Source organism: Pseudonaja textilis, chromosome 1, assembly GCF_049901715.1.
Source record: "Pseudonaja textilis isolate UNSWEBS1 chromosome 1, rPseTex1.2, whole genome shotgun sequence".
NCBI lineage: Eukaryota > Metazoa > Chordata > Lepidosauria > Squamata > Elapidae > Pseudonaja > Pseudonaja textilis.
Window position 1 is genome coordinate 231,334,819 of NC_141990.1, and position 72,089 is coordinate 231,406,907.

The 72,089-nt window shown below is 38.9% G+C and overlaps 2 protein-coding genes across 2 annotated transcripts; both read right to left on the reverse strand.

Annotated features, from left to right (window-relative positions):
* Window positions 1–1,166: 1,166 nt before the first annotated feature.
* CDHR5 (cadherin related family member 5) lies at window positions 1,167–33,262 on the reverse strand. Its single transcript, XM_087928813.1, has 14 exons — window positions 33,100–33,262; window positions 32,043–32,230; window positions 24,041–24,133; window positions 21,838–21,936; window positions 20,960–21,070; window positions 20,417–20,587; window positions 18,840–18,930; window positions 15,198–15,295; window positions 13,925–14,134; window positions 11,882–11,998; window positions 10,478–10,550; window positions 8,283–9,167; window positions 2,793–2,929; window positions 1,167–2,068 (listed from the first exon to the last, which is right to left on the reverse strand). Exons 1-14 carry the CDS (start codon window positions 33,176–33,178, stop codon window positions 1,574–1,576), a joined length of 2,847 nt encoding a protein of 948 aa, XP_087784939.1. The 5' UTR covers window positions 33,179–33,262; the 3' UTR covers window positions 1,167–1,573.
* Window positions 33,263–42,732: 9,470 nt separating this feature from the next.
* Window positions 42,733–48,177, reverse strand: LOC148128088 (uncharacterized). The gene is made up of 4 exons (XM_087922957.1): window positions 48,072–48,177; window positions 46,903–47,007; window positions 45,806–45,937; window positions 42,733–43,036 (listed from the first exon to the last, which is right to left on the reverse strand). The coding sequence occupies exons 1-4, from the start codon at window positions 48,158–48,160 to the stop codon at window positions 42,919–42,921; spliced, it is 444 nt and encodes a 147-aa protein (XP_087779083.1). The 5' UTR covers window positions 48,161–48,177; the 3' UTR covers window positions 42,733–42,918.
* Window positions 48,178–72,089: the final 23,912 nt, after the last annotated feature.

Consider the following 72,089-nt stretch of genomic DNA (forward strand, 5'->3'; position numbering starts at 1 on the left):
GATGAAGATTTCAAGACGGTCATAATAAGGGGCGCAGATTAAACTGTAAATGTATATATGTGTGCATGCATGTGTGAATGAATGAATGAGACTTCAAGAATTAGACTGATGTTTATGCTGCATTAGAAGACATCAAGTAGAGGAACTGTATGTCATAATCAGCATCTAAAATCTTTTGTACATATCTTATATCTTATAAAGTGCTTTAATGTATTGCTGTAGATCTGAAACAGACATCATTTCTTTAAAAGTGCTTTCAAATTAATATTTTCACTATGCACTATGCAATTATCACAAAAAGTCTAAATAATTAACATTTTTAAATGTTAATATATTGTGTCTCACTGTATCTAATGTCTCTGATCCACCTTCCAGAAAATATATTAGTCATTTTTCAAGTTCCTTTGTTGAAACACATTTGTTGTCATCCTTGAATTTTCTGCTGAAACATATTCCTTATTCATATATTTAGGGCTAGAATTTTTCTTTGTCTACTGTATTCTCATATTTTTCTTGCTGCTGCATCAAACTTGACAGATTTCCAATTTTTCTTTCTTTTTCAAATGTCTCTTAAATAAGCTGGGAAAAAATATGGAGAACTGATTATTCACCCACTTAAAAAAATCATTTCTTTTTATTAATAACTGTTACTTGAAGAACTACTCTAAGGAAAATATTTTTCTTTTTAACATTTCCATAATTTTTTGCTATATTTCTTACTTACATTATTTAACTATTGGTGGTTGCCATGCACTAAATAAATAAATAACATCGTTGATTTAATACATATAGGCGTATCACAGCGTATCATCATGTCACCCATGAAAAGTAATTATCCTAAAATGTGCCTATTGAAGTGGTAACATGCTATTTTTCTCACCATGCTTTTTTAATGCTGGAATTGAGAACAACTTTGTGTAACTGTATGTTAATAGGATCTGGCTTTGGCTTTTTGTAACGTTGGGAAGGTTTTGTGTAACTTTCTCACAGGCAATTGTTTGATAGCAAACACAAATTATGCACGGATTCAAAAAGAAAAAAGAACAGCATTAATTTAAAAAGCAACTTTACAGCAATTCTATCTGTTCAGAAATAAATCTCAATCCTAAACAGGTTTTGCCCCCCAGATGAATACGCTTAGAATCATAATCTTACAAATCCTTTATTTTTCTGAGACTGGATCCCATTGGCCATGCTTCCTGTTGCTGACTGAAGATGGAATCCAGGCCAATCTGGGAGACTATGTGTGCCCCAGTGGCTGTTCTAATGCAAATAAACATCAGGTACAAACTCATAAGTAATACTAAGTTACTTTTGCTTTACAATAAAGCTCTGAAAGAAGGCAAATGTATGTGTTCCAGGATAATGTTGCAGGATGCAAACTGGGTCAGTCAGTGGGACCAGAGGTTCAGGTTTCTGAGCTTTTGGACTAAACCTCTGGTCCCAGTGGTTGCTCCAGATTGGATCCTGTGATAATCCTTCGGTTAAGCAAATGGGCATATAACCCTACTTCCCTGGCAAATCCTTCTCCAAATCCGATCCTCTTACAATATCTTTGAAAAGCCACTTTCGTTTACAAAGCGTCGTCTTGTTCTTCTGCTTCTTCAAGAGATTGGCTGGCAGAAGGATTCCCATCAAAGACCTGCGCACTTCTCGCTCTAATATTTACGTCGCTGTCCCCTCTGCCACTATCGGTATCAACAGGGTCGTCATCGTTCTCAGCAGAAGTGTCACTCTCACTCCCAAACATGTTCGGCTCTAGGTCACTGTCCTCTTCAATCATCACATCATCATTCTCAGCTTCTGTAACATCTTCTTTAAACCACACTGCCTTGTAGCCGTCATCTTCCGTTTTCCTGTCCTTTGTGAGGATGGATCTCACTTCCTTTTCACTGTTTATATCAATTTCTTCCTGGATTGCTTTATGAGTTGACTGTGTTTTCTTGTTTTCTGGTTCCTTCTCTGCATAACTCTTGGCCATAAGGCTTGCAGGTGATTCATTGTCGGTTCCATCTGAGTTAGAGTTCTCGTCATCCTGGAAGTTGTCATTAGAAAAGCTTTTTGTAAGCTGCAAAAGAGAGACAAATGTCTGTGCAATACTGCAATAGTAAAGGGAAACTGATTATCACATAAGACAACTAATCACCTTAGAAATTACTTTATTTGATCTGTTCCCTTCATAGTTATATAACTGGGTTATTTCTGAGGTAAGGGAATTGCCGGTGTCCCGTTCCCTTTCAAGATTTATTGGAATCATACTATCTGCAGTTTCCAGCTAATTTCTTCATTGGCAATGCTGTTTTGCTATAATTAAAGGTAAAGGTAAAGGTTCCCCTTGCACATATGTGCTAGTCGTTCCTGATTCTAGGGGGCAGTTCTCACTTCTGTTACAAAGCCAAAGACCCAGCGCTGTCCGAAGATGTCTCCCTGGTTATGTGGCTGGCGTGACTAAACACTGAAGGCTCATGGAACGCTGTTACCTTCCCACCCCTATTTTTCCAATTGCATTTTTACACACTTTTGAACTGCTAGGTTGGCAGAAGCTGGGACAAGTAACGGGAGCTCACTCCATTACGCAGCGCTAGGGATTTGAACCGCCGAACTGCCGACCTGTCTGATTGACAAGTTCAGCTTCTTAGCCACTGAGCCACCAGGTCCCTTTCTTGCCATAATTTACAACTTTGCAAATTGATACAACCTAAACGTTCTTATAAACTCCACAGGATTTGTTCTTTTTTATTATTATTATTTTTTAAAAAACTTCCTGAAATAGAGGAAGAAGCCCAACTTACCTGTGAATTCTCTTTTTCAAGTTCTTTTTTAAATTTGTAATACTTGCAGGAGATCAATGCAAGCAAAGCTAGTGCAATCGCCAATAAGGTCCCCAGGGTGGCTCCCAGAGCAGCCATGTCTTCTACACTATAGAGTCCTGTCAAGAAAACAAACACACTTCCTTATATCCTGAAGCATTTTCTCCCACAGTTATTTCACAACAGCTAAAATGGAATCCTTTGACTTTGAAGAAGCAGGGTGGAAAGTATTGACACTTTTAAGTGTCGTTGTGGCAGAGGCCTCCTGAGAAAGCCACGGAGAACCAAGAAAACAAACTAATGGATCATCAAACAAAGCAACCCAGAGTTCTCACCCAGGCAGAAGTGACCAGCTCAAATTAACCTACTTCAGGCACATTATGTGAAGGCTGAGTCCTCTGGGGAAAATAATAATACCAGGAAAGGTGGACGGAAAGAGAAGAGAATGATCAACAATAAGGTAAATGGACCCAGTTACATTGGTGGTAGTTGCACCATTGGAAGATTAGATTAGGGACAGAACGTCATGGAGAAAATCTATGTGGTCAATTCATATGTTTTTACTATCAATTCTGTGGGCGTGAGTTGATGGGTGTGGTAGGGGAAGGATACTGTAAAATCCTCTTTCCCTCCCCATTCCGAGAGGAAGGTTGCTGCAAAATCCATTCCCTCCCCACCCCACTAACCTGCTTTCCAGCTCCGTTCTCCTGTGCAGGGCAACCAAAGAAGACCCAGCCAATCAGCGGGGACTCAGGAGGCAGAGAATAGATGGGGGTGGGGCCAGTCAGAGGTGGTATTTGCAGGTTCTCTGAACTACTCAAAAGTTCCGCTACTGGTTCTCCAGGACTGGTCAGAACTGGCTGAATACCACCTCTGGTCAACACCAATTTGATGGCACATACAGGTAGTTCTCAACTTACAACAGTTCATCTAAACATCATGCAAAATTACAACAGCATTGAAAAAAGTGACTTACAACTGTTTTTCACAGTTACAACCATTGCATTATCCCCATAATCAAGTGATCAAAATTCAGATGCTTGGCAACTGACTCATATTTATGAAAGTTGCAGGCTCCAGGGGTCATGTGATCACTGTTTGTGACCTTCCTATAATCAAAGTCATTGGGGAAGCCAGATTCACTTAATAACCATGTTACTAACTTAACAACTCCAGCGATTCACTTAACAACTGTGGCACAAAAGGTCATAAAATGAGACAAAATTCACTGAACAAATGTTTCACTTAGTAACAAAAACTTGAGGCTCAATTGTGGTTGTAATTCGAGGACTACCTGTAATCAGTCAAGGGTGAATCTCAATGGAGCCATGATTTGGTTTGATAGAATTTCCTCTACCCCTTAAATTTCAGCATGGCAAATTAAAAGAATAAAATGAGTGACATTTTTCCTGGCAGAGAGATAAAACTATATGGAAAAAATACGTATGCTTAATTTTTCCATGTTAAAGACATTGCAGAAAATAGACAAATAAAGATTTAATTTTGGCTTCTGTGGTCATTTTGTCCGTATAATAAACCTAAAAGCTTTTGCATTAAGGTAGCTTTCCACAACCATTATAATTCCCCATTAGTACACTGTGAAGCGATTTTGGAAGCTAAAATATTAACACATCTTAAGAAAGCTGTTTTGGGAGGCTGAATTAAGACGCTGAATGCTGGGCGTGTCGGCAGCAAATGGCTGTGCTTCAAGTCTTCATCTTGCTGGAAGCAAAGGTCAGTGCTGTTTTCTAGAGAGATTTGTACTTTCCCATATCACAGTTCACATCTCCACACTATAATTATAAAGCAATTTTCCTGAAAGTTTTATGGTCTTAATAACAATACGACTATATTACCTTGCAAAGTGAATTCTGAAATAAGTGCAAGTTTCAATTACTCCTAAGAGTTTATCATTAACATGAGCTGAAATAATTAGTTCGTAGATTCATACTCATTCCAGAAATAACATCAGTACCATCGTATCATAAAACGATTCTCTGCTGCAGAAGTATTAGTGGTAAATAACAGCTCTGCTATTTTCTCAATTGGATTAAAAATGTGATATATTGTACTAATTATTACATTGGCTTGCTTTCCCAAGTCGTCCTTGACTTACAACCACAACTGAGCCCAAAGTTTCTGTTGCTAAGCGAGACAGTTGTTAAATGAGTTTTACCCCATGACACGGTTGTTAAGTGAATCTTTCTTCCCCATGAACTTTGCTTGTCAGAAGGTCGCAAAAAGGGATCACATTATGACCCCAGGACATTGCAACTGTCATAAATATGAGTCTATTGCCAAGCGTCTGAATTTTGATCATGTGACCATGGAGATGCTGCAATGGTCATAAGTTTGAAAAACAGTCATAAGTCTCTTCTTTCAGTGTCATTGTAACTTCCAATGATCACTACATGAACTCATTTATGTCAAGGGCTATCTGTACAGTAGCTGAAATCTCTTAGTAAATCACTTAATGAACATCATCATAAGAATATAGAAAGAGCTGGGTGGATTGTATTTTTCCCCATAGACTAATACGGTTTGTGGCCTGCTTTGGCTGTCACCAATCTCCTCTCTTGCCATCTGCCTTGGTGCCATTTCTTATCCCCACCAGGCCACTGGGTAGGTTGATAGCACCTCGTCTCCTTTTCTCTTTGCAATCCTTGTTATCCTAAATGATGTAGCTGAAGATTATATATAATCCCCATGACTCTGGTTCTGTTAGCGTGCCAATCATTAATAATTCTGTCCACTGAACTAGTTGCATTACTAAGACAATATCCTTGTTTTCCCTATATTTTTAATGCCATGCTGTATAATAGAAAACTACCTATCTGTGTATAATTACAACAGCTTAAAAGATACAAAGGTTTTGCATGAACACATTCTTTCATTGATGTTACCCAAGAACCATTTTAATGCTTTGATGCTCATAGTAATTTTGTGCCTTTTTCACATTTAAGATTTCCCTAATGCTAGCTTTCTGCATATTTGAAAATGTGCTAACATTGTTTGCTTGCAATCTTGTGTAAACTTGTCTGAATATATTCGTTTGTGGATGCTTGTATATTAAAAGCTAGGTCTTTTAGTCTATAAAAACCCTAGCTTTTATAGGTTATAAGCAGGGGTGGGATTCTACCAGTTTGCACCTATTCTCTAGAACCGGTTGTTAACATTCTAAGCAGTTTGGAGAACTAGTTGTTAGAAGAAATTACTGGCCTAATCCTGCAAGGAAAGCAGGAAGGAAACATTCTGGTGTTGCTTACAGAAACTGCCTCTCAGTTAACCCTTATTACATTCTTGGCAGGACTAGACTTCCTGTCTCAGGAACTTCTCTGGAGATTTTTCCCACTCCTTTGCTGGTACTTTGCTTGTGTGGAGTGACCATTTAAAGTTATAATGGCACTGAAAAAAGTGACTTATGACCATTTTTCACACTTATAACTGTTGCAGCATCCCCACAGTCATGAGAGGCCAGGGGAGGAAATGCATGCCTCGAAGTGAGTGATATTGAGTTGGCCACACCCAGCCAATAACATGACCACCAAGCCATGTCCACCCAGTCACATGACCACTAAGCCACGCCCACCACCTAAGCCATGCCCACAGAACCAGTTGTTAAAAATTTTGAATCCCACCCCTGGTTATAAGTCTTATGGAAAGATAGGCTATAAGGATATATTCATCCTTAGGCTGTGTAATAGAAATAAACTTCATTAAAAGAGTGGCATTTCAGGAAGGAATGATTAGGAGTATATATATATGTCAAAATGATTGAGAAGAAATGTTTTAGAAATTGTTAGAAAGTTCTTCTTTAAAGCATTTTCATCTTTTGAGGGAGAGTCTTAGAAGCAGACTCACTAAAGCAGGGCTGTCAAACTCGCGGCCCGTGGGCCTAGCAAAGGGGAAAAAAGTTGCAATACATCACATGATGCAGCCGTGACAATGCAAGCTTGACACCCCTGCACTAAAGCAACTGCATCTTTAATACAGCCCACTAAAGCAGCTGCATATTTCTTCATCTGTTCTTACAAACGATTCCACTGTTTCTTGGCTTATCCCTATTACAGGAGAACCAGTGACTAGAAACAGAAGCACTGTCTGTGGTGATAAGAGGTTTTAGTAGATGGCATCACAGTCACTAAAGCAGCTGCATTTCCTTTCAGAAAGAATTGTATTAAAGAAGCATTTCAATAACATTTCTACACGTTTTCAAGCACTTCTTCTGAATAATTTTCAAAGCATGCACACCTGTAATAATGGTGAGCCATATATTCCACTGAATTCAGTGAACTTTCTCGATTCAGAACCTCTATGTGTAAAATTGCTATACAGGATTACCAAGACCTAGTCTGCTGGTAATGCTGGAATTACCTTGGCCAACCATCCAATCTGTTAAGCTTTGCGATTCATCATTGATTAGGAGAATGATCTGATAGTAAACTGTGGCTTGCCAAGTCTGAACATTTTTCAGTTTCTTAGAAAGGCAGCGAGCTTTTAAATCTCTCTACAGCCAAGCCTTTCTTAGGAATTTACATTAAACATATGTTTTATCTAAAATAAAGCATGGTCTTACAGAAGGATGTATGGCAAAAAAACATGATCTTAAGAGTAATAGTTTCTAAGCTGAAATCATCTTTCCCGAGAAAGCATGAACTCTCACCACTAAAGAATCCTCTCCCTCCCTCTTTCCTTCCCCCCTCCCCGTTTCCATCCAGTCATCCATCCATCTTCTATCTATTGACAACTATTGTTATATATTATGATGGGACCAAGCCTGAACCCTCCTCAGGTTTACACACTCTTTCTCTCTTCTTGCAGAGCAGCTGCAGCTTATAAAAAAAGAGTGAGGAAACTTTTGCTTTTAACAAATGTTGAACCCTCTTCACCGAACAACTCAATGAAGTTGGATTCATTCAACATTTAAAAAGGCAGCGTTTTCCCCTGTCCAATTGTGGTCATCTCCATTTCTTACCTGGGGGAAACAGCATTGTCCAAAGACATTTCCATGGTCATGTGGCCAGCATAGCTATACGCTGAAGCGCATCACATGGAATGCTGTTATCTTCCCACCGAAGTGGTACCTATTTATCTACTTGCATTTGCATGTTTTCAAACTGTTAGGTTGGCATTCAACATCATACCACAGTAACCCCAATTTATACAAGCATACTATTATATGCATTCAACATCATATCACAGTAACCCCAATTTATACAAGCATACTATTATATGCAGATTGCAATGATTCAGATTAATACTAGATGACCACAGGCAGTTTTCTAACATCTCATGGTTGCCATCTAATGATTGTAGGGATATTTTTAGCCTAAATATAATATGCCTAGATTAGGACATACAGTACTTACATTTTCTTCTTATGAACTGAGGAAAAGGTGAAAGGTATTCTTATTACTATATGCATGATTTACCATGACTCCTGAATGCAAACTTCTATGTTATTGACTCTACCTTCTGAATTAGGCGTGGAAGGTCCTACTGTGGTATGAGATTCATTTGCTGATGGATTTATTGTATCTTCAATAATAGGCATTGTAGAAAACATAGAAGTTGAAGTTGAAGTACTAGAAGTTGATCTACTAGACTTAGATGTCAGGCTTGTTGCAGAAGTATTTGCTACAGAAAGTGGGCTTGTTGCAATTGTGGAAGATAATGAAGCAGAAGAAACATAGTTATTTTTTGTCGTAGAAATAACTGTTGTGGAAGGCTTAATGATTCCAGGTAAAGGAGTAGTAGACTGTCTACCACCATCTGGTACTGAGCTTGTAATGGGAGTCTTCATGGTTTCAATTTTGGAAGAAGTTGATGACTGGACACTCCCACCACTTGTTATAAAATTACCTGGTGGGGTTGGCTTGGAGGTTCCGGTCTGAGGAATTTTGGAAGAAGTTGATGACTGGACACTCCCACCACTTGTTATAAAATTACCTGGTGGGGTTGGCTTAGAGGTTCCAGTCTGAGGAGTTGCTCGAGTGGTGATGGGGCTGGAGATCGTGATGGATTCCACTGTCCGTTGGCTTCTCTCTGTTAGAGGAGAACTAGTGGTCAGAAACTGTGTAGAATTGCCTGGGATGACAGGAGGTTTTAGTGTAGTTACAAAAGGTGGAATAACTGAGCCAGATACAGAAGCAGTCCCAGGGTTTCTTGTAATCTCTGTAAGGTTATCCTTCCCAGTTGTACTTGAAAAAGGTGACATGGTCTTTGTGGATCCAGAAGGTTTAGGACTACTTATTCCAGGTGGCAAAGTGGGTGGCTTGGGACTAGTGTTCCCTTCCCCTAGGCTGGTAGGAGAGGTTTCAGTGAAGGCAGTGGTAGTTACAGGTGGAACAGTTGGAGCTGTAAATGTAATAGACAAAGGGACTGCTTAATGTGATGCTTCTATATCTTATCTAACACAGTCAAATCCTTCAGGCTGCACCAAGACCCAAGCACAGCAATCATTATGCAGAAATAATAACACTGAAAGAGTTTTACAATGAAAGAAGCTACACAGGCCCTACACAAACTGAATTGTGTCAGCAGAATCTTTATCCCAGGTTGTACAACATCACTCCAGGACAAAAGAGGAAGCGGATTTAGTGTAAGGGCTGGATTGCTCTGTTACAAACCACCAATAAATTGGGTAAAATTAGAAGCCGGTCTCTCTCTTATTCCCCCATCACATTTCCATATTAGTTTATCTTTGATAAATAATTATGCCTGCTTCTGGTCTTTGTGTTCAAAGTGGGGGAAAAAAATGAAACTTTGATTTTGGGTTTTACCAATTAAATAGATCTGTTGTTATTAGAACTGGCTAGTTTATACTATTATGTAAAAGTGAAAAGTCGAAGTTTGATGTTATTATTCTACTGCACCAAAAGGAGTCAGAAGCCAATGCCTTTTCTTTCTTCCCCCACCTTTTTCTTACACATTTCCCTTCCCTTTTTCCTCTCCTTCTTTCCTACTGTTTTCTTTTGTATTTTTGTATCTTATTATTAATAAATAACTAAACAAACAACAACAAAAGAAGTAATCATGCCTGACCTGTTCCTATAAAAAAGATAATTTCTCTTAACCCTGGGGAATGCACAGGGATGTGGAGGTGATAATGCTTCAATATATCCAAGCATTGATATAGAATAAAATAGAGCTGGAAGGGACCTTGGAGGTCTTCTAGTCCAGCCCCTTGCTCAAGCAGGAGAACCTATATTATTTCAGATAAGTGACTCTTCTTAAAAACCTCCAGTGATAGAGCACCCATGATTTCTGGAGGCCAGCTGTTCCACTGGTTAATTGTCCTCACTGTTAGGAAGTTTCTCCTTAATTCCAGGTTGCTTCTGTCTTTGATTAGTTTCCAATTATTGTTTCAATGAAGCATAGTAGATCACATCCATGGCAAAAATTATATTAGGAACGGGGTGGTGGTGGAAATATCGCTTTGAAATGGGAACAGATTAGACGCAACTTCCAGCTGCCTCAAGTGTAGGTAGTCAGGTAGTCAGAGAGAAGATATCTTGAAGACATAGCACATAAACCATAGGGCATAGCTGTGCTGAAGTTAGAGGGATGGATCTTTTCTTTATTGTGCTTCAGCAATTTCTGTGATTCCTACATCTCTACATTTCATCTGCATCATATAAGACATGAAGAGAGCATTCCCAACATACTCGCCAAAGGTGTGACATCTATTGAGATCAGCGTGCTTGCTTCTTCCAAGGTACTGGTGTCGGTAGCAATGGCCTGTGCAAACAAGAAAGAAGGTGTTAGCCTTGCACGCCCATGTGTCAATTCTATCAGCCCATTAAAATGGCAACATATTAATTTGGATCCAGTTACATTTGGCAGAGATGGCATGAGTACTACTGCCCCTCCCCCGCCATTTATATGTAGATCTGGGCATTACAAAGGAGTCTTGCTGAAAGCATGTTTGTGAATATGGAGGCCACTGCTTTTCTCGTTTATCTTTATTTTTGTACAACCTATGCAGTGATGAGATTCTACTGCATGTAGTGGGAATGCCACAATGTTCATTTCATGATTCAATCTTTGAAGAAGACAGATATTTAAAATCAGAGGTATTTCAACAAAAGGTTGAAAAAATAATAGTTCTGTGTTTTTTTTTACAATGACATATTTTTACAATACTTTTTAAACTCAGTAATGGCACTATTTATTAGAGCAATTCAAAGCTTTAATTTGGAGCCTCAGTCTGAACACAAACCAATGCTGCTCCTTTCAAATTAGTTCAGAAAACTTGAATTGATATGACTAAAGCGTCAGGTCAAATAAAATGGATTTCTGAATTGTCAAATTGAATTAGAGGGGATTCAAATTTCCTTCCTATTTACTATAAAGCCAAGTCAATTAAAATGAAACTTGATTGTATTCTGCAGAATGAAATGAGAAACGGAAATCTTCACTGTGGTTTTTGTCAGTGTAGTTTAATTATTCTTAGAAATTCATCTGATAAAAGTCTTTTTGTTTGCTCTGTTTTGTTTTAATTAACTATTTAACAGCATTTAAATCCTTACCAAACTCTTTAGAATTGTACCATGTGTGTCTTTTAATCAAAAATATAGGGATTTCAGCCTTTTCAAAAACTTTTTAACAACTATTGATTAACATTGAAGTAAAAAACTCAATGATAGAATGTCAGACAACGTTTTCTGCAGAGTCTTTGTTATTTCAAACATTTGCACATATCTGCATATAATAGAATCATATTATTTACCCATTATGTGGTCAATGTTTAATTTCACTCAGAAAATCTACATTAAACAATGTTAGATCATTAGATTGTTGAAAAATAAATAAAACTACCTGGTATATAAATTGCACTATACTTTAATGTGGTATACTTGGTTTTGGTTTAGTGCATTGTGTTAATGGCTGTCAAATGATTTTCCTCTGTCAAGTTATAGTCTTTTATCTATTTTAAATCAATTATTTTGAAGTGACAGATGATAATGAGAGAAAGAGAGAGAGTAAAGACAACAACTCAAGACAACAGTGTCATCTGGAAGCCTCAGACTAAACATAAATGTATAATAGTTTTAGGAAAAAGTACTGACCAGAAGGGTAATATGAGATGATACATTCAGAATCTCGGTGGTTTGGATAAATCCTTCTGCAGTAACTCTGAAATCTGAACTGTTTTGTATTCTGTATTTGATATCTGGATTGATCTTCTAAAAGCAGTGAATAAAAATCGACATAAGGACTTAATCAAACAAATAGCTTCACTAACTAAATTCTGTTTCTAAGAATTGATTATGTAGGGAGCATCCTAAGTAATATCCTAGATATACTTATCTGACTTTCCTGCAACCTGGTTTCCCCAGAAATAAAGAAGTTGATTCTCATAGTCCCCCAGGCAGCATTCACCAGCTTGGTTTAGATAACTGCCACCTTTTTGACCATCTGATAACTGAATAACACAACAACAGAATTGGAAAGATCCTTGGAGGTCTTCTAGTCCAATCCACTGCTCAGACAGGGAACCTTACACCATTTCAGAGAAATTGTTGTCTAATCTCTTCTGGAAAACTTCCAGTGTTGGAGCATTCACAACTTCTGGAGGCAAGTTGTTCCACTGATTAATTGTTCTAACTGTCAGGAAATTTCTCCTAAGTTCTAGGTGGCTTCTCTCCTTGATTAGTTTCCATCTATTGCTTCTGCCATCAGGTGCTCTGGAGCAGGGGTTGCCAATCTTTTGGATCTCAGGGACTGCCAAACTCATAATTTAAAATCCCGCAGACCACTAATATGAATTTTGACTGATGGTGGCTGCAGGAAAAGAGTCTGCAGGAATATTCCCCACCCCATTTTCCTACTGACCAATCATTATTTATTTGGGATACTATCACCGGCTCCGTTCTCAGGGGGAGAGAAAGAGAGAGAGACTTTTGGCTTCATGCAAGAAAAACAGCAGAAGCAGCAGAAGTCTTTCTTTCTCTCCCCCAAACTCCGCCAGAAATGAGTCTTTGCCGCCGCAGCCTCTTGGAGCAGAATGCCTTGCAAGGTTCCAAAGACTCATTTCTGGTGGAGTTTGGGGGAGAGAAAGAAAGACTTTTGCTGCTTTCCTTGAGTGCAGCCAAAAGCAGAAGAAGAAATAAATGGAAAGAAGCAGCCCGGTGGCCAGGCGAGGTACATGGGGCAACTGGGGCAAGTTCTCCCCCTCCTTCCTTTCCCCACTCCCCTCACTACCTCAGGTTGTTCGCAATGCAAGTGACACAAGCCTTGTGTTCCCGCAGGCCATGTGGATGGTGCAGCCTTGTGTTTTCTGCACAGCCTGGATTAATTGCTTTGGGGGGTGCTTTGGGGGTGACATTTCTCTGCAGACCATCAAAATTTTCTCACAGACCATCAGTGGTCCCTGGCCCACTGGTTGGCAACCACTGCTCTGGAGAATAGATTGACTCCATCTTTTTTGTGGCAGCCCCTTGAATATTGGAAGGTTGCTATCATGTTGCTCCTTTCACAAAAGGGTTTTCCAGTGTAGCTGTGATTAGTAACACTTGCTCCTGGGACCCTACCAACGTAGTGAAGTTTGCTTGAGAAGCTGAGCTGATTAACAATTAGCTCAGTTCCTCCTCCAGAGGACAGATTGCTAAAGTTTTGCATTGTGGGAATGTCTGCTTTGTTCTACCCTTTGTCTCCAGAAATTCTTCCTTCTTTCTTGAAAGGGCCTTAGTGCTTTTTCACCAACTCTCTCTCTTGAGGTTCATTTAGTGGGACAACATATGGGTTCACCTTGTTCAGTTACCAAGGTTAATTTTCTCTCCCACCCATCATAAAGCAAAAACAGTCAGAAAATAATGAGGCTGACCACTGCTGCCATTTTTTTTCTGTGCCCAAGTTTCTGTCCAGGATGTCCTTCTTATCTTTTTCATCTTCTTAAGTGACAAATTCAAAAGTCAGCACAAAACTGCTGCAGAGATAAGAAGATTTGACAGGTACCGGAATAAAAATGCATCATCGGAAGGGATCTGAAAATAGGTACAACACTCTACCCAGGTATAGGTTTCTCACATCAATCTCAGACGGAAACTCGTAACTGCTATCTTAACAGCCTTTGCTCCCTGTGATATTCAATAGATCTTGAAATAACTAACATCTGGCAAGAAGTCGTCATCTGCTGCAAAGATCTGCAGGGGTTCTGACGATGTGTTGGCTTTCATGATCAATGTCTTTGCAGGCTGGGCCTCAGACACTCGTCCCACATACATGGCTTCCTCAAAATAGGGCTGGTTGTCATTTTTCCATACAACATCAATTTTCACCGTCGTCTGAGAGTATCTGAATGGATTGTTTTCCTGGGAAGCCTGGAGAAAGAGAGAGTGAGAGCACAGATTTTCATAAGGGCTAAAATGTAAAATTTTAATGGAAGGTAGATGAGGAGGTTCTTTGGAACAAAGATGGGTGAAGGTACCTATCAAAAGGATCCTCCCAAGGATGTGGGAAGGTACAGCAGCAGGGACTGTGAGGAAGGTCTTAGGGATCCCCAATTCAGAGAGCCAGAGAAGCCCACCCACCACATCCCTTACACTCATAACTAATAATAATAGTAATCATAATAATCATAATGACAAAAAATCTGGATAGTGGATGTGACGGTGCCTGGGGATAGCAGAATAGAAGAGAAAGAACTGGAGAAGATAACAAAATACAAAGACCTACAAATAGAAATAGAATGAACTATGGCAAAGGCAAGTAAGGGTAGTATCAATAGTAATAGATGCCTTGGGTCCAGACCCAAAACAACTGGAGCACCACTTGAACACCATAGGCATTGACAAATTCGCCATCAGTCAATTGGAGAAGGCAGCTTTACTTGGAACAGATTCCATCCTGCGGCGATATCTGTAATACCATCAAACATCCAGATTTGCCTATCCCAGGTCCTTGGTAAGGACTCAATAGGTAGACAAAAATGCCAAACCCTGTCTGAACCTCTGGCTGACTGTGCAATGAATAATAATATTTAATTGGTAATTAGCCCATTATAAAAACCATCAGAGATATCTGGGTAGGTTTTGGCCTTAACTAGATCATCATTAATTTGTTTCATTGTGTGTCATAGCAGGATATGGCAAGAACTCAGAGCTGACAAGATCTTCCCAGCAGTTTCAGGCAACAGCAAGTTCCTAATTTTATTTATCTTCGATATAGTTAATAGATATGACATCTATTTCTCACTGCCTAGATTAGCCTTGCCCAAACAAGTGCCCTCTAGATGTGTTGGATTTTAACTGTCTCTGTTCCTAACCAACAAAACCTGTCGCAGCATATTGGGAATTTTGACTTCTCTAATTGTGTCCTCCTGGCAAACAAATATTAAAGAGCCACATTTTATTAATAATATATTAATGTTGTCAGGAGACTTACCACAATATATAACATGAATGTCTTCAGGGAATTTGCAGGCTGGGTCATCGTTATGTTTCCAGAATCTCTGTATAGTCTGAATGTGTCATTATCATTTCCTAAGCACAATTGGAAAAAGAAAATACTTGGCATGCATGATTACTACGAAAAGAGTAGGATGAAGCTTCCTGATTGTGTCATGCACAAGATTGTGAGATTGTATGTTAGATACCCCTGCTTGTTAGCATTAAATCCAGTGCAGTTCCAAGACAGGCAAAGAATCTGGGTTTTTCATGTTAGAGTTTTATATTCTGTTTGGTAGGCATTTCAGTCTTATCTTTATTGTAAGGTACCCAAAGAACCTAATATTATCGAATGGCCAATTATTTATTCCTTCATTTATTCCTTTTTCTCAAAGCCTGTGCTGGTTAGATAGGATATAGTGTGCTAGTTAGACAGTATATAGTTTGGGAATGAGAGCTGCCTCCTTAAGGGAATGCTTCATGGGAAATGTAATTAATGCCTTTTGGGAGATGTAGTTCTTGTCACGGGGTCATATCTGTAATCCTGAATTGATCTCTGGTTGGGTTGAGGGAGCTTTGGGGCATTCTTACCTGGTATGGTCATATAGTCATCTTTTCACTTTCTTGTCCCACGCTTCTGGACAACATGAGACAAGCAGTCCAACACTGCAAAGGCTTCCACGCAAAGTTCATTTATTGGGTTTTATCAGGTATCCTCAAAGTATAACTCACAGTTATGCTGAGATTCATCTAACGTCCAATCTTTGCCTCAATAGTCACCTCAATAGTGTGAAAAGATGGTTATCTTCATCCCATAGTGTTATAGCAAAGGAAAACTCCAGCACAATGCTGGAGTCCAGGTAAGAATACCCAAGAACTCCCTCAGCCCAACCAGAGATCAATTCAGTGACCAATCAGGATTACAGAATGTGACCACGTGACATGAGCTACACCTTCCAAGAGGCATTGACTACATTTCCCATGAAGCATTCCTTTAAGGGAGCAGCTCTCATTCCTAAACTAACTGTATACTGTCTAACCAGCACAAAGCCAGAGATGGTATTCAGTAGGTTCTGACCAGTTCTGGAGAACTGGTAGTGGACATTTTGAGTAGTTCAGAGAACCGGCAAAAACCACCTCTGACTAGAGATTTTACAGTATCCTTCCCCTGCCATGCCCACCAAGCCTCGCCCACAGAACTAATAGTAAAAAATTTTTGAATCCCACCACTACACAAAGACCATCTTACTTCTACTGGAACCTGGCTTAGAAAAATATGTGACCATGCAAGGATATATTTTTAATAAGACCAGAAATTTTTCTCTTTTTCTAAATGATTGGAGCTGCCTTGTTAAAAAGTGATATGACTCAGATGCTATAACATCAATGGCTGCATTTAAGGGCAAGTCAATCTACTGTTACTTTCCCCCAAATGCAGATGTATAGTCACCTGTGCCTAAGGTGGACTTGAACTCATCAGTTCCCACATTCTAGCCTGGTGCCTTTATCACTACATCAAAGCACCAATTATATATGGACCCTAAAAATAATTACACAGATTCTGCCTGCCATTTTGTGTCTTTGTATGTTTAAGTCCTGGGAAAATTCACATCATTCTGCTGGTAACAGATAACAGATAATCAGAGTTGGAAGGGACCTTGTAGGTCATCTAGTCCAACCCCTGCCCAAGCGGGAGACCCTACACCATTTCTGACAAATGGCAATCCAATCTCTTCTTGAAAGTCTCAAGTGATGACGCTCCCACGACTTCCGAGGGCAAGCTGTTCCACTGGTTGATAGTTCTCACTGGCAGAAAGTTTCTCTTCATTTCCAGATTAAATCTCTCCTTGTTCAGTTTCCATCCATTATTCCTTGTCTGGCCTACAGGAGCTTTAGAAAATAGCTTGACCTCTTCCTCTCTGTGGCAGCCCCTCAAATATTGGAACATTGCTATCATGGAACATTGCTCCCCTGGTCCTTCTCTTCCCTAGACTAGTCACCCCAATTCCTGTAGCCATTCTTCATTAGTTTTAGTCTCCAGTCCTCTAATCATCCTGGTTGCTCTTCTCTGTACTTTTTCTAGAGTCTCAACATCATTTTTATAGTTTGGTGACCAAAACTGGATGCAGTACTCTAGGCATTATTTGTTTGTACAGTAATAAATGCAAAGTTTCAAACTGAAGAAAAAAAGGAACCAGAATTCTTAAATGATCTAGAACGTCCTAAATCTACCTAAATTCTAGAAGCTGAATAAATGCTTTCTTTAGTTGTTGTTTTGTTAGGTTTGAGATATTATTCAAAGTATTAATATTATTTCCAACATTTTTTGCTGAATTGCTTCTAAGTACAGATTGAAGTAATGTAGAAGATGCTTGAATCGAATGAAACACATCTATCTATAGCTATTTATTTATGTGGTTCACTTCAGAGGTGGTATTCAGCAGGTTCTGACCAGTTCTGGAGAACCAGTAGCAGACATTTTGAGTAGTTCAGAGAACCAGCAAATACTACCTCTGACTGGAGATTTTACAGTATCCTTCCCCTGCCATGCCCACCAAGCCTCACTCACAGAACCGGTAGTAAAAAAATTTGAATCCCACCATTGGTTCACTTCCAGCATTACACTCCCAGCTATAATGTAATGTCTTCGATTTGTCTTAGTATATGTGTGACCCTAGTCATTGTAGTTGAAAAACAGGAGTTATTAATAGCATGTTGTGAGAACTCAACAAAGTACAATTTATGCAACAAACCAGGTTAAATATATCATGGATGAAAACATTGTGCAAACTATATGTGTGGTATGTGGAATATTACAGAGTAAGGCAGTGTTGGCAACCCTTTTTGGCACCGAGTGCCAAAACAGGAGCCTGCATGGGGCGCGGAGCAGCCGAAATTGGAAGAGCAGCTCCCCGGTGCGCATGTGGGAGTGCTGGAAACCAGAAGAGCAAGGGCCCACCATGCGCGAAGACCAGCTGGCCGACATGCATGCGCATGCCAAAACCCAGAAGAGCAACGGGCGACGGCTGGCGTGCCCAGAGAGATGGCTCTGCATGCCACTTCTGGCACATGTGTCATAGGACCCCCATCATGGGGGTAGGGCAAACCATGGGTCACAGTTGCTCCCTCACTCCATCTGCAGAGAAGGTGCTGCTGAAATTGGGTGCCAAAATGGACTTGTCAGTTTGGAAGTTAGGGGGGCAGTTAATTAAGAATAAGGGTGGGAATGGGGTCTATTTTCAACCTCTAAAGCCCAAATCCTTCCCAAAATATCCTGAAACCACACTGGAATTCAGCCATTTGGTTAATAAAGTTCAATAGCTTGATTTGGAAGCATTTAGAGGAGAGGATTTAAGAGTTTTTATGAAGATATGACTCCATGAAGTTGGAGTCATATCTATCCAAGATATGACTCCAAGAAGTTGGATTATAAATCTTTCCCTCTTTTATACTTGAGAAACTCCATATAGTTATGTAGAATATATATGCAGAAATGTGGCACTATTATTCAATAATTTCTTCATTGTCCCTAAATCTGGATTACACTTGAAAGTATCAAGTTTAGAAAATCACTACCTTATTTTTAAATTAGTTTTAAATTTTAAATTTAGATTAAAAGGGGGCTTTTTAATCTACTCACCAGCAACAATTTCATATATTACTTTTTCATTCAAGCTTTTATCCCCATCAACAGCGTAGAGGGGTCCTGGCTCCAAGATCAGTGGCCCCTTCTGCAGAGGCAAGAAGCGTAAGTCATTTCCTGACAGGTCCAGTAATTTGTTCATTTTTTAAATTTATTTATCAGATTTAGTACTTGCCCTTCTCTTCATAGACAGGATGCAAGTATATAAAGAGGCGAAGAAGATTAAAAGTCAATGAAAAGGCAGAGGGAGAGATTTTAGGAGGTTAACCAGCCCCATGGCTGCGTGTTCCTTTATGAGCCCCAAGCAAGAGAGCAGAGCCAGGTCTTCAGGCCTTTCTGAAAGGCCAGGAGACTGGGGCCCTGCCTTGCCTTTGGAGGGAGAACGTTACAAAGGGCAGGGGCAGTAGTAGAGAAAGCTCTCTTCCTGGACTCCACCAGTTAAAATTCTGCAGGATACCCTCCCTGACTGACCAGGTGGGGTGGGGATTTAAGGATGCATGAAAGATTTGGTCTCAAACTCAGGTCTATTGAAACCCGTAGAGCAGGGGTGTCAGACTTGATTGCACTGACGGCCACATCAGGGCTGTGTTTGACCTCGGGGGAGAGAGTGGGCGTGGCCAGCTTGAAGTCACTTGTGTCGGGGTGCCTGTGGCGGCCTGAGCACTCTACCAGGGAAAATGGACTTCTGAGCTGCCATGGCCTCCTGCAACCCTCTGCCAGTGAAAATAGAGCTTGGGAGGGGCATGTGTGGCCCTCCTGAGCTCCATTTTCACTGGCAGAGGGCTGCAGGAGGCCATGGCAGCTGAAAACAGAGCTTGGGATCCCAGTTTCACTGGCAGAAGCACCGCAGGCCGGTCCTTTGCTGTTTCCAGGGTGGCCCTGGGGGCCAGATCGAAGTACCTCGCGAGCTAGATCCGGCCCCTGGGCCTTGAGTTTGACACCCCTGCCATAGAGTGATTCATAAAGCAGCCCAATTACATAATTTCACAGTGAGAAAGTGATTGTATTTCTTGACTCTTTAGGAATACATAGCCTTTGAAGACTTATGTTCAGCCTCTGTTCTTTCATGTCAACTTTCTCCTGCCACCTTCCAGTCATTCACCCCTGCTTTCTGCCTCGTCAAAGGGACACCATCAGAAATGTGCCCTGACCTGAACCTGCTGGTTTGAATGCTACAACAAATCACAATGCAGTTATGGGCACAACAAGAAAAAAAAATCATCTTGGCCTCCTGATGAACTAATCTGGAGAGAAGGTGAACAACAACAACAAAAGTAATCAAGTCTCAAACGATTGAATTATAAATGATGGAAACATTCTGTATTCACAAAGTTTAACTACATCAAATACTTCTCTTACTAAAGGTAGTACATATCTTTCTGGTTGTTGCCCTCTTTGGACTCTGGGTTCAGCCAAACAGGCTGAGTACCTGTGCCCAAGACATGACGGTATTGCTATAACTTGAATCCATGGAAGTTAAATGAAAAGAGCAACACAAGCCCAAGGAGAAACAAAGCAAAATTAAAGAAGGCAACTTTGGGTAGGGGACCAGTCTAAAGATCTTGTTAACGTACCACTTCTTCTGAAAGATTGACTTTGCTGGTGTAGCCAAGACTGATGCACATTTTGTGGCCTCCAATGGCAGTACATGGCTGAAACCAGGGGGGTTTGAGATCAGACTGGACAATCCATATGGATATCGTAGCTGTGGCTGTGTGTGTCCCTGCCGCATCAGCACTTCCATCCTATGCAACAGAAAAATAAAAGAGAACAAATCAGCTAAAAAGTATCTTGAAGTATTAAACCAATCCCTTTTAGTACATTTGCAAAAGCCAGCAGGCTAGATGAGGATCAAAAAAATGGCATGATTTATACCCCCTATTTTGTAAAAGCCAACACTGAATGATGAAGAGCTTCATATGATCCATGGTGTGGATGCACAATTCTGCAATAACCATCTTTCAAAGGGGAAATGTTTCCTGTTTCAAGACACTTTAGCTAAACTTCTCAGAACTGGCAGATATCATGATTGGCAGTTTCAGCTTCATTTGTGAAAACAAAAGGAAAATTAAGCAAATGATAGAACATGCAAATATTTTGTTTGCAATAAAACTCACCATGGCCCTTAAAGTAAATCTCATAAAATTAATTGCTTCATAATCCAGGGCTTCACGCAAGTAAATTTGTGGGTTGTTAATTCCTCGTATATTGAAATGTTTCATTGCTTCCTGTCAATTAACAAGAAAGAGAAATAATGCCAATTTTAATTACAGATATAGGATTTTATATACAAATATAATACATGAAGCATACAATTCTGAGCTAAGTATATGTTTGTCATCTTATTTCCAACCTCATGAAAAGTGAATCATAGAGATTCTATACTGTTTTATTTCCCTTCTACAGAATAAATATAATTGTCCATATATTGATGGATTTTTAAAATATATTTATGGCATTTCTTCTGCTGAGAGATATTAATTACATTGATTAGCAAAACAATACAGAGCAGGGAATACATTGGAGGGAGTAACACTGTCCAATGTAAATTCATTTTACAGTTGGACTTTTCGTAATTTATCAGAGGAAAATAATCTACTCTATTTCCAAAAAACCCAAAACCTTATTTCATGGCTGGATGCTCTTATTGACACATTCCATGATTTATCTAACATGACCTTTCTATAGAGTAAGCCTGTTTTCAGTTGAGAAATGCTTCTTTTTACTTCCACTTCATGGACTAAAGAAATACGCAGGTGAACGTGTGCTACTGTTCTATCTGATAATGGAATTATTAAACCGTTTGACATGAGACAGTTTTTCAGTACTGATCCCTCACTTCTCCAGTCTAAGCAGAAAAAGAGGCAATCTTCAGAGAAGAGAAAAACAATGTATGTCCAGTTTTGGAAGACTACTTGTCACGAAGAAGTTTAGCCTTTGATCTAGTTGGATTTAGATTCTACATCTCAAGAGTGCAGTTGAACTATATACTAACTGTTGGACTTCCTTCAAGGCTGTAGAACACTGTATTAAGATCAGCATCAGTAGCAGTTACGTTTGCCAGAGGTACGACAGTTGTGTTCACTTTTGTATCCTGAAAAGGGAAAATGTGTCTTTAGAGGTTTGTTGGATTGATCCACAGAAATACACACACACACACACACACAGACACCATGCTCTCTAAATACCCAGCAGCTCCAAATCAAAAAATGCAGCCCAGAAAAGTAAAAAAGAGCAATGAATTCAGGACAAAATTAGGCCTGATCTTAAATTTCATTACTTGCAATCCACATGAGGTAAATAATACCCAGGAAGTGGTCTGAGAAAAACATTGGGTGGTAAAAAGTCAGTCTTTTTCTATTTCAGGAAAAAAAAATGCTATACTGATTTACATTTTAAGACAATTTCCATTAACACTATGAAACCTGCTCAAGGTTCAACTTGCTGATTGGGACAGTAAAATTATTATCAGATCTCCCTTGACTCTGTAAATTCAGCGTCTTAATCAACAGAGAGCCAAAACTCAGTTTCCAAAAAAGCTAAGTTCTATCTACTGTTTACTTTTTCCATAGTAGCCTTATTTTAACTTTAACATTATATTACTGATCATGGAGCTGGATGACTGGATGGGTTTTCAAATCCAGTACTGTTCTAAGCCTGCTCAGAAACCAAGATAAAATACTCAGCACTTCAAATAAACAAGTATTAATTATATATAATATAATCCTATTATAATAGAAATGTTAGCAAAACAGGGATGTTGGGAAGGACATATGAAAATTTGTTATACATAGAGGGAAATCTGACCTGTAATTTAATATTGCAATAAACATACTTGGTAAACATACTTTTAGAAGGTAAGCAGTATGAAGGTCAGTTAGAAATAAATCTTGAAACATTTTTAATGTGTTAAATTATGTCCCCTTCAATTAATGGTGGAACTAGTTGCATTTCAGTAAACTGATTTATAATAAAGGAAGGCATTTACCTTGTTCTATATTTTATTTAATTTGGTATAGAATTCTTTTTAAGGACTTTTTAAATTATATCCATTTATCAGATTGCATACTTTGGCAGAAACATTTCTCCAGCCTGATTTTGGCCACTCCAGAGCAGATTTGGAGGGTGGAAAAGGAAGGAAGGAAGGAAGGAAGGAAGGAAGGAAGGAAGGAAGGAAGGAAGGAAGGAAGGAAGGAAGGAAGGAAGGAAGGGCATTTAAACTCAGAATAATTTGGATATCACTTTCTGAAATAGTCCTTGTTTTATGGCCACAGTTGGCATTCAGATTTTCATTATATGGTCAGTGCAATCATAAGTTGAATCACCATATAACTAGACCAGATTTTATGACCATTTTTACCATGCTGATTAAGTGAATCACATGGTCAGTAAACAAATCCAGTTTTCCAATTGACTCTTTTGTCAGACACTGTTTGGGAAAGTCATAAACTGCAATCACAGGACCCCAGAACGTAGCAACCAGTCATAAGGGCAAGCTATTTGGCAAGTGCCCAAATTGCGATCACGTGACTGTGGAAGTGATGCAATGGTTATAAGTGTGAGGATATAAACCACTTTTGCTGAGGCCATTGCAATGTTTTGAACCATTGTTAAATGAATGATTGTAAGTTGAGGACTGCTTCTTATGACTGTAAGTCAGGGTATAAAAAGGATGGAACCTGATATTTTACACAGACATCAAATTTATCATTATATTTGTTATTTTACAAATAACAGCATATAATGTTGTGACATTATTCTTTTGGAAATGCTGCTAAATAAAAGAAAGTAGGCATATTAAAATAAAGAGATGCATAAAGTCCTTGGAAAGAATCCCAGCTGCCTTGAAATTTGAATTGTGTTATAACTAATTAACTGATGAAGATATGGGATATAAATGTATATGGTATTTTGAATCCCCCCCCACCCCCGCAATTATTGCCCTAATTTGCTGTGATGCTGCAATACCTAGCAGCAAAGCATATTCGATAATCTTCTTGGCAGAAAAAAAAAGCTTTACACATTTGGTGAGTGTAACTTTGTGATGGAATTTTGCACCTTTCCTTACATTAGTTCACAGATACATGTATTTATTGCTTGTACAAAATTATCAATCTCTTAATGTCATTGGCTCATCGGAACTATAATTATGTCCTTATTACTACATCCTCAGGGGACGTATGAATACAATGGTTTACCTCAGGAATATCAACGGTGATGTTAGTTTGCTTGAACACAGGTTCATTATCGTTTTCATTGCTAATGTGAATGTAAACAGTGATAACTTTTACCTAGGGGCAAATAAAACAGAAGAAGGTTATCAGTGGATTTCAAGCTCAAAAACACCAAAAATAAAGACTGGTTAGCCTTTCCCCTCCCCGTTTCTTCAAAAGTTTGCCTCTGCCCCTGCTGTGGTCGTGACTGAATCCCTGTTACCAGCACTCCCCTCTTTCACAATCAGAATAAACTCTCTTTTGGAGTTATTTGGTAATTATTCCTATTAAATTGAGTCAAAATTACTTTAGCCAGATGTGCCTCTGAAAAGGGTATTTTGTGACTGAAAAGAGGCACAGCCTCTCATTCTAATATACACTTTTCATTCAAAAGCTTGAAGATGGCGATTTAATCATCATACACTCTATTTGCCCCTTTTCTTTGCTGCTCTGAATTCTGGTTTAACATCTATATTCACATTCTTTTGACAAAGACTCCAGCAGAGAGATGTTAGGGAAAGGAACTCACACAGGCAAACATCCATTATTTCTCCAAACTATCATTTCTCTACACTTCTTGCATATTCAGTTCCCTCACAATCCATCCCCCCCCCCACACCGCCTTTCTAAAAAAAAAGGGGACTAAGAAACGAGCAATTCTATAAAAAAGGACCATGCTTTGGTGGTACAAGAAATGCTTTGTTTCACTGTCCATTTAGGGCTAAAGAAAACCTCTGCTTGAAACTCAGAACACTTCTGTTACTAGATGGAGTCAGGGCTGATCCGAGTCAAACTCTTAGTCCATCTAGATCAGTTATGGCTCTTGAACAATTTCTAATTCTTCAGAAAACTGGAGGAGGATCCTTTCTTTGTTGGCAGCATTAATGCTGTAGAAAATTTTACCATCCCAATGCCAATAATATAAAGCATAGATGAACTTCACAGAAAATAAATGTATAATAGACTTCTTGACACAGTAAGATCTGTTTTGCTGTATACATAATTCTTGATACAAAATCTTCTTCAATTTGTCTTTTGTATGTGCTAGACTTCAACTTCCATAATCCTCTCAGCCAATATAGCTGTTGGAAATTGTGGGTCATCTATCCTGGCTCAGGGACTAGAGGAGCTGAAGTCCAGCCTACCAGGAATTAAAATGAAGAAGGTTGTTCTATAGGACCACTGTCAACCTTGCAAAGATGTTTCTTCCAATATATTATACTTTGGCAGGACTAATAATACAAAGGGAAATTTGAAATATTACTCACTTGCAAATCTGCTTCCCAGCATATCAAGTTCAGCGAAAGGACCGTTACCTTCTGCATTAAAAATAAATATTTTAATTTAAAGCAATCCTTTGTAGCACAACTATTATTACACATATAATTCCTAGCAAAGGTTGGTTCTCCTGGGCCTTGCGATGGAATCATTATTCTTTATATCTACAAAGCCATTTTACCAGGGCTCAGATTAAATAAAAGCAACATAGTCTGAGTGAGAGAAAATGCTTGCTAATATCCAGTATCCTGGCACTCTAAAGAGCCTCGCCTCTGATATTCCCAAAATCTATTCACCCCTTGAAGTCAAATGGAGGTCTCTGAGAGCTGGTATGACATGCATTTTGTTCAGCACTGAATATCTTTCTGTCATCTGACCCCCAAACAGCTTTTAATGGGAAAATGCTGGCCTTGATCTTGGGAAAATATCTCCCACCCTGTTTTGTAAAAGATACATAAAATCCAGCAGTTTTTGATCTCTCTCTCCCCCCTAGTTTTTGTGAAGATAAATATAAAACCTATCTCCTAGGGGAAACTGGCTGCTTTTTCAGTGCAAAAGAAGTGCTGAGGTTGCTTAATAATTTAACATGCATCTGGATATTTCAGAGAGGAGATGATTCATTCGCAGGTGATCCTGAGTTGAGCATTTGAGATTAAAGCGATTAAAGGATAAGAAGCCCATTTCTACTCTTCCATTCAAACTAGCAGCTTCCAAAGTATTATTTTTACAAGCATTTGTATATGTATTTGTGTCCATTATGTGTGTGATAGGCAATAAGGGAAAACAATCATTCTACATTCAAAGATCTGGACATAAGGGAGAAATATACACTACAGAAGCTCCACTGTTAGCTTGCTGTACCTTCAGCCATTTTTAAAGAATCAACAAACAGCAATCCTTCCATATTTAAAATTAGACTTTTAGCTGGTTAAAATATAATTCATTTCAGTTGGGGCTTTGAAAAACTGTATTTTGCCTCAGTTGTTTTAACTGTAGTCTTATTCTATGGAAAACAAGTGGATTTCCAACAGAGGTATGGCAACTTAAACATATCTCTGATAGAGGAAAGATGATGGCTGCAGCAAAAATTGCAGTAAATAGATTAACTCTTCAGAACTTCTCTGGATAAGAAGAGGATGAGATATCACCCACATATGTTCTGGAGAGTTGCTTCTTATGAGGATGCTGACAGCGTTCACCTGTGAGTTTGAGAACCAGGAAATGAAGGGGCTAGCTTTGCTCTCAATTGCAGCAGAACCCTTCAAAGGACGTTGAGTCCACTAGCCTCACTTTCTAATCAAAAATGGCTTATTCAATACTCTATTATAGATCTTTGGAACAACGATTTTGAAAAGCTATCTGGAGAGCTACTTTCCTTCTTTAATAAAAGAAAAAATAACTATAAGTTTAAGAATTTAAAGAATTGGAAATAAATGTCAAAAAACTAAATATGTTTTTGATGTAAGGGTTCATACAATTTTGAAATTTTGAGACTTTTACTATAAAAGTTTGCAAATAATAAAATGAAATAATCGGTGTTTCATTAGGAACCAGAATAGAATACAGAACCTCTATAATCATATTAAGAGCAATTGTGTTCTCTTTGCTGATGATGTAAAGCTATTCAACACCACAGAAAATATTGCTACCCTTCAAAAAGACCTCGATTATGTATCAGAATGGTCAAACACATGGCAGCTTCAAATCTCAGCAAATAAATGCTCTGCCTTACATATTGGCAAAAAAACACACCAGAAAATAAAATACAAGCTGAATAGTCAAGACCTTGTTGATATTCCAAACTCTGTCAAGGACCTTGGAGTACTCATCTCTAATGATCTAAGTGCTAGAGCCCACTGTAACTACATAGCCAAAAAGGCATTAAGAGTTGTTAACCTAATCCTACGTAGCTTTTTCTCTGGTAATATCACACTAATAATTAGAGCATACAAAACATTTGCTAGACCAATACTCGAATACAGCTCATCAGTCTGGAACCCACATTACATATCTGATATTAGCACAGTTGAGAAAGTCCAGAAATATTTCACAAGAAGAGTTCTCCACTCCTCGGCTCATTGCAGAATACCTTATGCCACCAGACTTGAAATTCTAGACCTAGAAAACCTAGAACTACGCCTGCTTCGGTCCGATCTAAGTATAGTATATAAAATCATACATTGCAATGCCCTACCTATCAATGAATACTTCAGCTTCAACCATAACAATACAAGAGCACACAATAGATACAAACTCAAGGTTAACCGCACCAAACTTGATTGCAGGAAATACAACTTCAGCAACAGAGTGGTCAACATCTGGAATACTCTACCTGATTCTGTGGTTTCTTCCTCAAACCCCCAAAACTTTAACCTTAGACTGTCTACTCTTGACCTCACCCCTTTCCTAAGAGGTCTGAGGGGGCGTGTATAAGCACACCAACATGCCTACCATCCCTGTCCTGTTGTTTCTTTTTATTTTTCTTATATGTATCCATTTCATGTATCCATAACTATGTTTATACTTATACCTATTATCTTGTAAGCAATTGACAAATAAAATAAAACAAACAAATAAATAAATATAAAATTTATTTACTATTTATTGAAATATTATATTTCAGAAATTGGACATTGATGAGGACTAAAATGTCTAGGCAGCAAAGGAAAAGGAAAGAAAAAAAATGTATAAATAGCAATAGCACTTCGACTTATATACTACTCCACAGTGATTTACTGCTTTCTCTGTCAGTGTATTTCCCCCAACAATCTGGATCCTCATTTTACTGACCCTGGGAGGATAGAAGGCCAAGTCAATCTCAAGTCGGTCAGAATCAAACTCCTGGCTGTGGGTAGAGTTAGCCTTCAATACTGCATTCTAATCACTGTGCCACCATGGTTCATGCTCATAAATGCTTTCAATTTTTTTTATTAGTGTGGGGATTTAGAAAATGACACAAGATTCCATAACATTAGAAACACTTGAAGAGATTTTTGAAGAATGGGGCCAAACTTTAGTAGTTATAAAATCAGAATTGTCAGCAATGATGTATGCTTTTATGGCTATACTATATCCAGGGAGGCCTGTTTTTGGCTGGGGGGGTGCTGCTGGAGGCCAGGGTGGCCAAACACGGGCGATGCAGGGCAGTGGTGGGATTCAATTTTTTTACTACCGGTTCTGTGGGAATGGCTTGGTGGGCATGGCAGGGGAAGGAGACTGTAAAACCTCCAGTCAGAGGTGGGATTTGCCGGTTCACCAAACTACTCAAAATTTCCTCTATCGGTTCTCCAGAACTGGTCAGAGCCTGCTGAATACCACCTTCGATGCAGGGGCCTCACAAAGCCGGGGACGCCAAAACAGGCCACACAGGACCTCCCTGTGCCCCGTTTTGGCCAGCAAAGTGCTGTCTCTCCCACTGCTGGCCCACGGGGTGGGGGGGTGGGGGGGACTACAATGCTAATCTGGCACTCGAAGAAATCCAGTTTGACATCCCTGGTTTATGGGATGAAGAGTTTATATTGGTTAGCTAAGGGGAGGTGAAGAGAATATAGATTTGTTTATGTACCCTGCCACAAAGGGAATAGGAAGTCTTTTTCTTGTGGGGAGGAGGGAGGATAGACATTTTCTTTATATATTTCATTTTTTTGTATTTGCTTTTGTTCTCTTTTTTAGTCTATGTTATCTTTTATAGCTTTATACAAAATATTTATTAAAATTATTTGGAAAGAAGATAGGGAAGGCAGTTAAAGGGGAATTGCAAATAATAAATGAAGACCATAACTCTGATAAGGATCTTTTATTGGATCTACAAAATAAGTTTGTTAAAGTTTTGAAAATCCAGGGGGAAATACAAAAAAAAAAAAAGTGAATTACAAGTTAGAGAAGGCAATTAAAATGGAATTACAGATGGCAAGCCAATAAGGACTTTTTATTAGATTTTTTTTTAAAAAGGCTGGTTAAAGCTTCGAAAATCAACGGGGGAAAACAAATGATAAACCAAGACAACAATCTGGATAATTTTTTACAGCATTCACAAAGGAAGTTTACTAAAACTTTGAAGAAGGCTATGTGATGGGAAAAAGAAAAATTGAAAAGAGGTCAAATCTCACAGCAACACCTGAATTTATTAAAAATCAAGATGGATAGAAGTAAAAGAATATAAAGTTGAATGTTAAAATAAAACATAATCTATAAATCTCTGGTAGTCCTTTATAGACTTTTCGCTGACAGCAGGACTGAAAAGTTTGTGATTTATGGTTTTGCATATAGAAGGAATGGGTTGTGGGAAGAAGTGATATTTGTTTGCAGTCTTCTGGGGGTGAAGAGTTATCAAATGTGTTTTTACTTGTTATGATGAAGATTGGAAGAATTTTTACATGTTTCTTTTCTTTTCCTTTTCCTTACTTTTTTCTTTTTTTCTTTGTACTTTTTATTCTTTCTCCCTATTTCTTTTTCTAAGTTTAATTTGAATTCCCCTTTTAACAGTAAATGAAACAAAAAAATGTACTCTAATGGTATTGCACAGAGGAAAATATCTTCGGTTTCTATATTACTGTTCTTTAAAGAGTTATACTCTTTAACAGAAGAGTACAGTCCACCTAGCAATTACTCCAGGTTTCCGGGTCTCTGAATCTCTGTTCTTATTCTGTCCCGCTGTTTGAAACCTTCAAGAGTGGAAAGCAGGGCCTCTCGACAAAAGGGAAAAAGATTTCCACTGGGCCCGCCTAGCACATTGGAGCACTGAAAACAGCTGCTCAGAGGTTGAACTAGTACAAAAATAAGCAGCCTTGTGACTTACAATATCAAGGGTGGATAATGTTTAACTCCGAGAGAGGATGAAGAGCTTCCATGCTGCTTAGTTTCAAATTTTCATACAGGATGCTTCTAGGGAAATTCAGTGGACTTACACACCCCTAACAAGCACATGGGATACTTTTGGTATGCAAAGTGGTTTTCACTGGACTCAGACAGCAAGGAGAACCAGAGCACCTTTGAGATCTTCCACTTGAAGAACAGGCAGTCCTCGACTTACAACCACAGTTGAGCCCAACATTTCTGTTAGTAAATGGGACAGTTGTTAAGTGAATTTGCCCCATTTTGCAACCTTTCTTGCTACAGCTGTTAAGTGAATCACTGTGGTTGTTAAATTAGTAATGTGGTTGTTAAGTGAATCTAGCATTGACTTTGCTCGTCAGAAGGTTGCAGAAGGGTGTTGTGGTTCGCTCGGCAGCAGATGCAGATGGCTGAGGTCTCGGAGAGCAAGGACTCAGATGAGGGGCCTGCGTGTGATACAGGGATGGGGCGAGGACCATCAGGGAGTGGAATGCTACCTTCAGAGATTGTGGGGGCTGGCAGCAGTGGTGAAGAGGTCCCCAAGGAGCCTGTGCCAAGTGCGCATGCATGCAGGGCTGCTTGAAGGAAAAAGCAGCTGCAGAAGAAGGGATGACTCAGGAGTAAGGCTGCAAGGTAATTTTATCTCCCTTAAAAGATAAAAGCCAGCTGAGAAACTGGAGTTCTTTGCAGGAAGCAAAGAAGTGTTTGCACTCAAGCCTTGTGGACGTTTGAAATATCTTGGTTGGTGTTTGGAGACTCTTTGTGTTTGAAATATTGCTTGGTAACTTTATCTAGTGTTCTTGGCAGCCTTGCACAACCTTGGCAAGGCTCGTTCTTATCAGAGACAGTTAGTTTGAAGCAGCCTTTTAACCATGAAGGAACGGAATTCATAAAGAATCATTAAAAGGTTTTGCCGTTACCTCTGTTTCGTGTTTGTTTCCTTGGAACAAGGTTTGGGTCAAAACAAAGGGTATCACATGAACCTGGGACATTGCAACCATCCTAAGTATGAACCAGTTGCCAAGCATCTGGATTTTGATCATGTGACAATGGGGATGCTGCAATGGTTGTAAGGGTAAAAAATGGTCATAACAGGTCACTTTTTTTACTGCCATTGAAACTTTAAACGGTCACTAAATGAACTGTTGTAAGTTGAGGACTACCCGTATTGGCTCCTTTCCCGTGATAGGTTGTGTTCGTAGAGCACACTAAAACCATTTACTGAATTAATTCATCTTCTGAGCTCACAAAAAGTGATGGATGGGTTGGAGCCACAAAAGCTCAACCAAAATTAACCTTAACCAAATTTGGCATGGCATGCTGTGAAAATGGAGCTTCTCTAGATTTTTAATCATCCTGGTATTAGATTATCCCACATTGCCCCTGCTTTGCAATATGGGGATCACCTCAATTGGGAAGGATTGCCTTACATATGAGTCACATATGAGAATTCTTATAGAGGGAACACTGGGAGTTTTCCATTAACTTTATCAGGATACATTGATACTTATCTACAATCTTTGGCTAGGAAGAAATAACTTTGGGACAACCGATAAGCACAAAGCACGTGCTATATTGTACTTACTAATACCTATATATTACTTACATCTTACTATTGAATAGTTTTATTGTATGTCCCTTGCGTCAATTCACTTGCATTTTACACAGTCTTTATACACATACACCCCAATCCCATCATCGGATTAGCTGACCAGCGAATCCTAGGCCAGCCTTCCCCAAGCTTGCAACCCTATAAAAATTGGACTACAGATCCCACTGGGGGATTAAAGATCCAGTGGATCTGGAGAAGGCATGGAGAACACCCATTTCCTGCTGGATTTAAGGCTTTCTGTCCCCCGCCCCCCAATTCTATTACCTCATAATCCACAGATATTTTCAGGATGAGCTGTGAGTCCTTTATTTCAAACCATTCAGAGGGAGAATTTGCATCTGTAGAAGGTTCAATTGTGACTGTAATGCCAGGATTAGCATAAATGTTAGTCACCACCAACCCTGGATCATTATTCTCCATTATGATCACCGAAGTTTTATCTACTGAACATTCTGATAAAACAGAAGAAAATAGATTATGTCGGCAGAAGCATTAATTTAATAGAGTCATAAGAATTCACATTGAATATAGCTACTATTTTATTAGGGTGATTAGATGGCAGCAAAAGTAATGTTATATCTAGTGGATTTTAGAGCCTTGCTCTGGAAGCCCTAATTTTGTTCCATTCCAGTATATCATTTGTGATGAGTTTATGCCAAATCTCACTGCAATGGGAAAGCTGATAAAATAGTTGTCTAATAATCATTTTATCCAACATGATATCCAAGTACATACATGTCAAGGCATAACACAGAGGACAATTAGCTTGTCAACTTCCTTCTGAAATCATCTACTAGCTTGCAACGTGGATAATCTAAATCTAAGAAAATAACCAGTGTGGACGTTCTTTCATCTTTTTCATGTAATTATATTAAATGAATCGTTTTCATAACTCGTTAAGTAAACATGAAACATAGTCACCTTTGAAACTGAGGTGTTTTAAAATGTTTGTCTAGACTCTTTAAAACTTTTATTAAAGTTTAAACTATTAACCTAACCAGTTAACATGTCTGGTAAAATATTTACGATATTAGAAACACATAGACACACACACATATATTCTTCCCTTGACCAAGTACTGTCTTTATGCTATCTTTCAAGACAGTAAACTCTTGTGAACATGATTGGCATTTCTTTTAAGTAAGTCCAGATGTGTGCATGTGTGAATATGTTTGTGCTTGTTATATATCACATCCAGATCTGCACATTGTCTCACTTATTTTCTGTGTGTGCTGGAATACCTTAATGTAAGCAATTCCCAGTCACCATATTAAAACATTTGATCCTATAGAGAAAGCTTTTCCCATCCTTAGCAACTTACCTGGGCTCTGTGTCTCAACCTGTGTTACTGATAGCAAGAAGAAAAGCACACAAAAACAAAACGGCCTGAGAAAAGACATCAAGCAGACGAGAGACAAATCCAAGAATTACGGGAAAACAGTCCATCCACTTTTCTTCCTGTGTTGTCACAATGCATCTTCCTTTCACTGTTCAAGGAGGAAATAATGTTGCAAATTACTGTGAACCGAGACAATAGTTTAACCTTTGCACCCCAGTTTATTGATTCACTTATTTATGACTTATTTACTGCCATCATTTGCTGAAAGCATTTGTCAGTTTGGCCTGCCTTGCAGGGCAGATTATTGCTGCCATCACTGGCCATCTGCTCAGTAGGCAGTTCTTCCAAGTTCAATGATTACACAATCACAATCAGAATAGAGCTGGAAGGGACCTTGGAGGTCTTCTAGTCTAACCCCCTGCTCAAGCAGGAAACGCTACACCATTTGAGACAAATGGTTATCCACTCTCTTCTTAAAAACCATCAGTGATGAAGCACCTACAAATTCTGAAGGCAAGCTGTTCCACTGGTTAATTATGCTTGCTATCAGGAAGTTTCTCCTCAATTCCAGGTTGCTTCTCCCCTTGATTAATTTCCATCCATTGTTTCATGTCTTGCCTTCTGGTGCTTTGGAAAATAAGTTGAACCCCTCTTCTTTGTGGCAGGCCCTCAAATACTGGAACACTGCCATCGTGTCAGCCACACACCCACCCTTACTCCTTATTTTCTCTAGACTGGCCATTCCCACAACCATTCTTGGTATGTTTTTGTCTCCAGGTTCTTAATCATGTTAGTTGCTCTTCTTTGCACTTTTTCCAAAGTCTCAGCCCTACACTTACAAGTTTAGGGTTTCTGTTTTCAGCCTCTTCTGCATTCTGAGGCTAACAGATCTGGACTGGGACTGGAGCTAACTGTAACTAACAGATTTGGACTGCAAGCATCCTGGCAATGCAAGATGGCAGCCAAAATACAAGCATCTTAACTCTTTGCTGGCCTCTTGCAATTGCACCGATGTTTGCAATCATAAGCAAAAAATAAGTAGGAGGGGAAGGTTATACTCAAGGCCAGTTCAGGAACTTACGAAGTAATAGCAAAGGTTGACTTTAGTCTTAGCGTGTGCAGAGTACTTTAGCCTACAACTACTAGCTCTGAGCTCCACAGATCTATACAACCAGTAGATGGGCAGCGAAGTGATACAATAAACACTCTTTGTTATCATATTATGTGGCTGTCTGGAGTTTTGCTGTCTAGACTTGATAGCTCAATTTAAAAATAAGAAAGCGCAACTATCTCTGGAAGATACGATCTCAAAAAATGCTATTGTTTTTCCGTCTGATCTAACATTGTTACTATTGAATTAAAAAAAGGTACCTTACTGACACTTCCAGCTTGTGGTGCTTCGGTGCAGGCAGGAATCCGTGACTGTGCACGGTCTCTGCCTGTGTTCACTGCCTGAGTGCCCCGAGCCATTTGGCTTCGGGGCTAGGCCACCTTTGTAGAAGGTGGTGAAGACTGGGGGGTTCTGGCAGGGACGAGAGACATCACATTTCTCTTCCCTAGCTGGCTAAATCTCCCTCTCCGATGGCAGCTGAGCGGTGGTCTCTAATGGCTGCCACATAGAAGAGCTCAGCCGGAAAAAGAAAGTGCTGGAGGAGTTTGTGAAGAAATGAAAGTAATTTTGCAGACCGGGACAAAGGAACAGTGAAAGTATCCTGGTATTTAACACCTACTAAAGACACATTGTTCCCAGACTGAGTAAGCAGCGAATGGATATCAAAGGGAAAACTTTTTTTCTTTTCACTCTCCTTCCAAACGGAACAGCTTTGAGAGAAATCGGAAACCCGCATTGAAGGTATGCTAAATGCTAAAGACTATGCTAATGCCAAAGGGATATGGATTTCTAAATATTTAAAGAAAATTTTTTCTTTTGCTGTGAGTGGGAAGGGAGAGGAAAAAAATTGAAGTAGAAGTTGAAAATAAGGAGCAGACTGCCTAGAATTTTAAAGAGCCATTTGAACATTAATAAGACTTCAAAAAGACATATTTTAATTGGAATTTGTGATTTAATAGCAACCCCAGAAAAAGAAATGGAAGAAGGGAAAAAGTGCTAAATGAAATAGTCTATCTGGATTGTTTGGTGACTTTGCATCTTTTGGGAAACTTTTTTTCTTTGTTTAAAAACACTCAGGTGGTTGTTTTGGGAAAATCTTTTCCTCTTTATAATGGCATCACCCTTGGATGAATCTAAAACTGAATACCTAAAATATAAAAAGGAAGAACAAGACTGGAAAGATACTTTGGATATTCTTTTTCAATCTCTAGAAATGGCGGTGCATTCCTATGGAGAATTGATTGCGCAGCAGGATAATTGGGACAAAGAAGAAACTATTTTTGATGAACATGTGATTCTATTGGGGGAGAAGAAGGAAGAGGAAAAGGAAAAAGGGATTTTAAAACCTAAAAAAAACCCAAAAAAGATAAAAATGAGTTGAAGGGTGGATATAAGGTTAGAAAACAACAGGAAGGGGGAAAGCAGAAGAAGAAAAGGGAGGTGGAGAGACAAAGGGGTAAAAAGGGTAAGGAAAAGAATAAGCAAGGGAGAAAGGAAGGGGTGAGAAGTCTCAACGATGGGAAGCAAGATTTAAAGAAACAAAATTTATTTAGAGACAATGGGTAAATTTAATTGAAAAAGGGATTCTGTAAGGTACATAAGATTGTGTTATTATAGGCATTTATAGAATAAAATGTTTAAGATATAAATAAGTATTAATAGGTATGATTAAAATGGTTTTGACAGGGGTACTAGCTATATTATATATTTATAAATTTGTCTCTTTGTTATTGTCATTCTTTCTTTTTTCTTTTTCTCTTTATATAATATATTGTGTGACTTTAGGATGTGCTAAACAGAATCCCAATACAAGTTATGTGTGATATTAAGTATTATTAGGTTAGGGGAAAGAGTTAAAGGCGTCATACTCCAATTAGTGTACAGGAGAGGTTTTGTTTAAAGAGAAAAAATGAATGGATAGTTGAGAACAGACAAAAAATGATAAGTATTGTAACTTGAACTAAGATAAGTAGAATAAAACTAAGAGAGTTAAAAAAAGGAAGAAGCTATATAGAAAATGGAAAACGGTAATAAGATATGGAATGATATATAAAAGGAACATGATTTTTGAAGGGGCGTCTGTACGATGAGTTTTAACCCGGGATCAAGCAACTTTCAGAAAAGATGTTTTAGGTTTTTATGTTTTATGTCTTGTTTGTTTTTGTATTGGAAGAGAATAATGAAAATGTATAAGACAGATGGATATAAAAAATGTATACAATCTAAAGTTAAAGAGATATAATTTGAATAAATAGAAGGAAAGGAAGTAATAAAGAGAAGTTCAGGATAAGATATGAAGATGAACAGATAAGGTAAATATATATACCAAATTGTGTTTGTTTGGAAATGTGATAACTTGGAATAATTCTGTCTTTAAATAAGATGTTGTATTGGTTTTTTTAGAAAAAAAAATTCTTATGTCATTATATTTTATGTTTTGTTTGTCTGTGTATTGTTTTGGAAAATCAATAAAATTTGTTTAAAAAAAAAAGGTACCTCACTAAGTAATGGCTAGTTGAAGCAATGAGGTTTTTGGGATAGCATGACCATATACCCCTTTGTGGTTTGAGTTACTGCAGATAGAGAAATTAGGGTAATTGTCATACACACAGTATATGCACGTTTGATTTCAGAAGAGCCAATGGCAAGAAATTTTGAGAAGTACTGTGAGATCTCATGGACCGAAATCCTCAGGTCAAAGAAAGCCAAGAGAATTGAAAACTTCTCAGAAATAAGATACTGGCAATACTACATCCCCAATACTATCATACACCATTTGAGTGAGAGAGAAAAAAATGGAGACTACTATGGATTCATAGGAAGTACTTGACCAACTTAAGAGTTAAAGGGAACATATTGTTTATAGAACATATAGAATGTAAAAAAAGTCTTAAGTGCATAAGAGTTTTAAAGCATGGAACTAATCATTGCATCCTGCTTAGTCCAACGTGATAAGGGAGATATCTTTTGCTTCTTGCTTCCCTCTCTGTGCCAGCCTGCTGCAGAAGCAGCCTGATGTCTTTAGTCCAGGAATCAGTAACCCGCGGCTCTGGAGCCGCATGTGGCTCTTTCATCCCTCTGTTGCGGCTCCCTGTCACTCAAAATATGTGTCACACCCGCTGGCACGCGATTTATTGAGCTTTTCAACTCCCAGTAGGCCAACCATGAGTATATCCAAGAAAAGAAAAGTTTCAGAAGAAAACAATGTTTAATTCAACTACATAGTCCAGTTTTGTGGCTGCTCAGGAAATAGTCAGGCACGGGAAGGGTTTTGTGGCTTCCGGTGTTTTCTTTTCTATGGGAAAAAGGGTTTGAGTGTTTAAGGTTGCCAATTCAAGCTTTAGTCCTACCAGTATTAAAATGTTTCCTTCTTCTTCTGATATACTGTAGATATAGAACAGGTCTGCTCATTTCAACTAAGAAACCAGATATCTTGTATATGTAGCTTGTTTTTCTTTTCTTTTGCCATGGTAATATTGCTCTCCTGGAAGAGCAGAGTTTCCTGAAGGAATGCTGGCCTTCTAATATACCTATTAAAACTTCCACCTTCTACAAAAAAAAAAACATTCACAAAATCTTCAGAATTAGAGGTCAGATAAAAAGGAATGTGCATAATGGACAACAAGCAAGTTTGCTTCCACAATCATTTCCACGCATATCTAATATATCACCAGTCAGTTGGAAAGACTAGTTTTTTCTTTGACACAGGTATAGAATCCTCCTGTTTCTTCGGATACAGATTTATCAACCACTTTTTCTTTGATCATACTAGCACTATGAAAAAAAATATAAATAAAAGCCATAGGAGCTGCCTTATAGAAATCATTTAGATTCATGCTGCCCAGTTCATACATGTGAAGGATATTATGGGGAAGTAAAGTACAGAATTGCAGCCTAAAACGGGGAGGAAGGAATAGGAGATTTAATCCCAGACCACAGAAAACAGTTCAGTATAGCCTTTTCTTCTGAAATGTTAATGTTCAGTAAATGGAGAGGAAAAGATCTCTCTTTTTAGAAGGGAGACAGGGAAGAGACTGGGCGCATCACAAGCAAAAGAAGCTGGACCACAGCTGCATCTTCCACAGTGATGCCTGTCCCACAGGGTGGGATCAAAGAAAGAAGAATCACACAGACTTCAATAAGGAGGCTTAATGCAAGAATTAGGAGCGAGGGACAGAATTGCGGAAACACTTTTATTGGTGAATTCATTTAGGCAAAAGCTCTTTGAATGTTTTGATGTGCTTCCTGGATTTTTTTCCATTCCAGGCTGAGCTGCTATTTATGAGATAAGCGACTAAAGGCCTCTTCTCCCAGCTGTTGGTTGTTGACATCCAATTCCTTTCTTAGGCTCTCCACCATCTCTCACACCTACCTGGTGAAGACAAAGTTCTGCCACTCCCCCACTTCTCCCATTTTTCTTATACTGACGAGCATATGTGCCCAAGCCTATGCTTTCTTCTTCCTTTTCACCCCATTGAATTGCAACTCAGGAACCTCAAAGAGGCCAGGCCGGGGTGGGGTGGGGGGAATCACAGAAACCTTCTTGCTCATTTCCTAGCACAAAGCAAACTTCCTATACCTGTGATGGTGAATCTATGGCACGCGTGCCACAAGTGGCACGCAGAGCCATTTGTGCCGGCAGGTGAGTTGCAGGCAACATTACCTCACTGTGCAACTGCGCTCCTCACAGCTGATTTTTGGCCTGTTTAGGCCTTTTTCTGCCTCCCAGAAGCTTGAGGAAAACCTATGCAGGGCGAAAAATAGGCCCATTTCGTCACTTCCTGTATTTCTGGAAATACCGGAAGTGACAAAATGGGCCCATTTTTCAGCCTGCAAAGCCTGCAGAAGATTTCCTCAAGCCTCTGGGAGGCTGAAAAAGGCCTCAAGTGGGCCAAAAATCAGCTGGGAGGTGCAGTGCAGGTAAGGGGGGCAGTGGCAGGGATTGCACACGCATGCACAGGGGGCATGGGGGTGCACATTGCCTTCTGGGTCCTGGCACACAAATGCGCATGCACAAGCACACACACAATTTTTGGCACAGGACCCCAAAAAGGTTAGCCACCACTGTCCGAGACACAAAGCCTTTTGAACAGTGGAGATTTCTATAAGATTTATAGTCTATTGAAAACTTCCTCGCGCCAACTGATCTATTAGCAGGATTCTTGAGGGGTGTGGAAACAAGTATCACAATAAAACTTTTTCATTGAGAGATCATTTTGGGGGGAGGGAGAGAGAGGTGTAGTTATATTTTCTTTTCCTATTGAACTCTCAGTCTCCTAGGAACAGGCACCTAGAACAGTGCTGTCAAACTCCCAGTCTGTGGGCTGGATGTGTCATGCGCTGGCCATGCCCATGCCTGATTTAGCGAAGGGGGGGGGGGGAAAGTCCCGATACGTCACATGATACCTCCGTGATGATGTGAGTTTCACACCCCTGATCTTGAGATTCCTAATCCGACTCCATCACATATTCTGAATGAAATGATTCAGGTCTTGTGCAAAGATAGAGCCTTCCTCCTTTCATAAAAGCAGTCAATTGCCCCCTCCCCCTGGAGCTCCGCACAAGCATGGAAAGGTTATTTATTTATTTATTTATTTATTTGTCAAGCAATTATAAGATAACAGGTATAAGTATGGACATAGTTATGGATACATGAAATGGATGCATATAAGAAAAATAAAAAGAAACAATAGGACAGGGACGGTAGGCACATTGGTGCGCTTATGCATGCCGCCTACAAACCTCTTAGGAAAGGGGTGTAGTCAATAGTAGACAGTCTAAAGTTAAAGTTTTTGGGGTTTGGGGAAGAAATCACAGAATCAGGTAGAGTATTCCAGACGTTGACCACTCTGTTGCTGAAGTTGTATTTCCTGCAATCAAGTTTGGTGCGGTTAACCTTGAGTTTGGATCTATTGTGTGCTCTTGTACTGTTATGGTTGAAGCTGAAGTATTCATTGACAGGTAGGGCATTGCAATGTATGATTTTATATACTATACTTAGATCTCACCAAAGGCAGTGTAGTTCTAGGTTTTCTAGGTCTAGAATTTCAAGTCTGGTGGCATAAGGTATTCTGCAATGAGTAGAGGAGTGGAGAACTCTTCTTGTGAAATATTTCTGGACTTTCTCAACTGTGTTAATATCAGATATGTAATGTGGGTTCCAGACTGATGAGCTGTATTCGAGTATTGGTCTAGCAAATATTTTGTATGCTCTAGTTATTAGTGTGATATGACCAGAGAAAAAGCTACGTAGGATTAGGTTAACAACTCTTAATGCCTTTTTGGCTGTGTAGTTACAGTGGGCTCTAGCACTTAGATCATTAGAGATGAGTACTCCAACGTCCTTGACAGAGTTTGGATCATCAACAAAGTCTTGACTATTCAGCTTGTATTTTATTTTCTGATTATTATTTTTTTGCCAATATGTAAGACAGAGCATTCATTTGTTGAGATTTTTTTGCTGCTCTTTCATGAATCAAACCATTAAGGCAATATATCTTTATTGCACTTCTTAAAGCAGCTGCATCTTTTTTTTTCCGGCTGCCTTTTTGAACAAGAGTCAGGTACAGTGCTCATGTGAGATCTGAAACAATTAATCTGAATAATCTGAAAGGGCCACAGCTGTATAAAGGAACTTTTAATCAGCATTTGGCAGAAAAGGGACATAACAGCCATTGCTGGTGGAATATCGTCTTATAAAAATTCTCTCAAAAAAGTAGCTCCCATATTTAACAGAATGAGCTATATCTACTCTAAGAGGTTTCCACGCTTCCCGCTCAATGCTAATATGTGGCTGGAGTATTTCTAATCATCCCATGGCATTTCCATGTTAAGATTCTGCTTCAGTTGAAGAAAGCTCAGAACAGCAGCAGTCACAAACAAACAAACAACAACCAAAAAACCCCACGATGACAATACACACCAGCCAGGACACTGTCCTGCAGGGAAGACAGTGTAACACTTGCCTCATGATATCTGACACAAATATTTGAACTGTAGTAAGTTAGCACCCACCCCTCTCCTAGAAAAATGTAATATCCTAGGAAATATTAAAAAGGCAGAATATTTCCCCTAAAAAGAGAAGTAAAAACTCAGAAGCAGAAACTCACCTCAGAAGCAGAAGCTCATCCCCACCTTTGTTAACGGGTGGGCCATTAAAAACTGGGCCAGAATATTCTACATAACAAAGGCCTCTGCCCATCTCACCACCTGGCTTGAGAAGGACCCCTGCCCCTGGGAGTCTGACAGCCAATGGGACACATTTCTTACACAGGAACAGGAAACATTAAGGTTATATAAACAGAGGGTATATAACTAAGGGTCTCTCAACATCTCAGCCCTCGCTCCTTTTCTTTCATCCAACATCTTGAAGCATGTGCTCTTCCTTTTCACTTTGGAGCTCCAAGCCATGTGGTCCTGTCCACCATTAAACCATCTTTCCAAATAGCCTCCATGTTTCCAGTGTCTTTTTCCCCACTTGGAATTGAACTCAGAAGGATATTTCTTCCAACAGAACTGCATTATTTGCAACAAGATGTGTTGATCCTTAGGTTGTCATCTACCCACTTCCTTTGCCTCCCACAGACACTGTGGCTGAGAACTTCAGTGATTGAACAATGTTAGCTCTGTTCCTCATTCTCAAAAAGACTTATTTTGCCACATTTTGCCTCCTGAGCTGCACATCTTTTGTGAGGAAAAGTATTTTGATAGTTTTCCAGTTCTGACACACAGGAACTGCTGACTTTTTTTTGGTACATGATCAAATGAAAGTGTCAAGGCTGATATAAAAATATATACAGGGGAGTGCAAACAACCAGTTATCACTGTTTTTGCTTGGAGTTGGAACACTTGGGCTGTGGAATTGTTTTAGTTACTATGAGATCTATGGAATCCTAGTATGAGCAGCAGTTTTCAGACCCCGACTTCCATATTGCAGTGTTGGGAGTTCAAGGCCATCACAGATAATCACAGTTTGTGAGAGATGGGGAAGGAAAGTGATGCAGTCTGTTGAGGAAGTACCCACCAAGACAAGTGCTTTCAGATTAGGGTAATGGATGCAAAGTTTCTGAATTGATGCTATGCCTTAAAAGTAATTTAGTGGAATTGTTGCTTCTTGGAAGTGAACTGGAACTCAGGCTAATATTCCTATGCAGCATACAAATCAGCATACTATAAAGATATTTTGATGCTTCCTCAAGATAGATTAGAATTATTTAGCTTATTTGTTTTGCCAGGTTTTTTTTAAAGGCCAGGCTATATCTGAAGTAAAGCAAACTGGAAGCCAGAGGCCACACAGGGTTGTCTGGCCCCCTTTGTTATTTACTTCAAGATATCTTTTAAAGGCTTATCTTAACAAAAATGTGTCTAGTTTACAAATAAACTTTATTTTGCTAGGTTTGGTAACTGAGCATCACAAACAAAATAACAATAGAGTCTTTTTTGTTTCTTGCTATATTATTTTATTAGAATTTGGTGAAGCTGAAAGAATGATGGATGTCTTTGATTCTTCCAAAAACTAAATCTATTTCTTTCCATGTTCCATTTCCCTTAATTTACAGAATCTGGACAGCATTATCTAAAACAATTTCATAGGTTTAGCCATTTGTCTCTTCTGAAACTATCTTCTTTTTAGGCTGGACAAACGGAAGTGGCCATTTCCTTGTGTGAGAATCCTCTCAGTACTGGATATGTCACTCCTGACTTCCATGAACTGCTGCTCCAGAGGCTTCCTCTTTCATTTTTGCAATCAGTTGGCAAATGGAGTGTATCAAGGTCTGAACTGCACCATTGGCTGTTCTGTCTGAAAAGCTGTCATCAGATAAAACAGAGTGCAATTGGGATTGGCTGACATTCCTGCAGTCCTAGGACTCTGCCTTCCCATCATTACTAAATCTAGAAGCTGCTCTACAGCAGGGTCTCCAACCTTGGCAACTTTAAACCTGGAGGACTTCAACTCCCAGAATTCCTCAGCCAGCAAAGCTGAGTCCACAAGTCTTAAAGTTGCCAAGGTTGGAGACCCAGGCTCTCCTCCATCTGCCTGTTTGTTTACTGAACCTTATCTCACAGTCTTAAGTCATGGGAAACCAAATAGGGATGGCTATAAGCCAGGATTTCCACAGTGTAGTAGGCCTTAGGAAACTGTGATTTGTTGACTCAAGCTCTACTCCAGAAGGAATAGCAAAAGCACTTAGACTTATATACTGCTTCACAGTGCTTTTATACCCCTCTCTAAGCAGCTTACAGGGTCAGCATATTGTCCCCAACAATTTAGGTCCTCATTTCACCCACTTCGGAAGGATGGAAGGCTGAGTCAACCTGGAGCCTGCTGAATTTTGAACTGCCAAATTGCAGGCAGCCAGCAGGCAGTAGAAGTAGCTTGCAGTACTGCACTCTAACCGCTGTGCCACCACGGCCCTTTATACTGCAAAGACAGATCTGTAATGTTTCTGCCTGCCATGGGACAGGCATTCACATGGTAGACGTTCTTAGCTCATCCTGCCTCTCAACCGCAGAGAGTTTCCCCCTCAGGACTTAGGACACTCATCCATCAACTTTGTATGATCCACAGTTGCTACAAGAGGCAGTTTTGCCACACCCCTGCCCTGTACTATGGCCAGTTGAAGGTTGTCATTTTCTCAGGGCCACAAGGAAACTCTGTGAGAGCACAGAGCAAGGTGCAGTAGGGCACCTTGACTGGGGGAGGGGGTCCTGACTGACTCATCGGAAGATGCAGCCTGACAGGGATGACAATTGCATGTTGGCCTAAAACTAAAGGTTAGTGGCTGAGGGGAAGCGCTATTGGTTCTTTTCCCAATGTCACCGCCTCCACCAGACTTTCTGAACCATCTCTGGCTTCACCCTCACATCCAGAAGCAGGAAATGAGAGATCCGTTTCCTCGTCCATTTTTTAAATCATTTTCTCCTGCTCTGTAACCAGAGGTGGGTTGCGCATACTGTAACAATCAGTTCACCTCGTGCAGAACCAAAAATGTGAGCATGTGCGTGCACATCCCTTTCGCTTGCACACAGCTGCAAAACCACAGGGATTCCCTGTGCAGCAGCAGCTGTGGTGAGTAGAGTGGGTGAGACCAGAAAGCAGATGGGCTGCGTGGGTGGGGCGAGTGAGCCAGATATATAGGGTGGGATAGCACCGGGGTGAGGGCGTGGGCCCAGCAGGTGGTTGGAACTATCGGTACGGGCAAGCTGGTCCAAACCGGCAGCAACCCACCACTGTCTGTAACCTCAGTCCCTCCATCTTCCTGAAACCCCAGTCCCTAAACTGAACCCCAGCAGTAGACCTACACTTCTTTGCAGTGGTGGGATTCAGCCGGTTCACACTAGTTCGGGAGAACCGGATGTTAACTTTCTAAGCAGTTTGGTGAACTGGTTGTTGGGAGAAATCATTAGGGCAGAGAACCGGTTGTTGGATTATTTGAATCCCACCACTGCTTCTTTGTCGCTACAAACAAAATTCAGAGAAACATCAGGCTAATAAAGAGTACTTTGCACAGGTGACTAGCCAAGTAATTCCCTATGTTGCTTAATGCACAACTAGTAGCTGAAGGTGCAAGTTATTTATGCTCTTACGTGGTCACCTTTCTTGCAATGTTCACAGGGAAGGTTCACCCACCCCCAACTACACTGCAATGAACTGAGAAGTTCAAGAAGGCCCAGTGTTGACAAATGGAGGGACAGGGAGGAGGGTTACCAAATTATTTCCATATTGGCTATTGTTCCTATTCCAGAGCCCAGAATCTTCTTTCTTTGGGATTCTGCATAACACCTCAGTACAATGTGTCCTGAGACGACATAACTTGCACTGGCTTTGATGCCAATTAAAGTTAGTGAATCAATAGAGTTGATTCAGCTTTTGTACCTTCCTTTTGCCAGCAGAAAAATAAGAGGCATTTTTGTTGACCCCAATATTCCTGGTTTGAGATGTTACTAAGAAGCCCTGGGATCAGGCAGTGTTGATCAGCAAGGAGAGATGATGTGCTTGGGGGTGGAGGGGAAATAACGTTAGTGTATTTGTAGGACGAGAGTAATTTGTAAGCATACTGTGACAAGTGAAAGTTCTAAACTGGTTGCATAGAATTCAAAACGCAGAAAACTCATCAGCCAAAGAGCAACTACTGGTACTCCTTGTTGAGTGACCACAACTGGGACCAGCAACTCTGTTGTTCAGTGAAACCATTGCTAAGTGAAACTATGCTTATGTTCTTCATTCTGGTGTCCTTTGCTTTATGTAGGTCAAAAATGCAAAGACTGGTTGCAAAGTTATTTTTTTTCATCACCGTCACAATTGCGAATGGTTGCTTTATGGGGCTGCTGCTAAATGAGAACTACCTCCACAATACAGCTGCAGTTGCTTCCATGGATGTTTGATAAGAATGGGGAATTTGATATAATTTAGTGGCTGGTTTCTAGATAAAAGCTGTCATGTACCGTCTCCTCAGATTTGACCTTCCTAATGCTACAAAAGCATTCAGCCTCCTGAGTCTGGCTATTTCCTTCCTGGTTCTCAACATTTTCAACTTTCAAGATCAGCAGTTGGTGAAGGCCTTCGGCTGCTCTTACCTTGCATCAAGATTCTGTACATATTGCAAGCAGGTCTTCAGCTTAAGAAGTTTGTCTTCTGAACTCCATGAATCTCTGGCATCTTTATCAAAAAAGTCAGAGTCATCCTCTGCTCCAGATGACCTCGGGATGCTTGTGTACAAGGGAAGAGCACCAGGTGTGTGATTAAAGCTAAGAAAAACCCACTCTGCCAATAGGTACCCATATACAGGTAGTCCTTAACTTATGACCACAATTGAGCTCAAAATTTCTGTTGTTAAGTGAGATATTTGTTAAGTGAGTTTTGCCCCCTTTTACAACTTTTCCTGCCAGTTGTTAAGTGAAATCCCCACAGTTAATAAGTTAGTAACCCGGTTGTTAAATGAACCTGACTTCCCCGTTGGCTTTGCCTGTGAGAAGGTTGCAAAGGGTGATCCCACAACCTTGGGACATAGCAATGGTCATAAATCTGAACCAGTTGCCAAGAATCTGAATTTTTAATCACACTATTGTGTGATTAGGCTGCACAGGTTGTAACTGTAAAAAAACGGCCCTAAGTCACATTTTTCAGCCTGTTGTAACATTGAATGGTCACTAAATGAACTGCTGTAAGTCACAGACTATCTATATGTTATAATTCTTCCATCTTCTGTAAAAACTCTCATCCCATCAACCCAAAAGCAGATGTAAATTGTAAGATAATGCATACACATCGTAAAAATAATTCCTAGGAAACTATTTAAATAAACGTGCAGTTTTCCCACATCTCAAAGCTAAGGATGTTCCTGATTTCCTGAAGCACATTTCTCCAGCTTACTGTCCTTCACATATTAGCCCTGAAGCTCCCAGAATTTCTGGCATTCCCTATATAATTGATTCATCTGCTATTGTTTGCAGAATTCTTGTTCAAGGATTGAGAGAGGGAGGGAGGGAGGGAGGGAGGGAGAGGAGGGGAGGTCCATTTATCACTTATCTTCTGCAAAAATCATAATAATGATCTAAAAATTTGGGAACATTATATTTGAGATCCTTCACATCTGTCAAGTAAATAGGTACTACCTGTCTATGGTTATGAATAGTTCAGCAAGTTTTTATTTACCATTCTTTTTTTTTTTTACCTGCGCTTGTAATTCATCAGTGTTTCAAGTAACTTGGCAGCTTTTTCATATTCTCTTCTCATTCCTGCATCATGCATCAATTTGAGTTCAATTTGCCGCTGGTGTCTAGGATTGGCAAAGAATAACTGTGAGTTACTGTATACTTTGTCCTTGCAATGTTCACTATCTCTGTGATAACAAACATTATCTATCATTTCTCTGCTATATAAAAACTAATCCACCAATGTCTGGACTTTTGTTACTCTCCAGATTTTTAAAAAAAGAGGGGAAAGGGAGTGTAAGGCTGACTCCATGCAACTGAAGAATTGGAGTTATAAGGCTCATACAATATATTACCTGTCTTTCAGTTTTTATTCTTGTTTCTTAAACCAAGTTCTCTAGAATTTAGCAACTGAATATGTGCAATTGGATTTAGAGCATGACTGGAGAAGGAAATATTCGTGTCTTTTTCCTTTGAGTGAGGGAGAATAACCTGTCAATTTGGAAAATGGACTGCTGTTCATATGTTTATGTTAACAGTTTCCTTTCTGCAGGGGTTTTTAACTCTAAAAAACTTTAGAACTACAAAATAAGTAATATTTCAACTCATTTTTATTTCTCCGATAAAGTATTGTATTTCTTCAACCACCTGTATTTTGAATTAATTGAACTGCAATGTATACTATAGTGCTTCAAATACGGCAATCTTCTTCCTGGACTTTTAGCTATGCAGAAAAAAAACCCTGTTAATCAGCAACTAGTTTGGATGTGAAGCACAGGAGAAAGTTAGAATTAGTGACTAACATACTTGGCCCAATATATAATCTGAATATTCAATTATTTTCAGGTGGTGAACAGATGCTGAATATTCTAAATTAATCAGGTTTCAATATATCCCATATCCTGCCTTTCCTCTCCTTCTGCCTTCTTTTTGCAAATTCACAGAGGTGATATGGGTGATCAATCAAGCATTTATCAGACTGTCCAAGTGCATCATGAACAATGGAAAGTATCTCCTTGAATGCCAACATTGCTTGATGCTCATCTGTGGAATTAAGGCAGCTGTCTGAGTATTTGTGAAAAGGTTACTTATCACTTTCTGGCTAAAATCAGATCATCTTTGAATGGTTAAGCAAACTCTAAAATTAGAAATCTGGAGCTATAGAAGGAATTTATAGAAATGACTTTACCTTTCCAGTGAAGGAAGCGATGTGGACATATGAATCAAGATCATCACTGCCACAGCTAGCTGCCAAAGTCCAGTCACTGCTGATGTCATGATGCTTCATAAAAAATCCAAACCAACATTTATGAGTAATAAAAAATTATTGTCTTTTGATATCTGAAAATTGCATGTTGTTTCAATGCAGTTGTCAACCAATAAACCAATTAACCAACCAACTAATCAATCAACCAACCAACCAACCAATCAGTATCCATTAATCTTGTTATATAAGCAAAGGGCCATTGGGAGAAAAATACACCCTGCTTCCAGATATATTAGTTTGTCTTCCCATGAATCTCAGTCAGAATTCTTCTGCAAGTTGGAATCTGACTTATATGTAAGGAATTTTAGCATACTGTAGATTCATCTACTGTATGCCTGTCCAATGTCCATAACTCTCCCTGGATGAGATGGGCAAGGATAGCAAAGGATTGTATAATAATCAGCTGAGTTATTTTGCAAACCACTTTGAAAAATAATGACTCCTAAGGATCTCACAGGCTGCTGGTGACCCAGGTTTGAAATCCTTTCCCCATGAAGGCTTATGGGCTACCATCTGATTATCATTTCTCCAAGAATTTTGATGAAACATTTTATTCTGCGTCATGCTGAATTTTGATGAAACATTTTATTCTGCATATAAATGTTCTTAAGCGGCTTGTATGTATGTGCTGTTTTATATGATTTGTTAAAACTTGTATTTGACATAGATTTTTTAAGATGCTGTGCTAATGGGATTGAAGGAGGATGAGAGTCCTACTGCTAATAGCAATGCACCTATATAATAAAAAAAACTGAAAAGACAAACCGAGCAATGCTCAAATTATCTTGGAAACATCATGAATAAAACTAAGCACAAACCCTACAACCATAATTTTTTCCCCATTTAAATTGCAAGAACCTCTGGTTCAGCTCCCTCCTGTGGAGAAGAAGAGAGATTACAGTACAGAAGGTGATAAATAAATAAAATAAGAAATGAGGGGATGGGGGGATGACAAAAAAAATGCTCAGGAGAAATAGAAATTCTATTAGTCTTGTGATTACATCCCTGCAAAGAATGAATGTTCGTTAATGCCTCTTTCAGATGCCAATGTAATTTGAATATTTGCACCATGCTGGTTTTCCCCTGGAATAATCCAGTGCCCCTTGAAGCTTGATTTAGGAGAATGAGATAGGATAGGAGGATGGGATAGTAAACCATTCAGGCAGCACTAGTTCAGATAGCAAATGGGGCATGGCTTGAAAATGGAGAACCTTCACAGAAGGAAGAAGACTGTATTGTTTAATATCTTCTATTTCCAGGGAGCTTTTAACTCAAGCATTTAAAAAGATGCCCAACCACCTATTGCCTAAGATTTCCTATGGGATTCCTAATATTTTTTAAAGATTTTTTATACATCTCTTCAAGTGAGCAATGTGGTTCCAGGTTACAACATACATACATAGTCATAGTTACATTTCCAACTTTCTTATCTAGTTTCATATCTAATCATTATCTATTCCATTGATCTTTAAATAAATTTTCACTTCATGTTTTCCATTCATTAATCCAGTAACAAAAGCATTTCATCCTAGAGCATATTTTCCACTCTTTATTCCTTATTATTTTCCAGCTTACCACCTATTTTATTTTTTACATATTTACTTCTTTTACTTTCTCAAAGCCGATGTATAGCAAACAAAAAACAAAAATAAAATAAAAACGAATACATTCAGGATCCCCATGGCATTTCCCCCCAATCTACAATGAACCTTACATTTATTCCAGAGATATTCATATAACCATTTCATATTTCCTCTTTGTATCAGTTTAATCAAATTTTGCCTATGGAATTTTATTTAATTTTCATTCTTTTTAATCATAATATAATAACCTCATTGCAAATATTTTACTTTACAATATAGTCATTTCTAATTTACCAGATTCTTTGGGGATTCCTAATTTTCTTATATCCTATTGTTGGGAGTCATATATTTTGAAATATAGGAGATGGGGTCTTGGTTCTCATTCAAGAAGCTTCTTGAATGTTCTGAATAGAACGGAAGAAGCTTCATGGATGAGAAGCGAAAGTCTTCCTCAAAGAAAAAAACAAGTTCAACTGCCTTTTGAAAAAAAGCACCTTTGAGATGTGTAGCCTTTGCAGAATGTCTTCAGAGCAAATTAAACCAAAAATAAATTCGCTCCCCCCCCACCTTCATACAATTGTCTCAGATGAATTTAGTGCTGAAGTTCCCAAGCATCCAATCTAACTAATCCCCTGGTAAAGTTCCCCCAATACTTACACTGTTCAAAGATGCTGCTTTCAGCCAAGCAAAACGTCTGCTCCTCAGGTCCTACAATGCCACAACACAGCTTTGTTCTCCTATAAATACTCTACCCTTATCAACAGCCCTTAATTGGGTAAAGATTGAAATAAGGGTAATGCTTACTGGCAAATTAGCTAGAATGAGTTTTTAATTTCCTAATTTATCTGGCAAACATCCTTGGAATGATAGCAAGCATAATGAAAGTGATTAATTTGGGGGGGGAACCACAGTGCTATCATTCTTTCCATCTTCATATTACCCTGTTTGATAGGAACCCAATATATATGTTTGCTTAGGTTTTATTTACCAGGAGAAATAGTGATGTGTTTGGAATGTTCTTGATTCATTCTGAATGCAGGGTGTATCACAGAAGTTATGATGGAAACCTCGGATTACTCATGCTCTTCTAGATTGTTCATAACAGGCAGACAATCCTGATTTGATCACAAGCACTAGCTGCTCTGATTACTTGTATGGGAACGAAGGCTGTGTCACGATAAAGCTCTCAGCAGAGTCCAGTTACACACATATTTATAGGCTATGTTTGAATCCCAAACAGGAGGGGTTTGAAGCAAGTTGAATGTCCACATCTAGATTCAAATGCCCCAAGGTATAAGTGCTGAAGGACACTTTTTTTACAAAATTGTACAATAGGGCTTGATAGATTTGTAATGAAAAAATGGATAAGGGGGAGAAGTCTACAGTACAATATTGATTTGACTGGAAAGAGCCATTTTATGACTTTAAACCTTACCTTTCTATTGTATATAGTTTCCCCCAGTTTTCTTGGACACCATTTGGACATTATTTCTATAAATAAAGTATCTCCTTTAAGTTGAGCTTGATCCCTTGTCATGCCCCTGTCAGAATCTGATTCAGAGGGGGAGGCTGAGCAGTTGACAAGGAGTGGTAGTGTGGCTCCATTGGCTATGGAAGAAACTGGGGAAGAGCAAAGGCCGGCTGGGCAGAGCAGGGGACAGGTAGAGTAAGGGAGAGGGAATTTGGAGGAAGGCCCAGGTGCACCCCCTCTTCATCCTAGGGTATGAAGGGAGGAATGGAGAAGGGAGCAACGTGAGTTGTGTGGCTTACAGGGAGGAAAGGGCCCTGATTCCCTTCATTAGCTGCAGCTGGGAACACAGTATTTAAAAAGGGAAGCTGTGCACAGCAAAGTTGTTGGGAGCAAATCGTGAATTATGTGGTATCATCAAGGCTTATCTGGGTTCTTCCCAGCTTATCTGGCGTCTTCCCAACTGTGTGTGTTTTGCTGGGCTTTCAAGTCTGCAATTCCTTCTCCTGCCCTGTCAAGTTAATTACTGCAATGTGGTTTGTTTAGATTTTTAGTTACAGTTTGTATGTACTTTGTTTTCGGACTGAATTTCCTCCACTTAAAGACTGTTCTTGGGAGAGGTTTTTCTCCAGCTGAAGTTAACCTGCACATTGGGGGGCAAAGTTGGAGGTAGTAAAGGGACTTTTCTTACTTATGTGACTGTGTTGCCTTTCTGCCACAGCCCGGGTCATCACACCCCTGCTCAACTTGATACATTGCCATGCCCCTTTGGTAGATGTGCATAAGTGCACCAACGTGCCCACCGTCCCTGTCCTATTGTTTCATATATATATATATATATATATATATATATATATATATATATATATATGTATATATTCTTAAGTTTTCATACAAACAGGTATACAAACAGATCCCCCTGATACCTCCAGCTCAAACACACCCCAACCCAGATGAAGCCTAGCTTCCTAACTAATGATAGCCGTCCATTTACTCGGAGCCAAGCTGCACTAAAGGCCTCCAATAAAGTAATACAATGTTGCCAGCCAATCAAGATACAAAAAGAGCCAAAAAACAGACAGAAGATATTAGAAACACCAATCAAGCAGAACACAGCAAACTCCAAGACCAATAAACACAGACCAAGACTCCCAACCAATCAGGGTGAAGAAAAAACCATTCTGGCACAGCAATAGGCTACCCCAAATTTAAATCTGAAACCACTGTAAAAGTCTGACTCACAGATGAACACAATACAGAAGCCTGATGATGGCAGATGAGATTCTGCCGAAACGTTGCTACAACTTTAAAAGCACAACTACAATGACGTGGGAAAATACCCGAACAAAGCTGAATGATATATATATATATATATATATTTTTCTTATATGTATCCATGTATTCATAACTATGTTTTTACTTATACCTATTATCTTGTAAGCAATTAACAAATATAAATAAAAAAATAAATATGTGATCTGTTGTTGCTTTCTTCTTGTTATGATCCATGGGGTCAACCCTGACTCTTGGTAGCTATAAAGACATGTCCCTTCCATTTTCTTGGGAACATTTTCAGAGCTGGCTTGCCACTACCTTCTTCTTAGGGCTGACAGAGAATAACTAGTCCAAAGTTGCTTCTGTGAATAAAGCAAGACTTGAATTCATGCTCTCCTGGCTTCTAATCCAGCACTTTTAACTCCTAGACATCCTGGCTTTGCCTTCCTATCGGATTTCCTCCCCGCACACACACCTTTCTACTCCGGTGTATAGCTCTTGGGATGTCCTGCTGATCCATTCAAGCCCAGCTTGGCTTAGCTTCTTCTATCATCATTTCAATAAATAGAAACCTGGATAGTACGATGCTCAGAAAATAAATTTAATGAATATTAACTATAAAACTACTTCCTAATCCCTTTTGGCCATTGCATATTTTGGCCTGGAAATAGTCAGTTGCCAAGAATCAGTGCTATGTATTAAACTCGCACCTTAATATGATTGTACTGTTTGTTCAACAGCAATTGGCAAAGAAGTATATTTCATGACAACAAGCAAGCCACAATGCTATTTTTTCCCATCTGTTTCCTCATCAATTTTTCAATTAAAATCTGTTGGAAAAGTAATCTTGTGAAAAATATTTTATCTCAACACATTAAAGCAGCCTGGTACCATCAGGAAACATTGGTCAGGGAACTAAGGGGGAATAAAGATCATGTTTGTTTGCATGCTTTTAGGCAGAAGAGATTGGAGGCGATCTGATCTATATTCTTGGAGATCTTCATATTCATTTATAGGAAATTTGGTTAATATTATCAATATATGAGGGGAGGCAGACAGGGAAGACCCGAGAGAGAGAACATTTAACAATATGGGGGTCAAATTTGAAAATTGTCAAATTATACTCTTTTGGTTTTATACTTGTTTCATATATTTTCTGTTAAGTCTATTTCATCTTGTTTCTGTATTGTTCTGTAACCTTGAAAAAGGAACAAAGCATTTTTATTTTAATATCTAAATATCCTTTCTTTAAATTATATATTTTCCCAAAAGAAAGTATATTTTCTGAAATAGGAAAGCTTCAGGACGTGCAAAATCCAGTGTATACTTCGCCAATCTAAATGTTAATCGGACAGGGAAAGATTAGGTTGCTTTCTACTGATGCTGGCAGAGATTGAATTTCATAAAAAATATTTTTTTGCTTGCATTCAAAACACATTTGGTCATAGATCATCTCTTGCTGTAAGTGGGTCAGTTCCAGCACTGGGCTCTTGTTGAGATAAATCTATGTGAGGCAGAGGGAAACCATGCAGAGATAGACATAGCTTGCACAATTATATTTCTGCATCGTTATTCATTTGTGTTTTTTTCTTCCTAGCACTTTCCCGCAAGTGCAGGATCTGCTTTTCTCAGATCAATTGAATGTTGATCCATTGGTTGCAACAGGAAGTGATCAACTGGCTTATCATCTAGCCCAGGGGTGTCAAACTCATGGCGTCACGTTGCCCTCACGTGAAGTTTTGTGACTTTTTTCCCCTTCGAGGAGCTGAGGTGGGCGTAGCCTGTACCACCAGTTTGATACCCCTGGTCTAGCCTAACATTGTGGGTCTGAAGAGATTGACTGGCCCAAAGTCACCCAGCTGGCTTTCATGCCTAAGGCAGAACTAGAACTCACAGTCTCCTGGCTTCTAGCCTGGTATCTTAACCACTAGACCAAACTCACTCCTTTTTTATCATTGTTCATATAATCTGAAGCTATAATGTATTACTGGATCTATATCTATATCTATATCTATATCTATATCTATATCTATATCTATATCTATATCTATATCTATATCTATGTGTGTGTTTGTGTGTATGCGTATGCATATGCATATATGTATGTACAAATTGGTTTTTTTAAAAAATCCCCATTACTTTGCTTTTACTGCTGTTCTTTTCTCTGCCTTCTCCTGTCCACCAATTATGTTAGTCAAAGACTAGACAAACCAGAAGGTTATCCAATGAAAGTGGGGTGGGGGTGGGGGGTGGAAACATTATTACCCCCCCAAAAAACTGGACATTTTTTTTTAGTTAGCATGCTCCTAAGTAAACACACAGGATTTATTTAATTCAATAGCAATGTTAGATGATTTCACGATGGATAAAGCTGCCCTCTAGTGTTTCCTCATCTGAAAGAAGTCTTAGTTATTAGATACCATCTTTTTCTGCTACCTTTTGAAAAGGTTATTTGTTCATTCAAGTGAAGCTGGAAATTTTATGAACTGGTGATGTGATAAAATCAGCTTTGTTGAAGACATGCCCAACAGGAAAGCCTTAGAAAAGCATGTACAGGCAGTCCTCATTTAGCAACATTTTCGGACAGCGACTGTTCACAGTTATAGTGATGAAAAAAATAAGTTTCTGGTCAACCCTCGCATTTGCCACTGTCTAATTCTTGCTGTCCTAATTCTTGTTTTACACATGTGAAGTCTCAGGTTTCTAAAGACAAAAACACTTGGGAGGGCTGTCTGTTTAATTGGGGACAACAACCCCCCCCCCCAGCACTTTCTGAATATTTAGTGCAGCACAAAGTATAACTTTTGAGAAATACTGTATTAAATGTAATAAGTAGCATTTCCAAAGGTAGATTGTTGAACCAAAGTAGCAGGAGCCCAACATCTATATTCCAACTCTTTCCAAATACTTTAAACACATTGCTGGATGATTTTCTTTTAGCTAGATTTCATAATAAAGGCAGGCTCCAATACGCATGGGCTTTAGTAAAACCAATTTCACAAACATCACTGTTGCTTTCCTTATTGACTGACTATCTCTGACCTCCTCAAATGTGAGAGGTCAGGCCTTTGTGGAGGCTGAGATGCCTTTTCATAAACTTACAGTCTATAAAATATTTTGCACAATGTTGCTGATCTTTACAGTAACCTTTTAACATACTCCTGTGGATGGTGCAGAGAAATGGCAGATTACTTATTATGATGATTGATGGACTAATGATGACAGCGTAAAGTTTTGACTCTCATACCAGCAACCCTTCAAACATAAGGTGGGATGTCTTTTTCCCATGGCAGATCTAATGGTAGTTTTAAGAATGTGACTTTTCAGGAAATCAGTCCAGAAAAAAATGAATTAATACCTGTTATCCTTTATATGGAAAAAGATAAATGAGTCAGGAAATTCAAAATGGTTACTTTAGAGTGTAGCAAACAATTCTTTGATCTATTTCTTATTTTGATGTGGCTAAATTAAGAGACCCATTTCTACTCCTAAATTTGTTGGTGTGCCCTATTTCTCTTTACAGATTCGTAATAAATCAATCACTTCTGTATCTCCTTTTTTCTCTCTTTAAAGATATCTGCAAGTGGAGGAGAGTGTAGTATATAAAAATCTCCAGTCAGAGGTGGTATTTGCCAGTTCTCTGAACTACTCAAAATTTCCGCTACCGGTTCTCCAGAACTGGTCAGAACCTGCTGAATAGCATCTCTGCCCTATACCATTTCAGACAGGTGGCTGTGCATTCTTTTCTTTAAAACTTCTGAAGGCAAGCGGGTCAGTGGTTAATTGTCCTCACTGTTAGGAAGTTTCTCCCAGGTTGCTTCTCTCCTTGATTAGTTTCGATCCATTGTGTCTTGTCTTGCTTTCTGGTGCTTTGAAAAATAAGTTGGCCAGCTCTTCTTTGTGGCAGCCCCTCAAATACTGAAATACTGCTATCATGTCACCCCTAGTCCTTCTTTTCTCTAGAGCAGGGATGTCAAACTCATGTTGCCACGGCAGTGTCACGTGACGTATCGGGATTTTCCCCTCCTTCGCTAAACCAGGTGTGGGCGTGGCCAGCATCTGATGTAACGGGCCCGTGGGCTGGGAGTTTGACAGCCCTGCTCTAGACTGACCATAGTTCTTCGTATGTTTTTGTCTCCAGGCCCTTAATCATCTTAGTTGCTCTTCTTTGCACTTTTTCCAAAGTCTCAACATCTTTTTCGTAATATGGTGATCAAAACTGGATGCAGTATTCCAGATCTTACTAAGACTTTATAAAGTGGTACTAATACTTCCCGTGATTTTGATTCTATGCCTCTGTTTATTGTATTAGCTTTTTTGGCTGCTGCTGCACAGTGCTGGCTCATGTTTAAGTGATCATCCACTAGGACTCCAAGGTCCCTCTTAATGTTTTTGAGACAGATTTCACTTAATCCAGGGGTGTCAAACTCTCAGCATCACATGATGCATCATGACTTTTTTCCCCTTTGCTAAACTGGACATAGGTGTCGCCAGCACATGATGCATCCGGCCCGTGGGCCACGAGTTTGACAGCCCTGGCCTAATGTATCTTTGCACCTTTGATTTTTCCTGCCTAAGTGTAAAACCTTGCTTTTCTCCACACTAAATTTCATGTTGTTGGATAGGGCCCATTGTTCAACTCTGTTAAGATCTTTTTGGATCCTGAGCTTGTCTTCTGGGGTGTTGGCTATTCTTGCCAGCTTAGTGTCATTTGCAAATTGGATGAGTTTCCCTTCTATTCCCTCATCTAAGTCATTATGAAGATATTGAAGAGTACTGGGCCTAAGACTGAAGACTTGTAGTATGAAGGCTTATTTAATTCCATGTAGATGTTCTACCATTAAGGACTACTCTGTTCGGTACTATTTGTCAACAGATTGCAAATCCATTAGGTGATGATGCTGTCTATCCCACATTTTTCTAGTTTACCAAAAAGTAGGTTGTGGTCTACTTTGTCAAATGCCTAGCTAGTCTAAGTATACTATGTCCATAACATTTCACTGGTCTACTAATTTAGTCACTCTGTCAAAGAATGAAATTAGATTGGTTTGGCTTGATCTGTTTTTAACAAACCCATGCTGGCTACTAGTTATAACTTTATTTCTAGATGTTCACAGATCTGTTTTTTGATTATTTTTTCCAGCAGTGTTCCAGTATCTTAAGAGGCTGCCACAAAGAAGAGGGAGTCAACTTATTCTCCAAAGCACTTGAAGACAGATGGAAACTAATCAAGGAGAGAAGCCACCTAGAACTAAGGAGACATTTCCTGACAGTTAGAACAATTAATCAGTGGAACAACTTGCCTCCAGAAGTTATGAATGCTCCAACACTGGAAGTTTTTAAGAAGAGATTGGACAACCATTTGTCTGAAATGGCATAGGGTCTACCACTTCAATAAGGGGTTGGACTAGAGCAGAGTTCCCCAACCTTTCTGGGTTGGCGGCCCAGAGGGGGGCGAGTGGGGGAAAGAGGGAATTCTTTTGTGGAGGGGCAGGTGCATGCATGTGCGTGCACCCCCATGAACACCCATTGCTCATGTAAGTGGAGCTGTAAGCACTCATGTGACACTCATGCAACTGGAGCTGTCAGTCCTTGTGATGCTCACGGCGACCCTCGTGCGACTGGGGCCGCAAGCGCTCATGATACTCATGTCAACACTCATGCAATTAAGGCTGTGAGCGCCCATGCAATTGGGGCTGCGAGTGCCTGTGACACTCATGGCGATGCTTGCACAACTGGGACCACGAGCACCCACAATGCTTGTGAGGACTCCAACACAAGTAGGGCTGCGCACATGAGCACACATGTGCACACCAGCCAGCACTCACAAAGTTCAGTGGTCAACAGGCCACGGCCCAGTAAGTGGGTTGCAGCCCACAGGTTGGGTTCCTCAGGACTAGAAGACCACAAAGTCCCTTCCAACTCTGTTGTTCTACTATTAATATGTATTTGCAATTAGAGAGTCTTATTAATCAACCTGGCATTCATGAATAGCATTTTCAGGTTCAGAGGCTCTACAGAGCAAATACTGGTGTCATCACAGCTGAAAAGGAGGAGATTAGAAAATGAGATTAAAATTCACCCTCTAGCTAGAGTACTATGGGAATTACCTGAAGAGTACCTATTGGGGAAAGGTTGGATTAGTATTAAACTAGATGAAATGATAATTTGTCTTGGTAGGGCACCGCAGCACAAATTAATCTGTTTTGTTTTAATGTAGTTTAACAGTGGATAGGCATTTTATGGCACAACTGTTCTACTCTATCATCATATTTCTGAATCATTAAAACTAGTAGAATACCATCTGGAGACAATCGTTTTAAGAGAACTGAAAATGATATGATGGAAGAGTCATTATTCTTACTCCACAGAGCTTGGGTTTGTCTTACTCCTCGGAGACTTTGCTTACCTTTTTAGAACTGTCACTATGAGCCCTGGCTTGTTCTGAATGACAGCTAATGTTTTCCATCATCTTCTCCCTCTCCAAGCAAAGTGCCAAATCAACCACCCCTTAAAGAGAACACACACAGCAGCCTTCAGCTCTTAAAGTGATTCCCACAAACTAGGAAGCAGGTGGATATCTAAACAGGACTTTGGAAGCATTTTAGGGTGCAAATCTCCATTAGAAAGCAAATGGGTGTAATATTCATTTAATACTGTGAATATCTTTAACAGTGCACACTCTGGTTACCTATTTGCGAAGATGTCTGCAAGGAGGTGTACCAAAAAGTCAAGATGGCGGCAATGCAACAGTGCAATCAAAGCCCACAATTTTTATACATGTCAAGCTGAAACACCACATGTAGAAATAGAACAGGGCTTTGAATGTGTGATCACAGATAGCATCTTGACCTCCTGGATGATTTTACATCATAATAGGAATGCACAATTCTTCAAATCCAAAGGGAAAAGGTTTCTTCCTGGGAGGCAAGGACCCTGCATGTATCAATTCTTTCTTCAATAAGGTGTGTCTGTTCCTGGGCTTGTATAGAAGTCATGCAAGACCAGGAGAACATGCTTTTCAAGTAAAGACAAATTCCTTGTGTGTCCAATCACATGGCTGATAAAGCTATCCTATCCTATCCTATTCTAAAGAGATACCACCTTTGGCATGTTCTTTACTGACCTCAAATGTGTATTTTCCTGGAATTGTGCAGTTGTAAGCAAGATCAAGACTAGGCACACCTTTTTTCAGGAAATACAGACAGGAATGCTTGATGTGCCTGCAACCTCTCCAAAGCCCCTTTACTGCCCTGGGTCCAAAATGCAGTCCACCCATAATACTACAATTGCATTCTCTTTCCGTGCACACACATTTTGCCATAGTGACGAATATCTATAGTTCGGGTATAGGATGAGGGTGAAGATTCATTCTCTGAGTTTATGGATTGGTTTCTGAACGTTTTGATACCAGGCTAGGTAACATCTTCAGCAGAATTTAAGGGATGTCAGTGTGGGTGTTCTGTGTGTAAGGGCTTCCGCTGTGGGTGTGTCAAGTGAGGGTCTTGTGACAGGTCTTGTGATGGGTCAGTTGTGAGTCATCAGTGAGTCTTGTGATGGGTCTTGTGATAAGGAAATTACATCAGGTCAGGGTCATTGGAAGGTAAATCACTGGTGGGAGCGGAATTGCATGGGTTGATTGAGGGTCGGTTCTCTCTCTGGTTGGCTGTATGGTTAATTTGGATTCTGAGGGGCTTGTAGGCTGGTTGCAAGTCAATGTTTCTATTGATGGAATTGCATTATGGAGTGTCAGGCTTCAATGAACTCATGAGTGTAGGGGTGGTAGCGGGGCCAATGATTTTTGTGTTGCTCCAATCAAACTGATGCTGTTTTGGTGTTGGTGTGGGTTAAGGATTTGGGATCGTGGAGTTTGATTGCCAGATAATGTTTTTTGGTTTTTAATTGATATAATGCTTGCCCGACATAGAATTGGCTGCACTGGTTACCGTTAATGTTACCTAGCCTGATAATGAGATGTTCGGAAACCAATCCACAAGCTTGGAGAATGAACCTTTATCCTCAATACAATTTCGGCCAGGATGCCACAAGTATAACCACAGCCCAGTTTTATCCTAAGATTGCTCTCACTGTTTCATTCACACTAAGATGTTATGACCATCTAACCCATCAGTTTTCAGGAAGGGGCAGCATTCTGCGCTACATTGAGGATACATATACAAGACTAAACCATCTACATTCAAAAACACAAGAAATTAAAGCCTTGAATCGATGCATGTTCTCCTGAAATTCTCACTAATATATCAATAGAGGTGCAAGAATGAAACATTAAACCTGTACAGTGTTTCCCAGCTGCTGTTTAGCCATATACTGTATTCAATGCCAAGCCATGGGCAAGCACATAAAACAATGCATGCTGAATTCTTCCTATCCTCATTGGAAGATGGTTTTAATAACATGAAGTTAAGGATCAATTTAAACTGCCTATAGAAGTACCCTGCTGTTTTCTCTTCTTTGAAAACATAAGTCCTTTTTTTTTTTTTAAGTGTGTGTGTGACAAATTAAGCCATGGTTGTTCCCCGTTAGCTTCAATGGAGTGTCTCGCTGAATGTAGAACTCATAAAACACTTAACAAGTTTGTGAACTGGAGGATCATCAAAGTAAATGTTGCATATCATTTAATGAAGAAAAGTTCACTTAAAAACCCAGTTAGGTAAATTAACGATCCACTATACCAACACCTGCAGTGATAGACTTTCAAATGCAGTCATATATCAAGTGGTTAACAAGAAGCTCACCCGGACAGGATGCCGTCCTTTGGAAGATCTTACTTGATGAAACGTCTTCCAGAAGGACAGCAGTTGCCTTATCGGTGAAAGTTAGAACAGTCAAAGCAAAATGGAAACCACATCCTGGAAAAGAAACACTGGACTGACTTTCAAGTTAACAACCCTGCACACTTTCAGGGCATCCACATTTAAAGTTCAGATGGGATATTCATCATCCAAACCAAAAGGCTAAGTATTAATGCATCTTCCCATTTCTCAATTTATTGGAAAGATTATGAAGAGATTGCTATTATCTATCCCTCCTGGTTAAAAACCCAAGGCAGCTATTAGATGTAACATTTAAAATATTTTTTAAAATATTGAATATTGTATGTCAGCACACCATGTGTACCTCCAAGCTGGTGAATCACCAACAGTATGTTCTTTTTCTGGATTTTTTGATCCAGGGGGAACAAGATTTTTCCTTGGAGGGTATATGAAAGCATCAACAACTGTAGATTGATTGATTTATGTTCACTCCTATTTCACATCTGGCACCTTTTGAAATTAATTTCAGAATAGCTCTGAGGCAAACTCCATGACCAATCAATGCTGCAGGACGAGACTGAGAAAGAAAATTATTAAGTGAGAAAGTGCTGGTATAAGGGTCAGGTTTTGGTTTTCTAATTAGTACAACCTGGTGTATTTATATATGCAAAGTTTAGAGCTTTGCATTTCCAAGTTTATAGCTCAATATGTGGGATCACACATCAGACTCAGATATAGCTTGGCTTTGGATTAAGGGTCAACTAAATTCAGGAGGCATGGATGCTGATTATTATTAGCATTAATTAGGAATACTAATCAGGCTTATTAACATTAACCAGGAATCTCTAAAAGTGTTTCCCTACAGCAGATGGAAAACCTGTGTTGACAAGGACACACCGGAATCCAAACTCAGATCAGAAAAGAGCAAGATGATACTTGGGAATGCCAAAAAAGAATGTGAGAATTGTGGGGTCAAACTATGTATTCCTATGGTTCAGAGAAAGTGATTGGCTCAGGGTCACCCAACGTAACCACTTGTATTAAGTGTGTAACTGTGCAAGGAGAATACTGTCATAGTGTCCCAGAACCAGTAAACTTAAGCCACATTTTGACAAGATAATGACTCTATAAGAGCCATGGTGCTGCAGTAGTTAGAATGCAGTAATGCGGGCTACTTCTGCTAACTGCTGACTGCCAGCAGTTCGGCAGTTTGAATCTCACCAATACTGGTTGATTCAGCTTTCCATCCTTCCGAGGTCGGTAAAATGCAGACCCAGATTGTTGGGAGCAATATGTTGACTGTAAACTGCTTAGAGAGGGCTGTAAAGCACAGTGAAGTGGTATACAGGTCCAAGTGCTGTAAGAGACCGAACCAGTTTTCTCCAATGCTCTGCTGTTGAGACCACCCGCCAGCCCAGGCTCCCATACTAACCTTTATGTCCTGCTTTTTTTTTTTTGAAAACAATTTTATTGTTTTTTTAACAAACAAACAGACAAACAAAACATAAAAACATCAGCTCTCATCCGTACTTATGTACAAACAGTGTGTCGGTTGGTTCATCAGTTTTGTGCATTCATTTCGTAGTCATAATTACAATTACTTTACATAATAACTCTTATTATCAATCCAAACTTATATATCCTCATATCATTATTAAAAAATAAAAGATTTGACTATACTTTTATTCAATCATGCCTTATGAGATAACTATAATTTGAGTAATTTATTCTATAACAAATCATATAATCATACCAGTTCTATCCTAAAAAAAAGAAAAAAAAGAAAAAACATTTTATAAATATAATGTCAAATACCAGAAGAAAAAAGAAAAGTAAAATCAGTAATATTCCTTATTGTCTAACATTCTAAATATTCTATTTTTGTATTTCATCATCCAGCCATTGATAGAAAAGGTCCCAAATTATATAAAATTGTTTATCTTCTTGCTCTCTAATTTCAAATGTCAATCTACTCATCTCAGCACATTCCAATATTTTCTTAATAACTTCTTCCTGCAATGGAATTTTCTCATTTTTCCAATTTTTTGCAAATACAATCCTAGCCGCAGTTAATACATTTACAATCAAATATTTCAAATCTTTACTATAAACATCTGGTAAGATTCCCAATAAGAAAAGCTCCGGTTTCAAGTCTATATGCTTCTTTGTCATTTTTTCCAACCACATGCGGATTTTAGTCCAATATTTTCTAGCATCCTCACAAGTCCACCACATATGGTAGTATGAACCAGGTTTCTGATGACATTTCCAACATTTTTCCGATTTGTTCTTGAACATTCTTGCTATCCTTGTCGGGGGAAAATGCCACCTGTAAAACATCTTATACAAGTTTTCTTTATAGGCTGTGGACATTGTCATTTTATAGTTTTGCGACCATAATTTCTGCCATTTCTCTAAATCAATCCCATATCCAAAATTCCTCCCCCAAGCAATCATAGTTTCTTTAACTTGTTCTTCCTCTAGCTTGATTTCCAATAAGTAACCATATAATTTTTTAATCACCTTTTCATCAGTACCCATCAAAATCTTATCTAAATCAGTCTGTTTATCATAAAATCCCTCTGTTTTGGAATCCTCATCATACCTTGAGTGTATTTGCACATATGAGAACCAATTCATCTGTATACCTTGTTCCTCTAAGTTTTGTATCGATTTAAGTTCACCCTTTTCATCTAGTAATTCCCCATATCTAACTGTTTGTTCCTTTTTATAAATTATAGGATAAGAAAACGCTTCTATCGTCGATAACCAAACTGGAATTTTCAAGTAACATTGTTTTTTTATCTTCTCCCAGTTTAACCACAAAGACTCCCATATATAATGTCTTCTAAAATAGCCCTGTGTTTTGGTTCCCTTATACCATAGAAAAGCATGCCAACCCAACAGCAAATCATGACCTTCTAGTGTCAACAATCTAGTCTTCCTTAATGTTATCCATTCTTTAACCCACATCAAATTTGCAGCTTGATAGTATAACTCCCAATTAGGCAGGCAAAACCCTCCTCTAGTTCTAGCGTCCTGCAAGAGCTTTAGCTTTATCCTTGCTTTCTTGCCTTGCCATATATACTTCAACACAATTTTATTTAAGTCCTCAAAAAAGTCTTTTCCGAGCCTAATTGGTATTGTTTGAAACAAAAATAAGATTCTGGGTAGAATATTCATCTTAATTGTTGAAATCCTCCCTATTAATGACAATTGTAAGTTTTCCCATTTCTTCAAATCTAGGGCTATCTGTTGTTTAAGTTTAATATAATTGTTCTCTTTTAATGTACTACATCTTGACGTCAAGTATATCCCCAAATACTTAACCTTGTTTGTAACTTGGATTTTCAACAGTTCTGCCAATTCTTCCCTTTGTCTTAGTAACATATTCTTTGACAAAATCTTTGTTTTATCTTTATTTATTTTCAGACCAGCCACCTCACCATATGTCTCTATCTTTTCCAGCAGCTTCAAGGCTGTTTCTATAGGGTCTTCTAAGATAAAAACTAGGTCATCTGCAAAAGCTTGTAATTTAAATTCTTCCTTTTTGATTTTCATTCCTTTTATAGTTTTATCTTCTCTGATATTTCTGTTCAACACTTCCAAAGTCAATACAAATAACAAGGGAGAAAGGGGACAACCTTGTCTTGTGCCTTTTCTTATATTAATAGAGTCTGTAAATTCTCCCTCCATCATTACCTTAGCTGTTTGTTCATTGTAAATTGCTTCTATTGCCTGAATAAATCTTCTAGCAAAGCCCATCTGTTCCATTAAAAGTAACATAAATCTCCAATTCACATTATCGAATGCCTTTTGGGCGTCTACAAATATCAAAGCCATTTGTTTTTCAGGATGCGCCTCATAGTATTCCAAAGTATCCAGAATTACTCTCATATTGTCTCTAATTTGCCGCTTTGGCAAAAACCCATTTTGGTCTGGATGAATAAAATTATTCAAATATTTTTTAAGTCTTTCTGCTAATATTGAAGCAAAAATTTTATAAACTGCATTTAATAAAGAGATCGGTCTATAATTCTTAATTTGGAGTGGATCCGCCTCCTCTTTTGGAATAAGTGTAATATAAGCCTCTGACCATGTTTTAGGTATCATCTTCTTTGACATAGCTTCATTCATAACTTCTAACAGTGGAATACACAGTGATTCTTGAAATGTTTTATAAAATTCTACAGGAAACCCGTCTGGACCTGGTGCTTTCCCGTTATTTTGTTTCTTAAGTGCTTGACTTAATTCCATCATTGTTATATTACTTTCTAACATTTCTTCAGTCTCTTTGGGTATCTTAGGTAAATTTGCATTCTGCAGGTACTGTTTAACTTTCTCCTCATCAATATCTTCTTTCTTATATAAATGTCTATAAAAGTCTCGAATAATTTCTTTTTTCTCTTTGCTGCCATGACAAATTTGACCTTGGTCATCTATTAACTGCGATATTTTCCTCGACTCTTTCTTCTTCCTCAACTTATATGCTAGCCATCTACCTGGCTTATTTGCATCTTCAAAATAATTCTGTTTAGCATTCCTAATTTTCTTTGCCAGTTCTTCTTTCTCTATTAAGTCCATTTTATGTTTAGTTATATCCAGTTTCAGTTTAACGTCTTTTTTCTGAGGCATTTTCTGCAGTTCTTTTTCAAGTCTTTTATACTCATCCTCCAAGGCTTTAATAGCTTGCCTTTTCCTAATATTCTTTTTTCTTGTATAGTCTATTATCAAGCCTCTGGCATATGCCTTCATTGTATCCCAAATATTCTGTATTGAAGTGTCTTCTTTTCTATTTTCTTTAAAAAAGAAGGCCAGTTCTTTCTCCATCCATTGTATAAATTCTTTCTCCTTTAGAATAGTATTATTTAACGTCCATCTCGATCTATTTTTTTGTCCCTTCCATTTAATTGTCAATGGGTTATGATCAGCCCAAGTACTTGTTTCAATATTTACTTCTTGAACGCTAGATATTAAATCTGTTGAGATCCAAATCATATCTAGTCTGGACCATGATAAATGTCTATTTGAATAGAAAGTATATTGCTTAAGCTTAGCATTTCTTTCTCTCCATATGTCTTTTAAAGTTAGTTCATCTATCATTTTAAAAAAAGATTTAGGAAGTGTCTTTCTGTTGTGCTTTGCTGTTGTTGCTATATAGTCCAATTTATTGTCCACAATTCCATTAAAGTCTCCCATCATAATTATATTAGCATAGTCCAGTCCAGTTATTTTCATATGTAATTTTTTATAAAATTCTTCTTGTTTATCATTCGGGGCGTAAATTGCAGTCAAAAGTATCTTTCTATTGTTGTCCATTATTTCCACCATTAATATTCTCCCATCTTCATCAGCGTAAATCAGTTTTGCTGGGGTAGCCTCTTTGATATATAAAACCACTCCTCTTTTCTTACATTGGGTCAAAGAAGTAAACAATTTCCCTAATTTTGGTTGTACTAACAGTTGTTCATATTGCTTTTTAATGTGTACTTCTTGTAAGCAAATTATATCAAACTTTAATTTCCCTAATTTATGAAAAATCTTCCTTCTTTTAGCAGCTGAATTCAGTCCATTTATATTTATTGTAATCAGTTTTTTCTCTTCCATGGTTATATTTTATATTTAGATTTAGCCGCTCTCGTGGATCTTAATTCACGCTGATCTTTAATATCCACCTGTCCACCTACTGCGCCTTCTTCTTTTCCAATCTCCATTTGTTCCTCTTGAAATTCAGTTAATGAAATCTCTTTTTCTGCCTCTTCTTCTCTCCCTCCAAAAAATTCTGCGTAGAAAAGTTCTGCTTTCTCAATTGAATCAATTCTATGTCTCTGTTCTTGCCATGTAAACATCAATCCTTCTGGGATCAACCATCTGTAACTCACCTCCTTTTTCAATAACATTTTGGTCAGAAATCGATATTCTCTTCTCCTCTCTCTCACTCTTCTAAGTATTTGTTTTAAGACCAAAATTTATTTGCCTTTATATTTCAACGTCTTCTCTCTTGCCGCTTGTAAAATTTGTGTCTTCATGGATTTTTTGGTAAATCTAATATGGACTTCTCTGGGCAGATTATTTCTCATCGCGTATCTTGTAAAGACTCGATATATCTCATCTATTCCATCCATCATCTTTTCTTCTGTTATTTCCAAGGCATCCGCCAAGATTCCTATCATTATCGCAGCCAAATCTTGCCCTTTTTCTTCTTCTATATTTTGAAATCTAAGATAAAATTCTGACCTCTCCATCTCCCACTTCAGCATCCCACTTTTTTCTTGTTCAATCACTGTTAATCTGTTATCAATATTTCCAATCTTCTCCTCTCTTCGTTTACCCCCTTCTTCAACTTTTTGAAGTCTCTCCTCGTACTTTGCCATCATCTGTTGAATATTTTCCACTTTTTCCTCCATCCTCCCTGTTCTTTGTTCAATGGTATCTGTTTTTATCTTAAGGTCTTGAATTCCTTGCATGATCATCTGTCCTGCTTTTGAAGCGCAGCTGCTTTGCACAGCAAGCAGATTGCGGCACGGCAGCTGCTGAAGCAACAGGGACAGTGCAGGCTTGCAGGAGGTGAGTCCACCTCTGCACCTGTGCAAAGTGCGCGTTTGGCATGCACACATGTGCCCACCAGGCCACACCCACCGAACTGGTGTTAAAAATATTTCAAATGCATCACTGTATTAATGGAGACATCATTTATCCAGATCAGTGGCCTATGGTGACTCTTTGACCAGTGTTTCAATTTTCCAAACAGGTTTGCTTTAGAATATTTCCCCAGCAATTAACCAGTTAGTTAGCATTAAATTGTCAGAAATGACATTGGTTTAGAAGCTAGTTCAACATTTGCAATCAATCCTAAATAAATTGCAAAGATGTTAGCTGGGATAAGAGCCACTGGCCTGGTTCCCAATTCCTTCCTAGCCTGAATGCTATGTGAGGATTTGGACAGCCTGATTAGTAGTGTCAACATGATTATGGAATAGTCTCAGCCAAGACATTTGCCACAAACATACCACAATGTTATTATCTCAGGAAAATACTTTCATGTTATTATGCTTAGTCACAAAGTCAGCCCAATGTTTAGATTGGATTTGGCATCTTTGTCCACCATTCAAATCCTTCCCAAATATCTGGGATACGAGATGTTTCTGTTTAAAGATATTGTCATAGAATGTAAATTGTTCCAAGTAAAACTGCCCAAACTGACCTGATCTAATCGTTTATTTTGCTACTTGGATAAGTAGCAATATGAAAGAATTACCAAGTACAAATAAAACAAATAATGAAACGAAGTTATTACTAGAACAGTCTTTGTGAAGCATAATTGGATTCATGATTGTGTATTAGAGATACTGAATTAAAAAACCTAAACAATAAAAAACAAGGAATGGAAAAGAGAAGTAGTGAGCACTGCATTGATAATAAAACTAAATATTGTAGTATTGATTTGTTTCGTGTTTGATTTGCTTACAGAGATATCGTGTCTAAAGAGCAGGATATGGAAATCAATCACTGTTAAGTAAATGTAACTTGTTTAATATATTGCTGGCATATTAGAAAGCCATTCAGATCTTAATTACATGCAGGTTTGGTTCCAGTCCAAGTAGCAAAACATAGTTTGTATGTTTCTATGCTACATTAGGAGAACGGAATTTCTTATTTTGACATTGTGGTTGGATCAGGAAAATAGCAAGGAAAGCTTTTCACCGTATTGAGATAAATGCAACATTCTGTTAACTCCAGTAAACCAAATTGTTGAAGCTTTTCCAGTAACCCAGAGGTTACTGGAAAAGTTAACAAACCTGGAGCATGCTTTAGTTCTTGACCTTTTAATAGCTGATGAATTAAGGTGATCTTTCACTTGGCACTTTCCTCCATATTTGTTCTACAAATAAAAGTAATTAAACTCTTTCACTTGTTTTTGAAACAATTCAAAGGTCTGCATGGACAATATCAAGGAGGCTTGCCTGGACAGAGAGGTGTTCAACGGGCTCCTAAATATGTTGTGTCTTAGAAGGCATCTGTTGAAGACAGTTCTGCAGGTGTAGCTTGGTGGGTGTGGCGTGGCTTGGTGCACATGGGTTGGTGGGCATGGCAGGGGAAGAATACTGCAAAATCCCATTCCCTCCCCACCCCATTAACCTGCTTTCCAGCTCCATTCTCCTGTGCAGGGGAACCAAAGAAAACCCAGCCAATCACCTGGGACTCGGGAGGCAGAGAATAGATGGGGGCGGGCCCAGTCAGAGGTGGTATTTGCCGGTTCTCTGAACTACTCAAAATTTCTGCTACTGGTTCTCCAGTTCTGGTCAGAACCTGCTGAATACCACCTCTGGTTGAAGACCATTTTTATCCAGACCTTTTATCAGAAATTTGGGGTAAATAGTTCTTAGTTTTTCATTCTTTTTCCCCTTCTTTTTACTGGATATACTTTGAAATTATTTTCATTGGAAAAAACCTTGTGAAGCCTTTTTAAAAGAACATAATACTAAAAAGAAAATGGTATAAATTGCAGTAAATAATTATTGTTATTAATGACATGTTCCAATAGCATTGGTGCAGTAGATGATACTGTATCACTTATTGTTTCATATATCTATGCAGTGGACTGTAATCTAAACACTGTGTTTGCAACTGCAGAATATAGATTGAGAAATAACAAAAGCACAATAGCTTACTGGGTAAGCCATAACATGGAGTTATGCGATATTCTGCCTGACAGCTCCTTTTTCCAAACAAAGAATGTACTTTATTGTTTTAAGCAGAATCTACATTTTAGAAAGATGGCATTTGACATGTAGGAACAGCTCTTGCCTTTTTTTCTGGAAATAGGAACATTTGGAATGCTTTTAAAATCAACCAAAAGTTCTTAAAGTACAGACTGAAGCAGAAAAGAAAAAAAGAAAGGCATGTCTCATTAGAGTTTTGTGTACCAGGATCCTTGGAGATGTACAGGGAATTGAGACAGATGGAATATCTGCTTTAAGGGAATTCAGGTTGCAGAGTAATGAATAACAAGCTTCGCCAGGAATCTCAATTATTTTGCTTTGTGGAGTTATCTCCTGTCTTTATTTTTCTGTATTCCTGATAAAATTGGGTTTTTAAAACTCAGTTTTTATACATTCTACAATTTGGACATAATAACATTACCTATTTATCGTGTGTTGCATTTCTTGAACCCTTTCCAATCTCTTTTTTAAAAATAAAGGTTCTAGCAGGAAGAACAAAACTTTGAGATCAGCACCATCTTCTGGTCAACTCTGTGTATAACATTCGCCCTTTGTGGTTTTTCTTTTTCTTTCCCAACTGTTTTTTAAGCTATATATCATTGTGATTTGAACCATTCTATTACAGTATTTTGCTCCTGTCCTACTCAGTGTTTGTCTTTTAAGATTTTTAAGTTTGTGTGTGTGTATTTATATGCCCCTCCCCAACTTACACACAGATGACTCCAGGCTACTTACAACATTAAAACTCCACAATGTAAGAATCATAACCCACCCACTCACCCCGTGGCAGCAGCAACACAATCAAATCTACCATTTGATTAGTTCCACCTCCAATAAAATATGTTTTTTATAACTTTTTTTTCAATAAAGTTTGATTGTTCTTGTACCTTATGAGATTGGTGAATTTCCCAAAGCAGAGAAGTGCTGGGGCTGGATTAGCCAAAACCTTTCAGCTATATAGCCAGGAGGTTGCATTACAGATATTATTTCATTTCCCCCTGTGGGAAGAAATATTCATCTGGTTTAGTTCCAAGCCAGGAAAAAGACACCGGAAACATGGAGGCTGATTGGAAAGATGGTTTATTCATGAAGCAGAACCACATGGGTTTGTGGTTCACATGGGTTTGTGGTTCTGGGCAGCTGACAAAATGGAGTTGAGAGTGGATGGTTTTTATACCGTCTTTGGGCTTTGTATTTGAGCTTCCTGTTCCAGTGCAAGAACGTGTCCTTTAATATTCTATTGGCTGTTGTCAGATTCCTATGGAGTCATGTAGGGGTTATCTAGGGGTCATAGCTGGCTCTACAGACAAAAGAAAAAAGGCAAATACTAGGTGTTTGAGCTAATTTTGTCAACCTTCAGTTTTTACCTTGACCCAGTCTTTCTGAATGGATTACCAAATCTGCATTTTTAAAAGCTGGCCTCAGTTTTTGAATAGTCTGGCCCAATCTTTCTCAATAGGCACAAAATATCTGCTGGGGGATATTAAGAAAGGCTTGAAGGCTGCTTTCTGTCTCTAAGATCATATTTCACCATTTCTCCTTAAAGGAAATAGTTAAATTGGGGTAAATTGAAGAAGCAGGACACAGATAATAGTGAATCTGGAGTAGATTGGTACAACCCAGTGTGTTCCCTGTCCGGCAGTTCTCCCTTTTAAAGGGAGCTGTCAGACAGCTCAGCCAGTGACATCAAACCAATCTTCTCACCAAACAGGCAGACCAATGAATTTAAACTCTTATTTCCCACCAGAAAGGCAGACCGGAGTGAAATCTTTGTCCCTTGGCTTCACTCCTCATTAATATTCAACAGAAATATAATATTCTGCCTTTTTAATCTTTCATAAAATATTTCATTCTCCTGGGGGTGGGTGCTAACTTTCTTACGTCTCATTTTTATCTTTTAATATCCAGAAAGGCAGCACAAATAGTGAGGGCCCTCACTAGGGAGAGAATGCTAGGTGAGGCCCTCCCTGGAAGACAGACAGATGGTGGTAGAGGGAACTATCGATCTGCTATTCCAAGACAAGAGATTGGAACCAACCAGGGTATGCAGAATGAAGGAGTTCGTGGGATAGGAGGCCTGAGTCTTCCAGTTCACTCCTTATCAACTCAGTCATACG

What these genes read in the sequence shown, in the direction of transcription:
- CDHR5 (XM_087928813.1), bottom strand. Translation starts at nt 33,178, where the DNA reads ATGTCTTTTCTCAGGCCGTTTTGTTTTTGTGTGCTTTTCTTCTTGCTA. An exon ending in AAATATCTGTGGATTATGAG is followed by an intron (nt 24,134 to 32,042) that starts GTAATAGAATTG and finishes ATTTGCCCCTAG; the next exon opens with GTAAAAGTTATCACTGTTTA. An exon ending in TTCCACGCCTAATTCAGAAG is followed by an intron (nt 2,930 to 8,282) that starts GTAGAGTCAATA and finishes TTTTCTTGACAG; the next exon opens with GACTCTATAGTGTAGAAGAC.
- LOC148128088 (XM_087922957.1), bottom strand. Translation starts at nt 48,160, where the DNA reads ATGACATCAGCAGTGACTGGACTTTGGCAGCTAGCTGTGGCAGTGATG. An exon ending in CTGATGAATTACAAGCGCAG is followed by an intron (nt 45,938 to 46,902) that starts GTAAAAAAAAAA and finishes CTTGTACACAAG; the next exon opens with CATCCCGAGGTCATCTGGAG. An exon ending in GTACAGAATCTTGATGCAAG is followed by an intron (nt 43,037 to 45,805) that starts GTAAGAGCAGCC and finishes ATCTGATGACAG; the next exon opens with CTTTTCAGACAGAACAGCCA.